Raw genomic sequence first — 72,089 nt, forward strand, 5'->3', positions numbered from 1 at the left:
CATCAGTAAATAAAATATACATAAAAAGTCAACGATGAGTGTTTAACCAAATGCAGTACTGCAAGCGATGGGCATTGTAAAGTAAAGATGTCTTACTTTACCAGGCGAAGTTCGGGCTAAGGAACCCTCTCTAACACTTAGCCAGACGACCAACGGCTTAAAGATGACTTCCGAACCACCACCAACGGCCGGGCAGGCGGGCTGCTTGCAAGGACAGGATTGCTCAGCGGTCACCCATCCAAGCAGCAGCCACGCTCGACGTTGCTTGATCTGATTATCTTGCGATAACAGTTGTACCCACTACACAGCGCCATTGTCTCCTGGATGTAAATGCTTTATTTTTTTATGGTAGGGATAGAGCCGGTTATTATTGAGTGTTTTCTTTACTTTACTTTACTTTTCCTAATCCTGAACTTTTCAGAAATATGCCTTGTACTAATACCTGGAGTATGTTCAACTGAAACTTTGCACTAGGAAGAGTTTGCGTTTCCCCGTAATGTAAGAAAGCACTAATTGTTCTAGCATTTGAAATTCTGTGGGAAGGGTAACGTTGTCTGTATTCTTCAACAGCGGCCGTAGCATAAAACTGTGAAGTTCATTAGGTTCATCTAACCACTGAAGTAAATTGTCAAGAGATAATTCTATTTAGATTCTCACAGAATTATTATTTGTTCGATAATATCAGATATATCAACAATAGGATTATCTGATGGCTCAACAAGTGGTGGCATTATGTTCCTAACAGGCATCAAAGTCAGCAAAAATTAATCATCACTTTCATCGTGTCTCAGTTATTCTAGCATTATATGATCTATTAAGATGCCTTTGAACTCCAATTCACTACTAAATTATCAAATTTCAATTGTTCGTAATGATGGTTAATGTGCCATCACTGCTCTGACAGACAAACACAAACTCAACTTAAGCTCTTAGTTTCTTGATTGTTTACAACTAAGCTATACAGGTCAGCCAACTTACAGCGTAAGATAAAATACTGAAATACTAAGCTGTGTAGAATTAATACTGAAAAATCAATAATGACACTGTAGAGTGCTGCATTCTATGAGGGAACTAAAACTTAAAGCAATGTAGTATGACAGAATGCCTCCGTCAAGGATTTAGTGTCTTGGAATGTGTTTACAGTGCGACAGAAAGTTCCATCAAAGGCTAAAGACCAATAGGAACAATTTCCCTTGCATTGTAAAATATTTAAAAAAATAAAGTTCAATGGATTTACTTTGTTTTTATCCTGTTATTTTCGAATTTTGCATGTCCTTAGCAACAAACTGCATTCTTCACCCAAACTGTGACTACCTCCCAGTATATGTCATCATATCTTTTGCAGAAACAGTTTTAACACCAGATATACAGAATTCTGAACTTGGTCTTGTGTAATTCATTCTTCTAATGTGACAAATCATAACTTACCAATCAAAGGGTTAACAGCTCAAAATTTATAGGAAAACAGAAGTTTAAATTTGTTTAAGGATACTAAAACAACATATTCATTTAATTTAAAAAAATTATAATTAGTTTTAATTTGACAGGAAATCTTTTTGTAATTACTGAATTTAATGAACATTTCCTAAACAATTCACTAAAATAATTGAAACCATATTTGTTTGCTTCAATTTAATGTTTCTCATAGATTACATACAAGTATATACATTTCAAGAGGACAAAATAAAAAGATTTTGACAAAATATCTATTAAGTCATTAAAAAATTTTACTATTATGCATGAAGCACATATATAATTTTCAATAAACATTGACACGCAAAAAGTACTTGCTCTGCCAGGACTATATATATATGGTTATGGTTCGCCCGACAAGTAAGAGACCGATATATATCGAATTGACTGTTTTAAGGAGAAGGATTTCTTACATAATTAGACTGTAGTTCAACAGGAACATTTATTGGTTAATCCAAATATGTACATAATATCACCAGAATTGCAAAAGGCTGCGACATTTAAAGCAACATTGCCTTTTTCACCTTCTCAGCATTTTCCTTGTCTGTAAGCTTTTCTGCAAGGGCCAGGGCAAAGTCAAAGGCAGTTCCAGGACCCCTGCTGGTAACCAAGTTTCCTAGAGAGAACACAAATCAGTTATCCCATAGTCCAAGAATCTTCAGAATGTATCGTAAACATTGAATATTTAATATATAAGGTGATACGGTTAATTCAGTCACAGTATGATATTCAATTTTAATGGGACAGAAGTTCCACCAATAATCTTGAACTAATTCAATGCATACTTTTTATATGTACTTTTTTGTACGACCGAAACATTCTAGAATATATGGAATAGAGGAGTGTCTGGGGGTCCTGCCTCAAAAAATATTTGAAAATAAACTTAATACTTATTTGGGCTATTTGAGTTTTAATTTGTCTTTTCATATTACTTTAAATGAAAAAAGTATTCATTTTAAGTATTTATCCTGCAATTCTTTTATCCACATAAAAAATGTAGTTTTAGATTGCACTCCAACAATGATTTTTTGTGCAAATATATAATCCCATTCCATTAAAATTGAACTATAAATCTGTGGTGTTGGACAGTTGCTGATACCACAAACATCTTAACCGTTTCAACTATTAAAAACAGCTTTAGTTTGAAATTTGCTAGAGTACAAAGAACATTCCACTCATGGGGCGTATATAAGCGGGGGGGGGGGGGGGTGTCTCAGAGGGCCCAATAAAGTTCAAGTTCAACTTCTTTATTTTCTCAAAATACATACATTTACCTCCCAGTGCACCTAAAGCAGTGCGTGCGCGAGTTCAAAGGCCTTAAAGCTCACTCAACAATTTCCTATGGAAAGATTCCTGAACCCCTAGTTTTGGGGGGTAGTTTTTGTCTATATACGCCACTGATTCCACTGACTGTTAGTAAAATTGTTCATGACACATGTTTTTTGTAAAGATGAGCAATAAATAAATGCTAAGCAGCGACATAAGTTTTTTTTTAAACTTTTGTTAAATTAAAATATAATATGAGAAATACTGTGTCAGATAATTATCTAGCTCCATGTCAATGTTCATCCATTATCATATAGTATATACAGCATTTTAAGTAAAAGCAGACAGTAGGGCTGGGAACAATTTGGAACATCTGGTGTGCAACTCTAACCTTGCCTGTCCACCAATTCATACCATCTGTTCCTTCACACGGAGCAGTCCTAAGACAACACTTCCGTTCGTCCTTTGTGAAACTGTGCCTCAAGAAAATATTTCTTTTTTCAAGCTTTGCTAATTATGCTCATAAATTTCTAATCTAATAGATTAACCCTACAGCTGGCATAAAGCGAATTTTCATCACTACAGATCCATCTGAATTGGCAACAACAAATATTCGTCGCCAAAGTAGACATGTACAGTTAATTAAATTTTAGGCATTAAAGGTCATATAAATGATTTTTATTTGATATATTCTGAAAAAACATTAACTATAGTAAAACTTTATTATTCTTATTTTGATTATCATACAACATTGGGCAATGTTATTTTGTAAATCGTAAATTTTGTATCTTATTTTATTTTTGTTTTAATTATATCATACTTATATAAGTATAAATGAAGTCAAGAATAAGTTTACCCATGGCATATATTATTCTTTTAGACATCAAACTATATAATAAAAACAGTAAATGCTCGCGCTTTTTCATAAAAAGCCATATAACAAATGAGTTTTGAGGTAAAAGTTAGGATAACTATATATTTTCGGAATTGGCACAACATTTTTAATAAGGTTACATTTTAAGTTTTGATGAAAATCTTGTTGATAAGCAGTTACACTACAGAATATTTAGAAAAATAGTTACAAAAAAGTATTTTTTCAACAATTTGTTAAAACAAATTATTTACATGGAAACTAACAAAAAGCTATTGTTATTATAATACTCTCTAAATATATATGACTAAATTTACACATAATAATTTGCATTGATAGTTATGAAATCGGATACATTATAAAAAACATCTGCGTGGCAGTTGAAACAGAGCTGCCATTACAGTGACACCACTGCCAGTTCTAGGGTTAAGTCTATACATAATTTCTAATTAAAAATATTATACGAAAAATGCATTTCTTATAGATTTAAAGTTATGACTCATAAGCCCACCCTGCTACTTAACCTCACTTTTTGATTTTTTGTGTGATCTAAACAATGCTTAACCCTAGAAATGTGGTAGGGCCTAACCGTATGTCCATAGAATTCCTTGTGGAAGTGTGGCTAGAGCACATGGTTTTTTGTGCAAGTAAACATGTATTTTCTTCTAAATATCACGATTCCTTTGATCTCAATGGATTCAGAAAGTTCTAAACAACACTTTTTCATTTATTTTATGTCTCTAGAGCAATATCACGTGTGTAGGAAATAAAATTAAAACATGCTACATCATTAGTTCAAAACTTGCTCTGATCAAGCATCTTCTTCTCAAAATAAGTAATTTTTAACGAATCACTGCGATTGATCCAGGGAACAGAAACAGGTGTGTTGCAGGGCTTGGTAATAATTATTTCTGCAATTAATTCAGAAATAAATATTTTTCATTCAAGTGTGAATCATTTTGTGATCAGTGAAATAGTTTGTTTACAATTATTTCTATATTAGCTTATAAATGATTCATTGTAAAATGGTTTAGGAGCATATATTAGTCTTTATAGAAAATATAGTGTGTGCAGTTATTTATTGAATACATATAGAAAAATTGTGCTTGTATGAGAAGATATGGAGCATAACTTCCTCAATTTTCAGGGAAATTTGGTGACATATGTTGGGAGCTATGTGAAACTGGAGTGATTCAATGATTTCAGCAAGAACACACATCAGTTTGTCATTTTCTTACCCTCTGTATTCTGTTCAGTTTTGTAATTATAACCAATTTTAGTAAATACATTCAACTTTATATTTCTGACATTATAACAAGTTATAATGTTTAGTAAACAATGTGTCTATATTACAAAAATGAGTGAATCTATTGTAAAAAATACATTACACCTTTTTGTTAACAAGTTATAATGTTAATTATTTTTTGAAAAAAGTAGGCTGTATAAGGTTTTATATTATTTGCCATAAGTTATTTATTTTTTGCTTAATCTTTGCACAATTCCCCTATTCAAAATTATTTTTTTACAAAATATGATGTAAAAAATCCTATGATTGTTTTTGTAATTTAATTTTTAACACTAGATCTTCTTTTATTTAGATCATACATTTTTCAATTAACGGAAACTTGCATAACTTATTGTAACTCAACTTGCTAATCACTACTTAAAACGTACAATGATTATAAAAATGTAATTGAACAGGTTTTATTAACTTATCATAGATAGCGGTGGCTCTTTTAAATGCGCAAACTGTTAGACTGCCAAAGCAACTTCGGTGGTTTACAAAATTACATGTGCAAGACAATTACTTTAGATATTCCATTATGAAACCAATTCTGAATTTTTTAATGACCAAGTCAAGAATAAAAGTAAAGATGGTAATTTAATAACAACTTTTTCATGTGATTCTAAAATTTAAACACAGTACTTGTGTACCTATCTTGTATAAAATTTGGTTTACCTTAGATTGTTTGGATAAAAAAGTTTCAAGTTATGAATTTTCAAAATTGCAGTTTGGTTGATAATCATCAAAAATCACTAACTTTTATTGTTATTGACATAAATACTGGAAGTAATTGTTTGTAAATCATTTGCTATACGTGTCTAGCTAAGTACATAAATAAACACGCTAGGCCTACATTTTAATGAAACTAGCGTTATTGTAGTTGTACTGGTTAGTTTGTGGATAACTTTCTTACTCCAGTATCTAAACGTTTTCATCTGAGAGTAGTGATGAGAAATATAGAGTTTTTGTGCTGCTTGAAAATTCTTCAGACTAGGTAGCAAGTGTCACAGGTGGTGAGGTGGAAAGAAGTAGTTGAAAATTGGGTTATCTTAAAAGGCAACAGACTTGATTGACGACAGCAATTCATCTCTACTATTCATAGGAATATACAGAGTAAATTGAAATTCACAAATATAAAATTTACCGATGATACTTTTTTCGACATGATGTGAACGTAAATCATACATAGGCTTTGTTGAAATCAGTGATTACGTTATTGAGACAGACCTGCACTACTTGTTTCAATACCGCATAACATTGGGAGTTGTAATCATTTGATTATGCTCATCTCTTTCGTACATTGACTGTAGTCATGAAAACTATTGGACTTACTAATGATACATCTGTTAACTGTTAAAAAATCTCATCACTTCTACTGTTACATCTGCTACATTAAATTCCTGGTGGTGTACCATTTTAATCACACACCTTCGTACTTGAGTAAGCTGTCAATGAGATGTCCATATTTGGTTTCATTCTCACCAGACTGGACTTACAGGTAGGTCCTTGTTTTTTTTTTTTTTTATATGTACAATTTGATCTGATATCAAGTTAAACTCTAACGAGTTCATTGTGGCAGGTTATGATTAAATCTTATCTCTTAAGATTTTTTCACACCTAAAAAAGAGGATAGACTCAATATTGCCCTGCAATTGCACTGTGGCAGTCCACAAAAATAAAATTAGTCTTAATATTCAAAAGAATATGAGAAAACAGTGAGTAAAGTACTATTTTTGGCGTAATGGTAAAACACAAAATGGTATACAAGAGTTTCATTTTCACGTTTCTAATCTTTTTGTTTTATTTGTTAAGCCTGCAGACTTTTCTAGTTTTGCACTGAATTTGTAAAGGTTAATATGTCTAAATAAAAACTAACGAGGTACAAGGATTTTTAAGGAGGCTAGGTACAGCTAGAAACACCTCCACTGTGCCGGGACATTAAGGGAGTGGGGCAGCCAGCTTTTAAGAGCTTCAGGTTAACATTTGTCCACACTTTTCAGTAAACGATTTTCACTCTATTGTGTGTAGAAGCCAAGAGAGCTAGCTAGCTAAACCTCATGGTAGAAAACTAAAGGGCAGAAGGCTCCAACAACCATAATTAAAACTTAAAATACACCTGCCCAGAACTCAGTTTGATTTTTTAAACCCTTTTAAGGGCATGCAATGTAACACAATGACTACAGTAGACACATTTATAGAATTCTGGCTCTCCTAAAGTCGTACATGACTCGTGTTGCAGTGAGTATTAAATATGAGCATCTCTACATAAAATAAAGCCTTGGGTAGTTTTGGGGGTTTAGGAGGAGGGGTGACAATGTTGTTCTACATCATGAGTGCAAAAATCTTTGTTATTTTATGGGTTAAATTATGTTAAATCAGTATTGTATATTCTGTCTTTGTTTTAGGACTTGGTACGCCCTGAACCATTACGCAAAAAACGGACCGCTAGTTAGTGTTAAAAAGACATGGGAGTTAGCAATTATAGAAGTAATGTCTGGTAGAATAGATTACAAGAAGACATTAAAGACGATCAACGCCTATCAATTTAATCTGTAAAACTGATTCTAAGGCAAGAACAGATGATTTAATGCCCATACAAGAAAAACTTGAAAACCCATCTTTTTAACAGACTATCCATATAAGCTTAATCTACAGTCAATATTACAAAATAATTACACCTAAAGAAAATAAAACAAAAAAGACAACTTTTAGAAGCTGTCAAAAAGGATATGGGACAGAAAATAAGTTTAAAACAAAGATAAACCAATAAAGATAAGTACAAAATGTTGCATGATTTGGGTTAAGTAAAGGATGATGGTATTGCTGGCATTTACAACATGAGCTTTAAATGTAAGGAGAATGTAAATGAGACCAAGGATGGTGAGGGATGGATGCAGTGCATCCATTGTCGTTGGGCCAGTGAGAGCTTATCCGGGGCCAAAGAAGAAAATGATTATTTTACTTGCAACTTTTCCAGACAGTTTCATCCCAATTATGTAAATTACAAGTTGACCTTATATTGCATCCGATAAGTAAAGGAAAATATAGATAAATTAATAAGAAACAAATCAAGTTAGGTTTATATATTCATATGTCTTATAGCAATAGTCAACTTGTGTAGTAAAAAAATAATATATTACTTAATGAAAAATTTTAATTTTCCTATAAGAATTACATTTTTCTAGTTTCACCACAGTACTTAAATCAATACAAGAATAAAATGATATACAATTTTTACATTGTAAACGAATGTATGCCATTACTTTGTCATATTACTGCGCAGATGCCCCTAAACCACCCAATTTATGGAACTATGTTTTTTCTCCTTTAACAATAATGTAAAAATATTAAAAGGCTAAAACGTAAGGTTTAAATTTTTTTGTTCCACTTGGACGTTACAGACAAGTTCTGCATAACGTAATGTAATTACTAAATAAATACAGATGAATAGCTCAGACTGCATGCATGGCATGGTATTTGATAGAAAAGAGCAAACTACTTAATGACAAGATGGTCTTGTCAAAGTATTTTTTTTTTGTCAAAGAGACACATAATGCTTACCATCAATAACGACCTTGTCCTCACTGTACTTGTAGTCACTGACCAGTTCTTCTTTGACACTAGGATAGGATGTCAGACTCTTCCCCTTAGCAATCCCATGAGCCTTCAGTACTGCTGGTGCTACAACAGAAATGAATACCTGCCAGTCTAATTTATAACGGTCTGGAAGAAAACTTGGATCAGCAGTAAATCTTCATGTTGTGATGTAATGAATTCCAATTCAATACACTAAAAACTGAAACTATATAAGATACTTATTTTAGATAAACCAAATAAATTAGAAATTTAAATTTAATAAATTAGATAGCAGATGAGAGTTGAATGACAAACAATAGACTACAGAGTGAACTCAGTACTCTCTAGGCTTTGTATTATTTCAAATTTTGAATAAGGCAGGAGAAGTAGAAAAAATAATTAGTTTAGCTGTCCTGTGGTAAACCTAATCCTAAATATATTTCAAACATCTGTGAAGATTTTTAGATGTTTCACACTAAATCACACAAAATCTAGAGGAAAGATTTAAAGCAAATATACATCACTTAGTTGTAAGAAAATATTTTTACAGGTGATCATGACACAGAAGACAACATAACACGCAGTGTCCCACAACTTTTTATTTGCATGAATAAAATATCAACTATTATCATGTGGTACATAAAAATGATAAATAATATTATCTAACTTTTACTATGGATGCCAGTAGTGACAAATTCAATTAGTTTAAATTTAGACTTAATTCACAAAATTTAAAACAACGTAGCTATGGTGGGAAGGGTTGATTCAAAGTGAATGTTGTGTTTAGCTCCAGTTCACCTTCCTCTTAGGCCAGTGTCTGAAATCTGACGCTGTTACAGACTTGGCTCTTCGAATCTGGAGTCATGTTCATCCGAAGGACCTTTACACGAACTCTTTACGTCGTTTCAACATCAGTCTATGACAGTCTCCAAAACTGCAATCTGTGTGTGTGTGTGTGCAAGTCAGATTTCAGACACAGCACTAAGACAAAAATGAACTGGCGTTCAACTCAACATTCACATTGAATCAAACCATCCCACCATAGCTAGGTTATGTTCAGAAAATTTGGTTGCTCCACCGTGCTTTGGGATTGTGTCTAAACATCATAGTGCACTCAATTGTACACCTGATGAGACAATGAGAATATCTCTTCATCTGGATTACACTACATTTTGTAGTCTAGGTGCCTTAGATGTCGAAACGATGCAGTTTGTTTTGAGGTCTTTTATCACCTACTTTTTTTAACCCATTGCGGATCATTGACGAGCTGGGCTCGTCACGCAGCGGCCGGGCCTAACGGCACGATGACGAGCTCAGGTCGCAAAAGCGGTCTGCTTTTAAGTTTCCCTCCGAATAGTTCTATTAATGTCTGATAGATCGGGCGATCGTCTTCACTTGTCAACTAAGAGTGTTTAACAACGGTCTACGTTTAGAGTTTTCAAAAGTTTTATAAATGTCCTACAGATCGCAGTTGTATGTTGAAGTTGAAAAATCATTCATATGAGTTTACTCTCTGCTTTTTAGTGCTTCTGATTGGGTGTTTTCCTCAGTTATTATTATAATACTTTTGAGGTTAGTAACACAGAACTAAACGACGCAGACGTACATGTTGGCGGGTTTAGTCTAGACAATGGCCCGGATGTTGTAATCGCTTCGCCCGAGCCGCTTTATTTAGACTATGATTCAGACATCATCCCTGCCACCCCAGAACCTTGCTCACGTGTTATCGTTCCTACATCACGGATTCCCCAGCAGGCCCATGTTCCATCTGAACGAATACCTTCACAGCTGAATTTCTAGTATACAATAGCGAGCGATACGATGTGGCGCACCATTGCTGTTCGTGCGGCCGCTGACCGTAAATTAATTCGTGTCTGCTGGTGCCCGTACGCCAAAACAATACGATTCGCAATGGGTTAATCTCCATATGAGCATGACTGTCAAGTTATGCATTTCAGGAGTCAAGTCTGTGACAGCTTCAGATTCCAGATGCTGGACTAAGAGGAAGGTGAACTGGAGCTAAACTCAACATTTGCAAAATTGAAAAAGTTTACATGTAGGGTACGGTACTAGAAATTGTTTTTTTTTACGTTATGGGATGGCATATTTACAGTAGTTGAAGGAGCAAAAACCGAGGAACCAGGACTAACATAAATCGATGAATCATTCCCTCCATGACTACAATTGGAAGAGATATGCAAGCACAGTGAACCTATGACCATAGCATATAGAATCACAAAGCAATATACTACACACTACATGCAATTTGTATGACAAAATCATCAAGAGAACATTGTGTTTGTTTTTCACTGTTAAGTCATATGATACTAATTAGATATATAAATATTGTTATAATTCTTCTTCTGAACCCATGAATTAGAATAGATGTAGTGAACAGGAATTGTTGGGAAACAAGAGCATACACTGTACTATGTCAGGTTAACGTTCATAACTTTGATAAACGATTACTTACTTTACATACAAAAATAGCAAGCAGGATGGTCCGAAAAGGAGACATAACTTTACTTTTAGAGAACTATACTAATTTTAAATAGTACAAGTAAATCGAGTCTGAAAATGCACATGAACTCATTAAAAAATGTAGATACAAGATTAATACAAATGGTTTAAATACAAGATTAGTTTCTATTCCTCATTTTTAAATTTGATTTCCAAACCTTACAAATATTTAACATAATAGCACATTGCAAATTTGTTATTCATTTATTATTATTGATTAACTACTATGTTTAGAAAATGTGTTTTGTAAACACAAAATGATTACAAAGTTCACTGATATTTCTGTTTTGTGCTGAATTTCACCTCACTGCAAACTATCGGAGCACAAAACTCAAATTTGGCATCATAAATATAGATAATTTAAAATAGAAGTACTCTTAAAAGTGCCAAATGTGAAAAAAACAATTTCGCTTAACCTCTGATCTCTTGACTATGAACAATGTAAAATATGTACCTGATATGCGTCAACTTTCATTTCAAAAATAACACAGTACTCCATCTTATTAGATCATAAGAGTTTTCACTAATTAGCTATGGACAGACTCCAATTTAAGATTTTCTCCATATTGGTTTGAAATAATTTTTACTGATAGCTATTTACTGGAGCTATTCAATTATATTCATGGGATATTGCAGATAAATTTGATTTAGTATTTAGTTGGTAGTTATAAAACCTGCTTCACTCTGACTTTATAGCCAAAAAAACATCTTTCCCCAGTACTAACGCTAATTTCAATTATTCTGGTATTGATCAGGATATTGGAATATTTTTCAGTTTCCATTACTTTTCTTTGGAATGTGGTAAATGCTATTTAAAAAAGATATGCCTTCATTCATATTAATCTGAAAGAAAATACGTGCGAAGCCGCAGGTAAGTGCTTATATAGGCTATTGATATTGACTTTTACACTCAAATGCACTGAAACAGTGGTAGGCTTAAGATGAACAATAAATTGCAACCAGCCAGCTGATTCTATTCGCATTCTGGACTGGATATGTTAAAAGTACGTGATGAAAATCAGGTAATAGTTAGTTAAATTGTTAGTTGTCGAAACACTAGATTTTACTTTCTATTCACTTCATCCATTGTACTTACCTGCACATATAGCAGCAACAATACGACCAGCTTTCTCTTGTTCTTTCAGAGCGTTCCCAACCTCTGCAGACTGTAAAGGTCAACAATAAGAGGTTTAAATACTAATAACTATGACTTCAATCAAATATCTCTAGATTAATTGAACTTTATCTTGTATTGCTGACTGTTACTATACTTTCATTATACTTGAAGTTTGACATTACATCTTTAAAATTTTAAATTCAGGTAATTCTATTCAGTTGTTCTATTAATGTTACATCATCATAAGACAACACAAGAAAAATTACAATCAATTACTAACCAAAACGTTGTTATTTAAAGAGAAAATGTAATTACAAATATGTTGCCATTTGTTTGATTACTGATTGTATAATTATTGAAAAGTTATTTATTAAAATTCTGTAATTCAACTAGTCCAGAGATATTAAGTATATATTATGTAAATCCCATGATAAATAAATTAATAATATTATTAATAACACTGATGATGGTTGAATACCGAGGCACGTGTATGGCAATAAAAACATTTTTAAAGGGTTTTAGTTGACTTTTCATTATAATAATAATATTTCATTTGTCAGAAAATCTACTTACTTTTTATGAGCCGGAAGAACTATTAATAATAAGTACGTTACGGATCTTTCAAATAGTGCTCTTAAACACTAACACTATTATCAGAATCGTATTGCATCCAGTGGTCAATTTTACTATCAAGTGTTGTCATTTTTACAACTAATCACACCATTAAAATCACATTACAGCCACAAACACTTTTCTAACAATGAAACCCACCAACGTATAACACAAGCAAGTACATCTCGGTAAAAAAGTCACGCCACTTTGTTTACTCATGTCACCATTACTGCAGTTAGCTGACAACAGCCTGTTGAATATCGTAAATGTTCAGACAAATAAAACAACAAGAAAAAATGTATCAGCAGCACGTTCCTTGTTCTATCCACAGTGTTCTCACATTGATACTTGGTCGAAATAGTTTGGGATTTTTCCACAAGATAGAACCATATGATAGACTGATGGCTGGTGTTATATGAACGTCAAACTGCATAATGCGATCGTGAGGCCCGCATCCATACATCAAAGGGTTAAACAGGTGATAGTAAATGTTTGTTCTTATTCATCTGTCAAAGTCAGACCCTTAAGAGTTGCAGGCCTCTATTTGGAAACTTGATGTTTCTCTCACGGACAATTGTACATTTCTTGCTCCTGTGTTTCAAGCGGAAGACACGTACAGTAAAACACATTTCATACACATTTTCATACAGTAAAACAAAGCTGTAAATATTGTATATAAGTATGTTCTGTAAACATTACTGTTGTGTGAAAATGTTCCTATTAATTATTAATTCTTTTGAATTAATTTATAATTAACAATTAATTCCTATTATTAATCGTTTCAACTACTTTGAGATAACTAATTTCATCCCTGTTTTATATCTCGGCCTGCAACAAGCTGCTATACACATTTATTTGAAACCCGTATGAAGGACGGGTATTCTGTAACTAAATCCTATATCTTAGGTTCTTAGACTTTACTGACAATGGTGCAATACCAGTATGCTTAATACAAGCTTTTTATAATTTCTGCAATGAACATAATTGATGATTGATGAACATGATAACATTTACAAAATAATAAATTTTTGCAACTCTGCATTTAATAAGTACACGTGCATATATTACAGCATAATTAAATATTTACAAAACAAGAAAAAGTTTGCACATGTAATAAACTTGCGTTGGGTGTACAGGACAACCTGCAATATCAGTATTCTACTCATGATAAAGGCATTAAGAGTTAAACCTACCGCTGAAAACTTCACATATCCAGCACCTCCGGGAAGTACAAGTGCATCATATGGACCTTTCTTGACTGCTTCTGCCAAACTAGTATCTGGTACTATTACCACATCTCTGGAGCATTTGACAGGGTTGGAGCCTTCCACACCGGCCACTGTCACAGCTACCTGCCAATCAGACAACCTGATCACTTTTAGATCTTAGTTAATTGTTTCTGCCAAAATAGTACCTCAGCCATTCTATGGAAAAGTAATCCAAGCTGTAAAATTTAAACAATTTTTTATAGTTTCAGTTTTAGTGTTATTAGTAAGTGAAAAATCTGAGCTGACAGAATCAATAACTATTCTTTTAATTACTGATAGTTTTACATATTTTTGTACTATTAAATAATATGTTCCTGTTAGCCTTGTCATATTTGAAGTTACAGGCGATTTTGAAAAAAAATTTAGAACAAAGACCACCTTCAACAGCTGTTTGCTAATATTTGGAGAGAAGTTACCCTTATTAACTGTACTTTTCAGTGATAATAGTTTTGATCAAGTTGATGATCAAAACTTGGAAGTCCACCTTGTTGTAAAGGCTCCCCAGAAGTCCAGTCCATAACAGGAAAGGTAAGATATTTAAGAAATATGTAGACTATTCAAGTCTCCAGAAATAAAGAAATCTGAAAATCAAATAATTTATAAATTTGAAAAGTCATTTGAATTATAACTTTTTAATTTAAGAAGACTCCTTATATAAAAAATATAAGCTTAAAGAGACTTTAATTAAGTTATAATATTGTAAAGTAGTGTATACTTTAGTTTGGTAATTAAAAATAACATTTATTATACCTTTATCATGAGTCACATCCGAAATGTCCCGTGCGTAACGCATACTTAGTTTTACAAATATTGTTTTCCTCATTATAAAGAAGCTATACTTTAAATTGACACTATTACGTTATTAATTAAGTACAAGAGTTTTCTAACACACATTCTTTGAAATTGAGCACCAATATATTTCACAGAAAATCTTACATGAAGTTGATGTTCTTTTTCCCGTCTCTTTTTCGTCCCATGCATAACAGACCTTTAATTGTTCACAGATGGTTTGAGAATAATAATTAATGATTTCAAACTATGTTTAAGAATTCTTAATATTTAATTAAATTTATCTTTCAGGATGTCCCATCCATATCAATGGAATGGCTGATCTGGTACAATAATAATGTCTATGGAGCAATTGACAAGGTTTGAGCCTTCAATATCAGCCACTGTCACAGCTACCTGCCAATCAAACAACCTGAACACTATTTGATCCTACTTGACTTCTTCCACAAGAGAAGTGTATAGCACTTTAATTACATCTCTGGAACATCTGAAGGGTTAGAGTCTTACATACTGATCACAGTCAGAGCCACCTGTTGAACAATCAGATAACCCGATCATTGTATAATCCTTCATAACTACTTCTACCAGAATGCCTGGCTTTATGGTTACATTCTCTGGGCCACTTGTCAAGGTTGGAGTCTTTCACATTGGTCACTATCACATTTACGTAACTGGAAATCAGTAGGCTACACTTATATAACAGTTGACTGCTGAGAAATTATTGTTGGATAAGATGTTCTTGGTAGTAAATGACTACGAAAAATATCTAAAATGGTTGAACATTTTGAACTTTGCAAAAGACATTGTGGTCCATTTTGTAACATAAATTCAAATATTAATATTTGAAATAATTCAGGGTTATTTTAATTATTTCTAAAATAATTTATTTCCTTACATTCATAAAAATAAGTAATGGCTCTGTAGTTTTATTTTAAATTTAACTGTGATGATAGACGACCTAGCACAAAAATTAAGCTGGCTTCGAATAATATAATTAAGTGTAATGAATAATATCAACAAGTAGAAAACGTGTAAAAGAAGTGTTTAATGCTAGTTTAATGAAGAAAGTTGATGCTAACTTTACTGTAAACTTTACATTTTAATATAAATAACTGAATAACTCATGAATAATCAGTAAAATACATGCTATTCTATAATCACATAGAGTTGGAAACAAACTGTCAGCAAACAGGTGATTTCACTCTCATGAAATGACAAGATAAGAGAATGTTTTGACAATTTCAACCCCAAATGGCCCCAAGATGAGGAGGAGGAAAAGTGAAACAAAAGTCTAGAATCATTGTTCAATAGAACAATGGTATGAATGGCATAGATTGTAGAGATCAGATAATCTTATAATATTCATAAAATCGCTTTCAGTGCCAGATCATCTAATATGATCTCATGTCGGAAAAGATGGATTATCCGGAACTTTATCTCAGGTCGGGAAAGTACAATTTCGAAATGCCAATGGGCATTTATCGCAGGCTTTGGAGGTGGAAAATACTAACCCACACTTCTGGTGAAAATGAAAACCACCACTAAAGAAAGTACGTAAATTCAAGCTCAGATCATGTGAGCACTCAGAAATTTTATTTTAACCTTACCAATTTTAGTATCAAGGATACAACTCATTAATATTGATGGTTCGATTGTCATGGAGTCAGCTTATTATACTGCAGCAATAGTCTACACCCACTTCTTGGTGAATCCTCAAAAGATTATTCCTATATAATTCTATACGTGGAACTTAAAACAATGGGATGACAATAGTTAGATGTTCATCAATAACAGTGTATAATGAAGTTGTAACAAGCCTAAGGAAAGAATGCATACAAATTGAAGATCTACCTACAACTAGGTTAGGTTACCGGAGTGACCCATTCATGAAATATGTTCACTGACATTCCCACTACAATCAATGAAGAGAAACATTATATTACACTTTAGTTTCAGCTGAGTTAGTTTTTAAATCATCAACTAAACACAGTAATAAACTCACGCCGGCTCGGCGAAGTACGTCGGCTGATATTGTGAATTCCATTTCTTCTGAACCGTCAACAATTAGTACAAGGGCTGACTTCATCTTTGTTCCACAATAATATTTACTGTGAATTGAGTTTATAAAACAGTTACTCTTCGACCCAGACCCGGTTTTAATAACACTACCACGTAAAATGGAAGTACAGTGGTGAAACCTACTTATTCTATTGATTAGGTTATAACTCAATGGCAAGGTCACCGCAGCCATTAATCAAATCACTGGTGGTGATTATGGGTATTTGGCCATTTGGGACGGGTACAGAACCAATTCCATAGAGATATAAATATTTATGTAATACAATAACCACAATCATCATTCAATACTAAAATTTGGGACTTACAAAACATGTATAGGCTAATCCCGTATGATTTAAAAACAGTCTACTATAATAGCCTATGAGAATACAATAAAAAGTCCAATGCTAAAATATGTTGCGACTTGACACTGTGTTGTTACGCGCTATGTATCGAAAAAGGAAAGAAACAGTAAGTATATTAAATAAAAGTGTTAAACAAACAAACATACATTGAGTAAACTCTGACAATCATAAAAATATTCAATATTTTAATTTAATTAGTCAAAATGAGGTCGTTGTTAGAAAATGAGTGAAAATGTATTCCAACTCAAAAAAGAGTTTTATTTGTAGTAGCGCTATTTACTCGTTACTGCACAGAACTAGCTTCACCAAACGAGCTTTCTGCTTCATAGTCCTTATCTAGGGGTGTCTGAAACCATAGGTACCCTTAATTTTATTGATGACTAGGCATATTCACCAAGCAAAGTATTTGCTTCACATAAAATGCTGCAACTCTGCAACTATTAGTGGATAGATGACATAATGCTCTAAAATGTTTTTTCTCTTCAATTTTATACTGGCGGATAGATTTTGCACAGATCTGGATGCCAAAGATGGGTAATGTGACAATTTTACTGGAGTAAATGTACAACGTCTTCCATAGATGTGTAAGTAATAATCCACGAATATCGAAGTAAATTTTCTCAATGTTCGTTAACTAAATTTTTTTACTGTGCAATGCGCTAGTGGTTGCTATTCCACCTAATAATATTCATCCAGGAAAAGGTTAAATTTATGATACCCCTAACTACAGGTCCATATAACAGTTCTAATCTGTGAGCGCTGCACTAGTCAAACAACACTCAGTCTCCAATGCAAAGCTTGCCAGTCGCGAATGGCACATGTTTCTAGCATTGGATGTCACATACATCAAGAGATTTCTAACGGAAACAACTTATACCAGCAACTTGTAGTTATCTTCTCAAAAGGTTTTCTAATCAAGGACGCTGGTAATCACCACTAGACTAGACTTCATCATAAAAGGTTACTGGGAGTATTGCCTCAACAACCCTCCTTCCCTTTCCTTGATTTTTCAGCCAGCAACAGTTTAAGGGATTCTCACCAAATACAGCATTTACATTCTGAACATTGGTGATTTAAAAATGAACAAAAATACAAATGTTCTCACACTGATGCCATATCTGACCTGGAGATCAAGAGACAACTTTCCAGTTGCAATGCCATGAAAGTGTCTTCCGGTGCCAGTAGTGATTCATACAATATTTTAGAGTATTCTTACTGGATTACATTTGTGTTTAGTTTTTTGTAAAGATGGATTAACCACCTAAGCTAAATTATCATTCCTATAGGTTTATTTCAGAAATGTTTTATCGAAACTTTGGAACAAGCTGCTTTAAAAAATATGTAGGGAGAAAACAAATATGTTTAGTAAATAACTGTGATTACAAAAATATCTAATTTACGTTTTTAATTTTATATTGATGTTTTAAATTATAATTCTTCATTATTATTTAATTACATAATTTATACAAAAAGCTTGATCATATATATATATATATATATATATATATATATATATATATATATATATATATAATCTTTAAAGAAGTGTATTATTACATATAAATTGTATTTTAATGTTATTAATGAAAGTTTTGATACTTTATAGAAAATATATTTATAAAATAAGAACTGTGACATAATTAAATTACAATTAAAAAGTATATGAATCATAAAAACTATAAAACTTAATCAAAACTAATTCATACAGAAAATGTAATCGTGATTTAAATAAAAAAATGCAATTGAATTAATTATGAGTTCATAACAAATGTCAATGTTGTATACTATAATTGAACTTTACTATTATAGTTCATTTATGATATACAATAGTGACATTGGTCAGGCTCTTTATTATGTGAATTGCACATGTATTTAAATCATGATTAAGTATTGAACTATAATAATAAAATTCAATGATACGAAAATTTAAATGTCATATTATCATAACAACACAAAAGAAATTAATTTCTACAACAACAAATAACAACAGTGTCAGTGCAATAAAAACAGTAATTCTATGAAAATATGAAACAAACATTTTGGTGAGATAAATACATCACTTATCTAACATTTGTCAAAGACACGTGCCATGTGTTTTTGACTATGTATTTAAAAATTTATGTTTAATAAAAATATGAGTACTCTATGTCTTTCCCAACCTTACTGAAAGTAAGCCAAGATGGTGATTTGCCCTGATTGAATGGTGATGATTGTTCTTGTTGGAGATTCTTTTCTGGAAAGACATTTAGACTCTTTATCATTTATTAGACAATAGTGTATGTAGAGATTTGATAGTCATAATTTTAAATTCTTCTAAATTGGTGAACATAGCTCCCTATCAGAGACATTCCAATTGCTCTTAAAACTTTATTTGCCCTTTAGATTTAAAGTTCACACTAGAAGTGCCTCATAAAGATATACCATATTTTTTATGGGAACAAAAAAATGCATGGTAAGGAAGCAGTTACCAGCATATGAACAGCATAAAGGCTCCACATGGCTTTCCCAGCTTAACCAACAAGATATAAACCTAAAAATTGACAGAAATGATATCAAATATTTAAAAATAGAATAATCTAGTGAAAAAATAAGCTTTTTAATTTTTTGTTATTTACAATTCAAAAGTTTTAATTAAACCATTCTTCAGCTGTTTCTATAGATTAACTTTCACATCATACTAACTTATCTGTTAAATCAATCATTACTGCAAATGATTACAATTTATTTTCAAAGTTCATCAGATTTTTTAAAACTATATTATCAACTGCTTTGGTTGTATTTCTTCCCAGAAATGAAACTAAACTATTCACAAAAAAACAAATTATTATTAATAAAAAAAGTATTTAAAATGAAATGAAATATGCCTTTATTCAAGAGGCGGAGTTAGGGCTATTTAGCCCTCTCTACCACTCAACCTCACATAATATACAGATATAAATGTACATTAAATGTTGGCCTAATGTTTTAATGTTGTGTTTAGTTATTACTATATGCATAATTCAAATATTTTACTGATTAGGAACTAAAGAGAAGGTCTACAGTCAAACTTAATAGTCAAGTAGTGGGTTTGATTTAAAGTTTGGTATTAGCAATTTTAAATTTATATAAAGCTCAAGTTTATTTCAAAAATGTTAAATGAAAATTATAATTTAACTCTTTTACTCCTTTTTGAGGAGTAAAAATAATTCTTACAAAAACCTAAACTCTATATCTTTATGCTGGAAAGGTTCATTCAGTAATCTGCATCCTGAAAACTATGTAAACAGTTTACCAATTCTGCAAAATTTTAAATTCTGCCTTTATCATTCAAATTAGAGAATTTTGAGTTACTTCTTAAATAAAAATAATTTATTATGTATTTTTATTGGTTTTATGTCTACAATCTTATTTATGAAAATATTGATTTCGAGATTATTTTCTTATGTAGTCCACTTTAACATGGCATTCCGTAGAATATTAACTCCTTTGATAACATAAAAAGAAAAGCGTAAAAGGCATATTATATATTCAAATCATATAAATAATACATTCATGTAGGAGTATTCCTGAAAATTTAATTGTTGTACTCAGGATTAGGAAAATGTCTGTGATGTGATGGAATGACAGACTTCTTTTATACTACACACATAGTAATAGTATGAGAGAGGACATCCAAGTTTAAGGTGAATAGAAGAAAACCCCAGAATCAAGAACGTAGTCAGTAAAAATTTTTAGGGAGTTCCAGAGAACTGATATTTTCCCGTAGTGGACAAAGAGTAAGGCCCCATTTTGTTCCTTAAAAAGTTCTTGACCAGTTTCTTTGTTGAGAACGATCATTCAGCAGTACATGTTAGTAATACTGAATGATTTAAATAATAATAATCGTTTACTAAAAAAGTAATTGAAATTTTGGGGGCTACGGTCCCTTTGGACCCCCTTGCTGGCTACGTCTTTGCTCAGAATTTATTTAATGAGGTTTGATACACAACTGATTTATTGGTTATTATTTGACAGATTGTGCATTACAGTATTCATCAGAGAAATTTTACCTAAGAATATTTTATTTGACCTTTGACATGTTTAGTACAAAATTTGCAAGTTACAATTCCCAGAATCTCATAGCGGAACAACAGTATTTCCAGGAAATGGCATTTTTAGTTAAAACAACTGTTATAAAATATTGACGTAATAAATTGACAATCTAAGTTCAGTAAAATAATCAGTTATTTAATATTAAAGTCACATAACTTATCAAACATTATAATGTCTAACTAATCACAGTGATCTGATCTAGTGATTGTGACACTCAATAATGTTCTTGTTATTCTGTTCATTAGAGTTACGCTTATTTGAAATGATTACCTAGTGTTTAAAGTAAACATGATAGTAATTTAAGGAATATTTTAAATATAAAAAAAACATGTCTTTTGTTTATTTATTTTCTATTATTTTGTGTACTGGAATTCCATTATGCAATTCATTGACATTTCCATTTGCCGCTAAACAAGCAAGAGCTAATCTGACAGCCGTAGTGTTAATATCTGATGGCACAGAAGAGCTGGAAGCTGTTACAACTATTGACTTACTCAGAAGAGCTGGGGTTAGTGAGTAAATCATATTATTCTGTTACATTGTCTGGGGGTTATGGTAAGCTCTGGATTTGATCCTCTGTGCAGTTTTTTGTTTTTTTGTTCACTCAATGCAAGAAGCTGAGGAAACCCTTCATTTCCTCCATTCCGATGGGATTTTCAGCATGAGCAAGGTTAGTGGTAGTAAACACCTCCTGTCGTAGTTTAGGCAAAAGATTGTGTTGGGTAGAGGAATCAGTTGTAACATTTTTGTAGAATTATCCTGTTTGGTCTATCCTTAAATTGGGTCTCACAGAAAAGTCTGTCCATGTATGTCTGTAACCGTCTGTACATTCATCACTGCCAACAGGTATTTGCATAGGTATTCAAATTTCTGTAAACCTCTCCAGACTACTTTTACACCTCTTTTACATTTTAAATAATGGCTACATAGGATCTTTTTCAATGTCAAACAATTGTTCCTACCCTGCATTCTAGCCAGCATCAGTTAAATTAGTAACAACTGTTAATTTATGTTGTGATCTATTGTCCAAACATTGTGATAAATAAATAATAAATAGAAATGTATTTATTGGTCAAGCGTTCATCAAAGTACAAACAAAAATTGATACATAGATCACACACAAATAAAAATATGAGTAACATTTATCACTTAAACATTCCTGCAACACTTTTCTTAAATTTTAATAGGCTGAGGGTTTTGTATAGGACAGAGCATTATATTTTTTTGGTCCAAAGTGTCTAAATGCTTTTTTTCCCTGTCTCTAAACTTGTCCTTGGTAGGTGTAATAGACCATCCTGTTGAGTACAGCGTTGGCTCACCTCATGCCTAAAAACCAACTTTCTCCTAAGATATTCTGGCCTTCTTGTCTGAAGAACCTTATGAATCAGCTTAACGATTTGAAGATGGGAGCAACCCTCCACTGACATCACCCTAGCACTTAATCAGTACTCGCTTATGTGATTAAACTTCCTTGAACCGTAAACAAATCTCAATGCTCTATTCTGCAAACGGGTGAGAACCATCACATTTTCCTGTGTTAAACAAAAAGCAACGGTTGGAAGAGCACAGGTTATTTATGGGAAAACTTTTTATCTTGTAATATTCTAATTTAGAAGAGACTAGGAGAATTGTGCTTAGCTAAGATAAAATTTCAACTTGGTTGTAACATTTTTACATATGGCTTTCACGTGGTAAGAAATGTCAAGTTGGTAATCAAGAGTGATGGCAAGAACTTTCAAAGTATTGCATTAAGTGCACAAAGTATACAGTGATGCACACAGCATGAGGCCACCGGTTTGAGTTTTGGTAGTAATTCTGTGACATATTGTAGCCAGTTGGGCACTGGACATCAAAATGGTGCCATTCTCTTTTTATGCATATTCTTGACATGAGCCAGATGAACATAATTTCAACCCAGGATTCCAAGAGAAGTAGAGTCCATCCGTGCAGTTGAAGTTGTAACATTTGGGCCTTCATCATCACTTCTCCTGTTGGTACAAAGTAAAAACATAGACATATTCTTTATTTGTCATTTCATTAAAAATACACCGGTGAACTTTCAGTTTGTTACTTCTTCCACTGCATAAATTCTTCTAAAGTAAAAAACATTTGTTGATCAACCATGAAGTCAAGGCAGTCTTCAGTCTTGCTCATGTTAGGGTCCTGAGTTCATCTGGTAGGAGATTGTGTAGTTTTCTGACCATACATGCTGGCTGGTGTCCTCTCGTACTGTGTGAAAGGATGATGTGGCAGGGTCTGGTGTGAGGCATATCTAGTATCGTACCTGTTGATATTTGAGCCTTGTTGGTGAGTTCTTGTATCAACATACAGCTTCTTTTATATCGAGGGAGATGACTGTTATTAATTCTAATTTTCTCTCTCTCTCTTAGGACAAGAAGCTTATAAATTGCACTTAGTTCTAAGAACCTTAGCGCTGCTTCCGGAGTGACAGGATATTCAGGATGGATAAGGTTAAGGGGTGGGGCCGTCTCCTATCAAAATCCATGAGGAAGAATTAGGGCACTAATCTCAAAGTCATGTCCCCCGGAAGAAGGGGAGGCCGGCTCTCAACCAGCCTCTCCAGTCAAAGCAGGCAAGAGGTGGCACACCCTTGTTGAGGCTAGTAAGAACCTTTGATAGTTAGGGAACAAACCCCACAAACTCCAACAGTCATCTGCTACAGTAGACTAGACCTATCAAATTAACCTTGCAACCCAAAATCTCGACATTTGCAGTTGTGATGTGCCGCTCCTGGACATCCATAAGGTTGCCCAGATTTAAGTGACACATCGGTTTTTGCTGTGCCCAGTGGTAGGTTCAACTGGAAGGTATAAACCAGCCAGAAGTGATCCCTGCTGGATGTAATTCTAGTGTTGCAAAAAGCTTCTTTGTACAAGTCTGTAGGGTTCATCCCAGCCAGAATTCTTACTGCTCTCTTTTGCAGTATTAAGACATGTTTTATGTTTGTTGCTGTCGAGCATAGCTGTTAAAGAGTCTATACGCTGAGTCCTGGAGATTTGGTTATAATGACAAGAAATACAGAATATTCCTCCAAAGATACATCAGGCACAGTTGGATCTGAAAATCCTCTCCTCCAAAAAGCCACCTGCTTGGTTTTGGAAGCATTCAAAAGATCATTTTCATGGCAGTATTGGTAAACAATTTCCAGAGCCATATATGACTATACAGCAAGTGAATTAGGAGAATGTTCAGCGAGTAGCAGCATTGTGTCATCTGCAGAACCTTTAGAGGCTAAAAGATTTCCTTCAAATTTAATTTGGAACAGAAAACTGATGTAACAACTTTGACAGTTTTTGCAACCTGACAAGCACTAAATGTGGAATATTGAAAGCCATAAAGGGAACACATTATCTGCCATCGTGCTTTAGGAAAAGTCATAACCACATTTTTGGGATGTTTCAGCTACAATATTACCCAACAATCTCAACTTTCTTATTGTTGCTTTATTGATCTTAATATTGTAACTATACAAAGGAGGAGAAATGGCTACAAACGATTCTAGTGATGCTAGTGATATAAGGCTTCAAATGACTAAAGGACTTTTAGTTTTCCAGCCAAGATTCTATTTGATGTCCCAATTCTCTTAATCCCATTATCTGGTATTGACTTCCACTGACTTGGAATCTATTCTAAGGTAACACCTTTACCCAGCAGGGTTCACTTCTGGCTGGTTTATACCTTCCAGTGGAACCCACCACTAGACACAGCAAAAATCGATGTGTCACTTAAATCTGGGCAACCCTATGGATGTCCAGGAGCAGCACATCACTAACCGCAAATGTCGAGATTCTGCTGTGGGAGATGACTGGTGGAGTTGGTGTGGTTCGTTTTCTAACTATCAGAGGTTCTTGCTAGCCTAAACAAGGGTGTGCCACTCCCTGCCTGCTTTGACTGGAGAGGCTGGTTCAGAGCTGGCCTCCCCTTTCTTCCGGGGCACTTTGAGATGTAGTGCCTTAGTTCTTCCTCATGGATCTCGATAGGAGGCCCGACCCCCTAAACCTACCCCTTCTGAATATCTTGTCACTCCGGAAGCAGCGCAAAGGTTCTTAAAGGACTAAGTGCAATTTATAATCTTCTTGCCTCTAGTGATGGCTCATGGGCTTACCTGTTCTTTTGGGAGAACCATGAAAACCATTCCTGCTTACTTGTGACACCTGTGATTCAACAATTTCCTATCAGATGTCATTTGTAATCTTTTGATCAGGATGATTCCGCTTTTCTTTCTGACAGTGAAAAGAACATTTGCTCATTGTAAAATTCTTTTGTAATAATGGCTGTTTAAAGTAATGACACGATGTTGGTTGTAACATTAAAATAGTAATTACAAATGTGTAGATGTTTACTCTATTGTTTGTTAAACAATTTCTACTTTTCAACAATTCAAAAAGTGATCATACGTGCAGATTTCGTTTGGGAAGGGTTTTATTTTACCCTCATCTGTTCCCAGTGACTATAAAATATGGTTTATACTCCAGCGCTCTGAAAAATGAAATGTGATTTGCTATTGTTCACATTTGTGAATGTGTAATACATTACCTGCAGTGCATTTTACTGTATAATAAAGTTTTGTTTTGCTGTGTGGTGTTCTTTCTGTGGGACGATGGCACATACTGTATGTATGATGTTCAGTGAAATAGATGGTTACACAAGACTTCTACCAACGATCCAGACAAGTTCTGTAACCATCTTGGCACTCTCTAACTCGAAGGTGGCAATTTTCACCCTCAGTAACTCGAACTCCTCACTTAACTCCTTCAGGTTTGAGTTATCAAGGGACAACCATAACAGGCAATAAAATGTGTATCTGACACATGCATTTTTATTCAATGAGTATTACCCTGAAGGCTCCATAATCTAGGATTTGGTGAAGCATATAATTCAGGATGCTGGAAAAATCTCTCATCCAACCAACTGTCTGTCTTGTAACAAAATAAGCTAAAAACTCAACATTTTCCATGATGCTTCATTTCTATATAGGAAATAATGAGTTTGATAATGGTACATGTCCCTTGAGGGAATTTCCTTCGTTCTATCCTTAGCAAAGTCTGGATACACATCCTCTGGTGTACCTGTACCTTGTTCTAAAAAACACTACTATTAAAAGGTAGTCATAATGTTGAAATCAAGTATTTACATTTTATAACATTTAACTGGTTTTATGGTTGTGAAAACCATACATAATCTGCATAGTAATAGTAATAAAAAGGGATTTAATTTTGAGTTACGTATAAATTATAATAAAAACCATATGGCTACCCAGAATTTCTGAAATTCTCTGGTAAAAGAGGGAAAATATGTATATATATCTTTATCAAGGACGTAGGCAGTGAGGGGGTCTAAGGGGCCTGGAACCCCTGGAACCCCCCAATTTTCAATTTTTCAATTAAATTTTTAGTAAACAATTATTATTATTTAAATAATTCAGTATTACTGACAAGTACTGCTGAAAGATCGTTCTCAACAAAGAAACAGTCACAAACTTTTAAAGGAACAAAATGGGGACTTACTCTCTGTCCAATTACGGGAAAATACAGTGTTGTCTGGACTTTCCAAATATTTTTCCTGGCTAGGTTCTTGGTCTTTATGACTAACATAACACGTTCTGAGGCCTATACTGGGTGAAAATGACTGATTTTACTCAATCCTGACACGGTGAATGTGTTTACTATATTGTTACATCATGATGAGAAAAATAAAAATAACATGAGCAAATAGATTTTAAAAAAACTTAACTATAGGTTTTTAATAATGTTAACACTTTCGTTGAGCTTCCAAACAAACAAAGTTGTAGTGATTTATTTAATTTCCAATACGTACAAGAAGAAGTAGTTTCAAAGTTTTTGAACCAACATTGTCCAGTAATAAAAAAAGTGAATATTTTCAGATGCGAGTGACTGTAGCTGGTGTGCCTGGTACTGCTGCTGTCAAGTGCAAGTATGGCTGTGTACTGGTGCCTGACTGTGGGCTGGACTCCGCTCTCAAGCAAGGGCTGTACGATCTGGTGGTGATACCAGGAGGTGAACAGGCCTGTAACACTATGGCTCAGGTGGGTGCTTTTCTTGTGTTCTCTTAGGACGAGAAGCTGAGAAATCCTTCTTTTCAGTTAGTTTTAAAAGGATCTTTGTGCTTGCTTCTGGGTTGACTGGATATTCATGATGGAAAGGTTAGAGGCAGGAACCGCTTTCTGTTGAGATTCACGAGAAAAAATAGAGCGGGCTCTAGAGGCCAGTCATCCTGTTGGCATCTGCAGTCAAAGCGGGCTGGGGAGCACCCCCTTATGCCTTGGCTAGCAACTGCATTTAATTCTTAAGGTGCCCCACCAACTCCAACAGTTATTCCCCCAACAGCTATACCTATTGATCTACTCTTGCAACCTAATATATTGACATTTGCGGTTAGTGATGTGTTGCTTCTGGACATCCTTGGTATTGACTAGATTTAAATGACACATTGGTTTTGCTCTACCCAGTATAAATTCAACTACTGAAAGTTATAAACAAGCCATAGGTGAACCTACCTGAGGCATGGCTGTATAGTTGGTAGTAGTGATTTACTACCAAAAGAGTGAAGAATAGCTGTGTGTGTTGGTATCTGACTGAAGAGCTGACTTTGTTCCGAAGGAATTACTATAGTTCAGCTCACTGTATCATTGATAGTGGTTATTTACTACCGAAAGAAGCAAGTATGGATACGTGTTAGTACCTGACTATGGAATGACTCAGAGCCAGTCCAAGGTCCATGTGACCCGTGGTCTGGACAGACATGAGGGGGGAGAGGCAATTGACACAGCCGAAAACTAAGAGCGATTTAAATTGAAAATTGAAATTAGGAGTTTAACCAGCTTTGAGGGTAAGGTGCAGAGAAATTTGGGCTAGTTTTATTGACAGATATAAATAAAAAATTCTTAATATTTTTAAAAGAAAAATGGCTTTTGTTAAGTTATTATAAGAAATATTTTAAATAGTTATGTTTTAAATCTTTTAACTAAAATACAATTATTTAAATTGCGAGCACAACCTTATGTAGCTGATTAATTTGATAATGTCCATCTCACACTGATAAAGTGTGTCAAATACTTAGGCCTAATTTAGCATTTAGTACAAGACCTTTTGGCTCACAGCTAACAAGACTAAGGGAAATTTCTGTTGCACTTTATAAAGCCTGGTTCAAATTATGCCTATTACCAAATTCAATAAAAATCACAAAACGTATGTTAATCTAATCAAACATTAATCAAAATTCAGTCTTACATAAGAAGTTTCTAGACTCTGCCATGTCACTGATAAAGTGAACTTCTAAAGTCTCAGTGATACAGTGTGCAGGGATGATCCTTGAAGAGTGAAGAGAGGCCCAGGCCATTTGAAAGGTCAGAGGAGAGAGGGACCAAGAAGTGAAGCAAGTCCGTCTTTCATAAAGAAACTGGTTACATTTGGCAGTATCCTGGCCTCTAAGGCCTCCTTTATTAAATTCTTATTATCACTGGCCTCAAAGAACCCCCTGGCCTCTAAGACCCCCTGGGTAAGACCCCCCTGGCCTTTTAAAGTTTTACCCCTGGCCTCTAAGAACCTCCTAAAACCTCTGACATTCGATTTGGCTAATCTCTTTCTGGAAAGTGCAATAATTGGCACAAAAATTATAACAACAATTATTTCTCAAAATTACAATTTTTTTTATAAAAAAATAGATGATGACCCAAGTCATTTCTATTTCATTAAAGCAGAAACTGATCACCCCTGCCCTATAAAAGTTTGAAGAATTGTTTTAAAAATTTATTTATTGTATCCTGTGCATCTTGTTTCTTCAAACTTGTATGTCAATTAGCTATTATCATCATTTTTAAAGAAAATACTGGTTATTTGTTATTTTAAAACTATAATCAGAATACAAAATTAATTTTGAAACATTTTGTATTTAAAGTAATAATAGTAGTGAGGATATTACACCTTATTACATTAAGTGGACTCACACTTAAGATCACTGATAAAGTGTGTCAAATACTATGTTTGAAAGCATCCAAAGTACAACATCTGTTTGGCTCACAGGCCACAAGACTAAGGTCAATTTCTGGTTCTCTTATGTAAGCTGGTTCATTGAAACTTATGCTATTCAGCATCGTTAAAGTCACAAGAACTTAATCTAAAATTGTTCAAATTCTATAAAATCACAGCTTCAGCATTTTCTAGGGATGCCATGTCACTGATTTGGAACTTCTGTAAAATCTCTTAGTGACAACCCGATCTTGGGAAAGTAGAATCTTGTGTCTTAGAAGGCTCCTAGGCCCTCACTGAAATTCTTATGATGTAAGAAATCACAACTGGCCCCTGGCAAGTCCCGTCTTTCGAAAAAAGCCACCACAGGGATTGCAAAGAAACTGAAAGATTCCTGGCATGTATATGCCTCCTAGTTACATGGCATACCATACATAGAAATTACATACTAAAAATAAACTTAATTAGCAAAGGCTTCCCTGAAGCCTCTGAAAATTTTGGCCTTTACTTTGCCTGGAAAGTGCAATGATTGGCCAAAAATTATCAATCACAATTTCTCAAACATTGTCTTATTTAAATTAAAATTCGTACTGTGAAACACACTTATTAAAGCAAAATTATCCTTACTATGGTATTAATTTTTGAAGATTCTACTATTTATTTAATCACTGACCCTAAAAAAGGTACCTTTTGTGATAGCAAAAATGTATAACACCAGAAAAAAAATGGGAAGACATAACAATGGTAAAGTTCACTTCTAATAAACATTGATTTTGTATTACAATCCAAGGAAAATGACGCACTTAAAATTAAAACTCACACTCACTATAATGTTTACGTAGAATTTAAAAAATCAATAACTAAAAGGTTTGTATTTATTCATTGATTGTTACTACAAAATTGTACAAGTATGTCTATGTGCTGGACATTAAATCATCACTTTGCGATGATCAAACATTTTTCTCAGGTCAGTGGGCTCATTGATAGTGGTGGATTCACTACCAAAAGAATGCAAGTATGTCTGTGTGCTGGTAATTACTGTGGGGTACCTCTGCTCTCGAGCAATTACTATAACTCAGGTCAGTGTATCATTGATAGTGGTGATTTACTACCAAAAGAAAACATAAGTATGACTGTGTGCTGGTATTCACTGTCTTGTGGACTCTGCTCTCAAGCAATTACTATGGCTCAGGGCAGTGTATCATTGATATTAGTGATTCACTACCAAAAGAATGCAAATGTGGCTCTGTGTGCTGGTATTTACTTTGAGGTGGTCTGCTCCTAAGCAATTACTATGGCTCCGGTCAGTATCATTGATATTATAGAATAAAACTTATCTTTTATCCACCACTTGCTTCATAAGTTCAAATGGAATAGTTATACCATAAACCAAATGGTTAACCAGTTTTCAAATACCATATTATATACGGTTTGTAGAAATTTTCCTTTTTTAAACCATCCCTCCTTAGACGTAAAATGATACAGAGTGTTTAATCTCAACTTTTATTTGTTAGTAAAGACTACTTTAATTTCCTTTTATGTTTCAGTCAGACAAAGTAGGCCGACTGCTCACAGAACATGTGAAAGGTGAAAGATTTGTTGCTGCCACTACTTCAGGTGATTGAAACAAGCTCATTATATTCTGGTTCGCTCAGTTTTTTACATAACAGGCCAAAAATTCTCAAGGCGAATTCTGTTAATGGTTTTTGTTAATAAAAAAATGTTTGATACACAACAAAAAACATAAAAACACTAATAATTTTGTAATATATATATTTTCTGTATTATTTTATTTTATTTAGGTATTTTTATGAGGCTACTTATATATTTTTATAACAAATAGCTTTTTCCAACTTTAAATTATTATGTACAAGGTAGACTATGCCAAACCATATATTGCATAAAACTTTACTAAGTTTCTAGACCAAAGGCATTATCTCAAAGACATCCTTGTAGGATATGGTTTTTTTGATAAGCTGTCTTGACCTAATTAAAGGTTACATGTAATCATGTTAGGAAGACAGTTAACTCCCTAGACCACCGTTGTTTAAAGGCAATAGTGATACTACAACAGCATCCTGGCCAGATAAGAGATATATCCACTGAAGGGACATGCACCATCATCGAAATCGACCTTGCCTATTTAGAAATAAGTTTTTTCCAAAACTAGTCCTATTTAGGCCTCAATTTGGCTTCAAGATTTTCCTCTGATCTTCCTGAGGCTTTACTACCACTCAGTAAAATCCCAAACAGCACCATCATTCAAATCAACTTGCCTTTGTTGAAGTTAAGATTACAAGTAAGTTCTTTGAAGGGCTTTTGAAAAATTTCATCTATTCAAACGTTAGTATAGTTGGGAGTCAACTTTTTTATCATTTTTTTATCAATCTTACATATTTTTTTATAATTTATAGTATTTTCTCTCTCTGTGATAACTTTTCAAATCTGTTAACGATAATCATGTACAGAAAATATTTATACAATTTTAAACCTGATATTGTAACCAGGTCCAGTGGTGTTGGATGCACATAGAATAAACTACCTGCAAAGGTTAACCTCTGCCCCAGAATTTGCGGACAAGCTGCGGAAACACTACTCGTATTACAACTGGGAGGAGACAATTGTTGATGGTAATGAATTAGTCTTATACTCTCATTATCTCATAGTCTAAGCGAATACATAAATGTTTACAGTAGATATAAAAGTGCTGAGTGGTAAGCTAATCGTAGAAAGCAGTTTTTCTCATTTCAATTTTGTAGGTGTTCCTACGATAGATTCACTTTAGAAATGAAAACAATTTATAATCTGTTTTAACTTGTGTTCATATCTCCATATAAGTTTTTTGCTAAGTGCAAGTTGCATAAATCCTGATTCAAGAATAATGATATTAAAAGAAGTTTAGGCTACAATCAAATCATACAGATGTTTCTGCAAATTTAATGTAGCAGTATTTAATCTGTTGTGATGCAGTACTTTCTTCTATTTAGTGATATTGGCAATGATTTAGTAGTATTTTAGACAATTTGAGATTATTTTTAAGTTAAGTTTTATGACTTAATATGACCATATAACTAGTTTTCCAGATTTCTCAAAATTTAACTACATGTATTCCAAGTGAACTTTTTAACTTATCAAAATTGTCTTTTTCATACTACTATTCTTAACCTCAAAAATTGTATACTTGCATTTAGAGCTTAATCATGTTGCTAACCCAGCTTGTAGTACAGTTTTAGTGAATTCCCCTTTATGAAATAATTAATAAGCTATTCCTAATACCCTCATGTTAGGACAATGGTTAGCATCCAAGTCTAAGGAGTAAAATGTGGACCAAGCCTTATCTCTGCAATATCATTTGTTTTCTTCAAAACATTGAAATACATTTTCTTAGAAGTGGCATAAAATGAATGTCTGTATTACAATTCCAGGTGTAGAGAGTTCTGCATTGTTTAATAAGTTATTTTCTAATTTTCTTTAAAGAGAAAAAGTTAAAAATATTAGAGCCCTCAAACATTATACTAGCTTAAATACTTTTGGAGGATACTGAAATGTTTTCTACTCACCATAAGGATTAACTGTGATACAATTATTAACCAGAAGTCAATTGTGAAGCTGCAGGTAACAGCTAGAAGTGTACATCTGGAAACTAGCTCCAATCATAATTATTTAAAATTTGTTAGCATAAAGGACATCGTTATCACATATCAAACATTAGATGTGTTACAAACCTCTTAAAAATTATATAAACTGGCAAACAAAAACTATAACTGACCTCTTAAAAGTTATATAAACTGGCAAACAAGAAACTATAACTGACAGTAGAACACAATTCCCATGGTTATTATATGATCCTACAGATTCTTCACACCATTAAGCAAAGGTATATTTCAAATTGAAATTGTAAAACAGAGCTATATCATTTCTTTATATTAATGCAATCAATTTTGTTTTACAGAACCAGGGAAGATGATCACTGGCAGATTTAGCGGAACAATACTTGAATTTGGCCTTGCTCTGATCAACCATGTTGCAGACAAGAAAACTGCTGATAAAGTTTCATTTGGCTTGCAGCCTTACTCTAGTGTATAAAATTTACAGAGTTCTATAAACTTTTTTATTTTTTATACTAACACAAGTGTTTGCTTGCAAATACAAGCCAATCCACATCAAACATTTTTTTCTCTTAGAACAAGAAGCTGAGAGATTTCTCATTGCACTTAGTCCTAAAAGGACCGATCTTTGTGCTAGTGATTTTGCTACATTTACACTTGCTTCCGTAGTGACAGGATATTAAAGATGGGTAAGGTTGAGGTAGAGGTTGCCTCCTGTTTGAGATCCATGAGGAGGGATAGTAGGCACTAGTCAATCCTGTGACCCTGGATAAAGAGGAGGCCAGGTCTGTACCAGCCTCTCCAGTCAAAGCAGTCAGAGATACCACACTTATATCCAGGCTAGCAAATGTCTTTAAAGGAAGCCCCACCAACTCCAACAGTCATCCACCGCAGTAGCCTAGACCTATCAATCTACTCTTGCACCCCAATATCACGACATTCACGGTTAGTAAAATCCGCTCCTGGACATCCATAAGGGTTACCCACACTCAAGTGACATCGGTTTTATTGTACCCAGTGTGAGTTCAACTGGAAGGTATAACTCAGCTAGAAGTGAACTCTCCTGGAAACTAACACACACATTGCTTTATTATACTGGTAATATAAAAACAGTAATACATTTTAGCTCCAGTTCACCTTCCTTTTCATGCAGCGCCTGGTATCTGACGCTGTCTCAGACTTGACTCCTGGAATCTGGAGTCATGTTCGCTTAGAGAGCGTGTCTATCACATCGTATTGCACTCAATTGTGTGATGAGACAATGAGACTACCACTTCACCTATTTATAGGTGTCTCTGATGTTGAAACGATGTAAATGTTTCGTTTTGAGCTTTTTCGTTGTTGACTTTCTTTGGATCTCTTCAGACAAACATAACTCCAGATTCCAGTAGTCAAGTCTGAGACAGCCTCAGATACCAGTCGCTGCAATAGAAGGAAGGTGAACTGGAGCTAAACTCAAAATTCAGTTAAATCAACCCTTCCTACCATATCTACATTATGTGTAAGCCATTTTAATTGACACAAAATTTGAATCTATAATTCAACTGATTTTTGTGATCAATTCGCCATATTACATATATTAACTCGGATAGGGAAGTTATCCTGAACTATAAACAATGAAAATAAATATTTCCTGCCATCTGTGATGTAAGTGATGAACATTAGAAGAAAACTTTATCTCTGCGCACTAACCTATCTCCCTGCTCCAGGAGAGACACACAATGGCCTTCAACAAAGATCTTATCAGGAACCTCAACACAATGGACACAAAATCAACACAAAACTCCATTGTATGAACACAGGTCAAACATTTTCTGTCTGGTCATTCATCATTGGTGTTTGTCTTTTAAATTACTTAACATATTTAAATACCTAGAATGATTTTTATGATGTATGTCGTGAAAGGCACTGAATCGAATTGATCTATGTTAAAGCGTAGGAATCAGCATTTCCTATCAAGTTGTATGATTAGAAAACTAAATGCTTACTCACAGAGCTGTTCTCTTGTGCTGTAACTAATTTCAATGTGAACATATGATCTGAAAACTTCTCTTTTAGAAATTAATATATTTTATTGTTTCCAAATGCAACCAAACACTCATAAACAAAACCAGATGATGTTTTGAGATTTTCATTCCTCCCTCTCCATAAAAAAATTAATAAATTTATGAATTTTGTTGTGATAAGAGATCTTTAAGTACAGGCACATGATATTTAAATAAAGCTAGGCAAATACAATAAATGCAAAGCAAGTAAAGAAGTCCACTCTTTGAGCAGATAATAAATGTCAATACTGTACAAATCCAAATACTCTACATCAGTTAAAATTTTGCCTTTGTTTATTCCCACTCCATGTAGCTGTAAATGATTGACTCGCTCCATAATCCATATACCTGAAAACTGACTTCTTTAATATCTCCTGTTCCTTCTTTCCACTTTCTGTTTTGAATTATGAAATGTATAAATAATTGGCATTGTAAATTTTTTCATATTTATTAATTTTAATTTTTTTTTTCAGATATTTGGGCCTTTCATTTTTTCGGCTATTGTTTTTTTTTTTTCCATCATCTAAGTCAATTTAATTAATTTTTCACATGTCAGTACAGATCAGGTGCAACATGCAAGTTGCTATAACTAGTTAACGATATAAATCTTATAAATAATAACAGTAACAATGACTTAATAAATAACAATAGATAATTTAAACGATAACAATATAAACTCTAAAAAGGCCTCTGTTAACAATGCTATAAACTATGGTTTTAAAAACAATTAAAATACTAAAAATCTACGTCACATGCAAGTGTCAATAAAAAAACATGCGATTTAAAAGTTAAAAAAATTTAAAAAACGACTTAAAAGCTATAATAAATACATGTATCAAACGCTTCTCAGACCAGGATCAATACTTAAACTAACAACAATTTTTACCGATCCTGGTCAAGATTTTGTTCCCCGAGTTTGACGGTACTGGGGCACACCAGTCACATGCTGGACATAGAGGGGTCCCGGCTCCATTGGACCGCTGTGGAGACACAACGGCGGGAAAGGGCGACACCGTACTGCCGTGAGACACCCAGGCGAGCCAGAGTGTCCCAGTTAGCCCTATCCCAAGCCCCAACGCGCCGACGACAAAGGCATCCACAGTTACTGTGAAGCCGCTGGAGCGCAGGAACCGGGCGAGCGGGCGTAAGCGGCGTGTTTCCTTTCTCTCGCCTCGACTATAGCCCGCCAACCGTCCTCATAGGGCATGGTGACATCGACAATTCGAATAGTTTTGCGGGAATCATCGATGACCACCACATCCGGACGGAGGCGTACCAAGTCATCCGGGACCTCACGGTTGGCCAGCAGGCGATCCAGAGGGACACGCTGATTCCGGCGCGTCTCCACCCCCGGCGACGGACGGATTGCAGCGATCAGGTGGTCAAGAACCGCGTCATGCCGCTTAGAGACCACGGACATGGTAGGCAAACAGTGACAAAGCACATGTTGCCGTGGTCTCATCATGACGGCCACACCGGGCGACACCGGCGGTCGCCGGCACCCCACCGTCTGCAACCGTTGAGGGGGGGAGAACATTTAGCCGCGCCCTGTGGATGAACCGCCAGTCAGCGAAATCGCGTGTATGACGTCCCTCGCCAAAGGAAAGTGGTTGGAGGAGGGGCAGCCAGCGGTGACACGAACGGCCCTGCCCTGGTCCGGTTTGTTTGAAAGGACGGACCGGAAGTGGAATTGCAGGGAGAGACGCAAGGGACAGAGGATAGCTTGGACCGGGAGCCGCCGTCCACCGTGATGGTCGACCTCTCCCCGGGGACGGACAGTTGGGAAAGTTCTCCTCTCCTCACACCACCCCCACCGAAGGTCGGGGAGGCGCTTGGAGAGGCGGTTAAGAGCAGCCCGGGCCAAGGAAAAAGGTTGTCGCAACATTCGTGTCACCGCCAATCTCCCCGTTCAGGTATGATACGAGGAAACGAGGAACGCCATATCGACTCCTGCCGCGGTCCGCTGACCAGCAGAGACAGCGAGACCCTCAAGTGACAGGGTGTGCGATCTTAGGGTCCGGTGACGTCAAGAGGCGGAAGATTCTCTTGAAACATTTAAATCTCTCTGACACAGCCGAGAGGTCCGCGAGGTCAGAGAGCGGCAAGAGGCCGGCTCCACCCCCAGGAAGGGGGGGGAGCGCGATCAACTCTGCACTGGCACGCTGCGGGGAGGTTCATAACACGCTTGCACCCGACTTGATCAATTTGTCAAGTTCGCGCAGGCTTCGTCTTCCTGATCCTAGCAGTAGTGTTAAAGTTAAAAATTAACTGCGGGACCAGGAAGGTGCGCAGGGCATGCAATTTATGCCATGGGGGCAAGCATACTCCCGAATATAGCAGCGGCCTCACCCTCAAGCCTCGCGATGGTATCCACCGGGGTTTGGTCCACCCTCATCCCGGTGGGGGACCCCCAGATGTTGATAGGGCTCACCCTCGCCAAGCACCCTAAGAGGAGCACCGTCAATCGTGAATTCGGTTGGCCTTACAGTCCGCCTGGCCACGTGAAGCGTGGCACACTTGGCGGGTTTGAACTTGAGGCCGACCCACGAGGCCGCCGGAACGACGGCCTCACTAATAGTATTGTACTTTAAAAGACAAAATTATGAAATCATTAGTGTGTATAAAAGTAATTAATGTTACTTATGTTAACATGAACTATGTTTGCTTTCTTTGAAGAAATATACCCTAATATGTTACCAAAGTTCAAGTTAGATAGCATTTCTGCATTCGCATTACAACAAGTAAGAAATTATAGTTTGCTTCAATTTTCTAATTGGGGGGGGGGGGGCTTTTTGTAGGCCTGTCCTTATTGGTAAATCGGCACTGACATATTTATATTTGCCTTTAGTATATACTCATAGTTAGTTAAGATAGTTCCAAAGTCTAGTAGTATGAGTGCTATTTTTTTTTTAAATCCACTGTTTTAGTACACCTACCAAAAGGGCTAAAACTGCATTTAACTTTCTCAGATGGTTTGGTTATGATGTAACTATGATGTAACTCATGTCATAAAGAAATGTGAAATTGTAGGAAAGAATTAGAATTACAGTGATTAAAGCTGTAGGTATTTCAAGAGGAATAAAATTGTCAACATAATAGACTCTGCAGAAATATAAATTCCACAACCTGGACGAGTATTTAAGCTCTTGATGTTGCATATCATTGCAATGACAATACGGGAAAGTAAAAGATATAAATTGGCAAACAATCCTATTCATACTGAAATCTACATCACTCTTGCTGTGCACTGTAGGGTTGAAATTTATGTATAAGAAAAGAAAAACATCTGGCATTTATTCCAATACCAAACAGGAATTGATTGTAGACCAGTTCTATCAGTCTGACACCAGATTCATTCCGACAAAATCGGACTTGTTTCCGATAAGAAGTCCTCCTACTACAGCCCAGTATAATTCTCAGCAGTTTATGAGGTACCATTAATTTGGTACGATAAGAAAAATGTTCCCCGATTAACTTTGTACATGTCTCTTGTCCTTTGTTAAGTTCGCGGTCGCCATAGTTCCCAAATACGACGGTAGATGGTGCTGGCTGTGCTTGTCTACTATCTCACTAATCAGGTTGTTTGGTTGATACTCCGATATGGAAGGCATATTTCACGCAGATCCGAGTGGTTTCTCTTGTTCGGGCGATTGCTCTAATGATAATATCCTCGACTGCCTCCTCAGGCTCTTACTTTATCTCAATTCGGCACAAATGTGTCGTTTCCAGATCACCTTTTATTCTCCTGATAGCCACCAACGTCCTTCTTCAACGGCTTTAAGTTTGTATTGGAAGAAACCTATAAACACGTTTCCCAACTGTTTAAGGCGTTGGTTAAATCAAACGGGCATTTTACTTAATTTCTAATTTTACTCGTTACCAACGTTTAGATAAGGGTAGAGTACATGAACGTTTGTTTTAAACTAATTCCAAGTAAGTAACAAGACAATTTAAGATCACTACCAAGGCAGTGAATAACTCAATTAACATGGGATCCGATTCGAATTATACGATTACAAAATCAAGTTGTCCTACACTGTACTCTGAAAGTACCATGGAATAAATACCGTAAATGGATTACAAAACTACACGAGGTGAAGGATTGAGACTGCTACTTCTTGCACTGAAGTAGATAGAGATAGATTTTCCGGACATTTGCCATCGTTCAGTGAAACAAGAAATCAGTAACACTACGTTTCGAGATCTGCAATCTGATCTCTTCTTCAGGTAAATACATAATTACAAACTAGGTTAAAATGAACAAATCATACCAAAGCGTTGTGGCACGTCTGTCAGGAATCACAACCACCATGTTGTTTGTCAACTTCACTAACTCTAAAAACATGCACTTGATAAAAAAACTATACACAACACTAATCATTTACCTGAAGAAGAGATCAGATTGCAGATCTAGAAACGTAGTGTTACTGATTTTTTGTTCCACTGAACGATGGCAAATGTCCGGAAAAATCCTGTTTCCGTCACAATCCTTCCATCGTCAAAAATAACCTTCAAACAAAGAAGATAGAGATAGTTGTGCAGGTTGAAAATAACCGTACAAATACGCTATTTCTGATACCGTGAATCTTATAATTTGAAGGTGATTTTGTATCCCAGTTTTGTTTACCAATGTTGAAAACCGAGAAAACATAAATAACTCCATAAGGATTGATTTATAGCCTCTGTAGTTTGTTCGGTGTGGAATGACCAAATAAAACAAGTTCACGTTTATTTATTTTAAATCCTTATTGCATTGAGACAGTTCACTGTAATAATTAATCGTATTGCATACGTAAAACTTATATTGTTATTTTAAGAAAATAGTTGAACTGAAATTCTTTTATACACTGAAAAACATTCTCAATAGCTCTATTACGTCATAATTTTGACGTACGATATCAGGAAGCTACTTGGAGTGTTTTACGCCTGGTTACCGATAATTTTCACTCCAGTTGCCCTTCATACACTCGTCAACGGAGGGAATTACGTTTGACCTTTGACTCCCGGAAGTGTAGTAGTTGTGATTTAAATTGTTTCCAGTCATTGGTTTTTATAATTTCTTCAGAAAGGTTAATGTTTAGCTGGACCCTAATTGTACGGTTAGATTTCGAAATCGGTCGTTCCATGTTGTTCGATGTGGACGTTTCCTTTCCTCTATTCCTGCACTGGGAACATTCCTGCGCTGAACCATAACTCACACTTAAATCTGCAGTAGTCAACATTTTGCGTTGAGAATGTAGTAGACTGGGCAGATTTAGCAATCCAAGTTCTTTGAAAGTACTTTTCGTGATTTCAATTTAAGATGAATCAAAGAGGTTTCTTCTGTATTCTAAATACTCTTTCGAGTTTACATTTAGAAAATATAACAAACAATGGCAGAATATAAGGTATTTTGTTATTGTATCGATAACATCCATGTTCATGGAGGAGAAAGTGTTCTACATTATAAACAAACGATAATTCTCTACAATTACTGAATCAACTTTGATTTCTGAGCTTGAGTTATGGTACTACCTCGAAGGACGATTTCTTTTTCCGCCAGAATAGCAAGATGGAGTCGAGGCACCTCTGGAGCCTGGGGCATTTCTTATCCGTACTTTTCCAAGCTCAGATCGCTAATCATCAACACACTTCTAAAGCACAGGAAAAGCAGAGACATGGAAGTACGCTATTATAACATCAAGTCACTGTTGCAGCATTGTATAGTAATTGACCTGACCAAAAACGTTAGGGTGGGGAGCAGGGTTCCGCGATAAGACAATTCCTACTGCTTATCGACTAAAAATGCTGGACACTACTCTAGTACGCAGATTAACCAAAATCTAACAAGGCATTTACTGTCTATGTGCGGTTGGTATAGTACTAAAGTACCGAACATAAATGCGTGAGATTGACTGGATCCTTCCCAGAAACGAGATAGACCGTTAAAACTGTAGAAAAGAGCATCGGTTTCTTAAGCCAAATTAGTCTAACTGTAAACTAGGGGGCACACGCCGGTCGCGCGCGCAACACCTGATCCTTCACGATCATTTCCGGAACATACGGGTCTACTTCCGGCACCTGGTTCCGGCATGTCGCGCGCCACGCACACGCGCCTCCGCCTCCCTCGCTTCCACTACGACCCGCGCCTTTGCTCGCCGGTCGAGCAGAAGGAGGCAGCTGTCGTGAGCGGCTGCGGAAGGGCAGGTGGAATGGGAGGTCGACCGAGTCGGAACGGAAGGATGTCTCAAAAGAAATTTCTTCGGCGAATGAAAAACATCTAAACCCTCCACAATTGCTTTTCCTCTTAGTTAGGTCTTCCTACATAATGTATCTTTAAGGATTGTAAGAATGATAGCTTCATGTAACAAAGAAGACATTGGCGTTAATTTGTAGAATTATTATTTTTATTCTGACCATTAATTTTTATTCGCCGCTGGCTTATTTGTATTTCCATATACGGTCCCATAACCATAATTCCAACGTTGCCAGGAACACTTAAGAGCAGCTACATGGTAATAAAAATGAACTTGTAGTGAAGTAGTTAATTAAGAGGGAACGTGAGTTTGTTGGAGGCCGTGTATATGAAAACTGCAATATGAATAGGAATTCGTCTGCTATTTACAAATGTTTCACTATAGAAGCTTAGATTTTATTCTATTTTTGCTATTCAGTACGATCTTTTATTACTAATTGTTTATAATTTATACTCAATACTGATTTCTATATGGGAAAATCTATACTGAATATAAAACTACACCAAAATTATAAAGAAATAGTAGTAACAGATGATAGTTTTTTTTTTTTTAATTCAATTTTAGTTGTAAGAAACTAAAATCTAAATTTATATAGTGAAAGATTTGTTGATTTGAATCGAATTTCTATCCTTAACGCAGTTTTAGCCTTACGATATGGGACAATATAAATCTAATAGTGGCTAAATGTGTTGCTAAGCGCTAATCGCGAAAACGGCTGGATTAATTCTTTTTTTTATCATTAGAAGTCCGAGTTTCTTTGAAGAGAAAGGACACGTTTTCCGGATATATTGCAGTTAGAAGACATAATTTTATGATATTATTTATGACACTCAAAATTTAACTCGCTAAACAGCTGTTGACACTTAAAGCTGAAATTCGCCATAGAGAAAGAAATATTTGTTTACATTTTACATTTGAGAAAATATTAAGTATACTATAATATTGCTTACTTAAAACAGATACTAGAAACTAGATATCGGAAATATAATTCAACAACAAAAATACGCACCTGCACGTACAAAATTTAATATAGAAATCAGTTGCAATTTCGCTTAACCTCTAATCATGAAATTTGAAATAATATGTACATCATGTATGTCTAATTCCGTTTAATAAATACCATAGGGCGTCTTCATGTTACATCGTGAGTGCTTAAACCAAAAAGGTTATGGAGTTTGATTTAGAAAGTTGCCTGCAAAGTTGTGGGTAAATGTTTTTTAAAAGTTGAAATCATAATTTGTAAAAAAGTCTTGCACACTATAATCACACTCACGAATAAAGAAACATGTCTTCCTTCATTTGTTGCTATTTGATGTGGTCAAGGACGGCTTTCCAACACAACACTCAAGGGGAGTTGAACGCAAAAATCGGTAAAAAAAATGTTTTTTCGCTTTTATTTTTTATTTTATTATTTGATTCTTTCTGAACAATTTACTGCAATCCCTACATAAAAATGGCTTTCCGTTGAGCTTCTATGATTTTTCAAATATAAGACTACATAACAAATTTCGCATCAACTTTGCCCTGCGCCTCCTAACACCTGGTGCAAATACAGGTTAGAAGAAGTAAATGAAGAAGAAATTACCTACAATCACAAACATTCTCTACCTCAAGCTGTATTGACAGCAATAAAACCTACATACAGAGATTTGTCAAGATTAGATCTACTAAAAAAATGTCTTCACGGTAAAACCCAGAACGTGAACGAATCTTTCAACAATGTAGTGTGGAACCGAATCCCAAAAAATGTGTTTGTTGGAAGAGAGACTCTTGTATTAGGTGTTCATGATGCTGTTCTAACATTCAATGAAGGTAACATTGGAAGGAGCAAGGTTTTAAAGGAGTTAGGAATAAAAGACTGTGGCAAATACACCGTAAGCACATTGAAGAGCCTCGATGAAGTCAGGATGAGGAAGGCAGATCTGAAAGCAGAGTCAATGACTAAGGAAGCAAAAATAAAGCAAAGGAGACACTTATTAGGTGAGGAAGAGGAAATGGATGGTAGCTACTGTCCTGGAGGCTTCTAAAGGTAATATAAACTTATAATTATTTTGATTTTTTGTTTTCCGCTGTTTTTGAAAATTACCGGTTTTTAATATATATGTACCTTTTTCTCAGAAACTATAAATGCTACACACATGAAATTTTTACTGGTTATAAAGTAGCCTTTTAGAAGTATGTAGCTCTAGTTTTATCAAATTTCATCAATAAATAAATATTTAGAAAAATATTTTATCTTAAAATATAAAAATAAAAAATAACACAAATATAAAAACTTTTTTCTTTAGTTGTATCAATTATTTTACAAAGATTTTAGAGGTATAAATACAATATTATATCCTACACCTTGTGTAAAAATTTCAACTTCAACTTCCTAGCTGTTATGAGTTCTGAGAAAAAGGTACATAAAGTTACCTTATTTTAACATTGGGCCTTATGGACCGTTCAACTCCCCTCAAATTTATCAAAAATTTGTTAACCAAATTGAACAATACGTTTTGATGCGTAGTTGTGGAAATTTTCACCTTTAACCATTATTTTATGTCTTTATCACCCCTCCCCCCACAAACAGACAGAGCTAAAAATATCCCACATTATTTTACGAAAATTTGAGCTTTATTCTAGTCACAGCGTTTTAAAAAAATTACTCGAAATTTTGAGTAATTTAAGTAAATTTTAAGTTATTTAAGTAATTATTCAAGTAACTCAATAAGGTAACCTTTATTCCTCCATACAGTTACTCCAAGCGTTCAAGATGGACCATTCACCAGAAAGCAATAATAAGGAACGGTTTAGTCCTATTTTCCACACATAATCATATTTCCGGTAACAACAGCCATACAGAGCTCGTTGCATCGGAACTGTCAATGCATTACCTGTAAATACCTCCGCTAGATGTTGCAATAAACATACTAAATACTTTTTTAGATTTTCTTTTAAACAATTCATCTACAGGGTGGCGTATATGTCAGTTTCCCCTTAAATTGAGATATTTTTTTCGATAGGTTGGTAACAATGTTAAGTTGGTAGCAACAAGGAGTAAGTTCATTGTTGTCTGTTCCAGTGGCTAGTGTGAACTGACGCTCTTTGCATATGTTATTTGTTTGTGTGTGTTTGCTTGGTGTTATGGTATGTGGAGGTATTTCGAGTACTGCACTGATTGGTCCTTATTTTCTTCAAGGAAATGTTAACTCAGAAAGTTACTTTCGGTTTCTGCAAGAAGTAAAGTAGTAGTTCCTGAGCTCAGAAACAATCCTGTTTTCAATATTCATTCGTTCATCTGGGAACAATATGGTGCCCCAGGACATTTCGGTATCAAGTTCGAGATGTACTCGCATAACACATTATTTTAATGAATAGATTGGTCACCGTGGTACAATCGATTGGCCTGCGCGCTTGCCAGATGTTATTTTTCACTGTGGGGTATTGTAAAGAAGACTGTGTATGCGTCAAAACCGCAAAATCTTTACGAACTCGGAAACCTAACTAGAAATGCATTTGAACTTGTTAATAACGATAAACCTTTGTTGCCAAACTTTGTGATTCTGTTCTCAGTCATTGTATGAAGTGTATACAAAATCAAGGTGAAAATTTCGAATAACTGGTATAACATTGATGGTAATATGTAAGTAATTTCATATAATGAATTTGTTTTCTTGACTAAAAGTGTTTTATTCAATTAACCTGTAACGCCTTTAAATTTCTCTTCTGGGGAAACTGACATATGCGTCACCCTGTATTTTACAAAATAGGACTTGTTTGATTTGGCCGCCTATGTAAGGAGAGCGAACCCGATATTTGTCTGGTGACCCAGTTGCTGCTGGTAGCGATCAGAAGACCAGAACCGTCAGCTGCTGGCAGCCAGCTGCCGCCCTGATCTGTTGTCGGTATCGACATTTACGGCTAATTTGCCTTCTGGTTGCCGCCAGACCTCAACAATAGGTTTCATTACAAAAAATCCAACAGCTTCAATCCAAGTTAGGTTTTCTTCCACAGAGGCAAAGACAACCTTTTGATTCTAAGAGCGTATCACATTAATCAATTCGAGTATTGCACGAATTAACATGTCATTATTGCAATATGTTTTACACTCAAATTAACATTCAAGTTGTTAATAATAAATGTTCTTCTCGAACATTTGTTAAAATTTATGTGAAAAAGTTAATGGAACTGATCATAACATTTTTAAAGGCAAATATACGAGTAATATACTTTTTTATAAATCTATTATAACTTTAAAAATGTTTATATTTTTCTGATCCAAGTACATATCAAGTTACTGAAAATAAGTGAAAACAAGTAGTTATAAATTTAAAAACAAACACTCTAATAAAAAAATTATTTTATTTTTTTGAGGTCTTTCGTGCTCAAGAAACACATCATCAGACCCACATAACTGAATCACGAATAACTTGACCACGAAAGCCCTCACAAAAATAAAAAGTATATTAACTTATTGGAGTGTTTATTTGTAAGTGTATAAATAGTTCCAATAAGAAAAGAGTTTCTAGAACGTACAAGTAGGTGTGAATAAATGTTAATTGATTAATTAATAGTTTATAGGATATTTAAATAGATTTGTTACTCAGATTTTCACTTACAACTAAAGACTTAGATTACACTAGTTCCTTGATAAATAATTTAAACAATGAGTAAGTTAACAAAGAAGATGATTGATTGATTAAACTCTTTATTGTGACAGGCGAAGTTAGGTCCATTAGGCTCTTTCTTACACTTTGCCTGTGTCAATAAATACAAATACAAAACTATTTTCAACTAAAAAACAATAGATAATAAACCGCATAAACAAGTAAATAAAGAGATATTAAAATAATTACAATTAAACAAAAATTAAACTTAAAAGTACTAAGAAAACTGATTTGATTAAAAAATATATAGAAATAGTACATACGTGATTATTATTAAGATAAGAGGAGTTATTGAGTGAAACATTGCCTACATTGAGAAGAATTAAATGCGTTAAATTTACAATTGGAAATTACCAAAAAAAAGGTCAAAGGTCTATTAAGTTGTGAAATATTTTTGATTAAAGTTGATCGTACAACAAAATAAACGAGGCCAATGAGGGCTTTATTTATTAATTACATGCTTAATAAAACCAATTATAAGCCTGAGTTGATTTGTTAAAGTGTTATGATGGAATCAATGAGATTTTTCACAGCATTCAGAGATTTCTGAAATAATTATATATTTGCATTCCTTGATTAATTTCATCAACTTTGTAAAAAACTGATTGTAATCACAGCCAACTGCAAAATCAATCATTACGTGTCGATTCTTATAAAGAAAGAAAGAAACATAAAAGAAGAAATATAATCGAATATATTTCAGCAAGTTAAATGAAATATAAAAAAGAACAGTTGGTTTTTCCTACAATTTTTTTTATAAGTTTTTCCAAGCTATTTCGTTAGTTAATATTACAGTCAAGATTAGTTCTAATAATGAAAGCTATACGAGAGTGAATTACAATTAGTCACTTAATTAAGCCGCGTTCTCGTGGTGTCATGTGAGCTGGATAATAATTGGTTTCCAATTATCAGAAGCCAATAGTTGACTTCGTGTGGACACAATTATGCAAATTTCTTAAGTTCAATTTAGTTGGCGTTCCATCTGTTCCTGAAGAGTAGACTCAGTCCAATAATATCTCACCATCACGACAGTAGACTTGGCTTGAATACCGAAGTCCTGTGATGCCTTAAACCAGTTAATTTTACCGATACCAATAAGTACGCCAATTTGCTTCCTTCCCCAAAATCTTCAGTTTGCATGAACCGTTCCTACCCCAATCTGGGACATTTAAAGCGTACACGGTTCATAATTATGTGGTTACTATGTTGAGTCCACATTATCTTTGCTCCAACTTAGAGACAATGACTGTGATTCGTGAAATAACTCCGGACAAAAACCATTACATTTAATCGCCGCCAGAAATTTTAGACGATGCTCGACTCCACTCCCATCACGTTTTCCATCTGCCCGAGTTCCATTGCATCGATAACATATGGATAAGTCGCGGTCAGTTGAACGAGCCAATGATTAGTTTTCAAATGTTGGCAGCCAATCATTGGCCTGCATACTGCATCGTGTGAACGTGACTCTTCCAGTCAGATCTGTAGCGCGTTCTATTTTCTCTTGCCCGAATCTCTCGAAGAAGATTACTGGAGCCTTTATATGGTCGCGCCATCGTACTGCTTGCCATCAGCATCTGAATCTTGTGCACCGAGGTATTCAGCGAATTACTGTTATTCAGGAAAATCGTCATTCTGGTGTCAAATTTTCTTACAGTTTTCATAAAGCTCCTGGCCAATATCACCGTAATTTGCAATTATAACCTCAACAATGTTGCGTATACTAAGACTAGAGCAGATCGCACCAAAATAGCCACTTGAAATTTGAGGCTGTGTTGTCACTTCACCAGCTAGCTGTTCCCACAATGTTTTACATACTATCTACTTCATTTACTTATTGTTTGCAGAACAGACTAATGGAATCAATTGATGATACGGATTATTAATTATTTTCCATACACGTAAAACTAGCAAAAACATACGGCGCGCGGGGTAAAGAAGGGTGAATCAGATGTACCAGCCATCATAGGACTATTTTCGTGCAGGCTACTCTAGTAGTACTGTTCCATAAAGAACGCAGTAATCAGTTAAATGCAGTCCTAGTGTAGGTCCATCTATTTCATTGTTTTCCCTTGAAACTTAAAAGATGCCCAAAAACACGTTACAGTCAAACCTCAACATAACGAACCTCAATATAACAAATTCCTTGATATAACGAATTGTTTTAAATACCCTAGAAGTGTCCATAAGAGTTAATGCAAATTTCACCTCTACATAACGAATAAAGCATACTCACAACCTTGATATTTACAAATTCCTCCCTCTCCCAAAAAGATATTCTTAAATTTTTAAAACAGGTTTAAAACTTTCCCGCAATTGAGACGAAGGCTCCCTACGCTGAAAAAGATTTCAAGTTTCTAATTTACCCGGAAATGCTTAACAAAGACCCCAATGAGTCAGCGTCCATCATGATGAGCAGAATGTATAAGACGGTAATTTACATAATATTTGTACTAATAATTAGCCGTTTGTTGTTTATCCTGTCTTTGAAATACCAATTATTTCACTAAAAAAACCTATCTGTTTGGAAACATGGTAAATCTGATCAATTAAATTGGTTTTAAATGTTCTTGGACTCTCCAAAACCCCCAAGAAGGTTATGTAACGATGAACATAGAAGAAATCGCGCTTCTTTCCTCGGATCACGATGGATAATACGCAGTCCTCTCCCGGTAAATAAATCGACTCCGGGCCCGAAACCGAGACGATTATCCCGGTGTGCCCGATGTGAGAGACAAGCAAACGAACACATTTCAATAAATAACCGGGCGGGCCGAGATGCCGCGATGTTCCCGAGCCCACGGCGCTCTGGATGTTTTAATCCCATGTTCCTATATCTCGCTTTATGTCATATATCATTACCGTGACGGGACGGCGAGTCGTGAAGCCGCGGGGGCGGAGGCCGGGGCGGGGGCGAGACTTTTCAATTGGTCGAACAAACAAGCTCGTCAGGCCGAGGCCTCCCTTGTGATTAGAGGTGCGATACCAGGACTCCGGCGGCTCAAATTGTGGTGCCTTCACACGACTGCCAACTTCTGCCGAGACCCTGGGGCCGAGAGAGCGGGGTCTGGTAGAACAGAGGATCATCCGAGTCACGGTGTCTTCGGTCTGAGCGAGGCCGATGCTAGCTAGAGCGATGCTCCTATCATCCTTTAAACACCACAAGTCATGTATTTCTTTAAAACTAACTTCAGACGTCGATAAATTCAAGTTCATATTTTAAGGAAAATCAAAATGAATCTAATGGGTGAGTGATACGTAACATTTTTCTTAACAATTCTCAATGTATACAATCATTCTTGGAAATAAAGAACAGACATTCACTAATCATTCAACCATCGCATTCTGTATCAGCCATAGGATGTTTTCTACGCCAATCCATTTTCCTGCGGCCATCCCAGAACACTTCCCCAAAGGAGAAAGTATTCAACACTAACAGATGTTTTAGACGAGCTTTAAAATAATTAGGGTTTGGTGACTGTTTGGTGATTTCCTCATGTCATATACGAATCAAAACCATCTCAGTTCCTGATGTACTTTATCATCTCAACTCTTTTACGTACTGTAAAAGTTTCAATCCAGCTGTTCTAATTAGCGTTTGATTACAAAACTGGTCATTTCATACTTTAAATGGCTAAAATTCCTCGTGTAGTAATAAAGAAATCTTGTTTTCCTTTTATGTTCGCAGGGTAATTATCTTATAGGACTATAAATTTTAAAATATAAAAAATATTTTCACAATTAAAAGTTGATTTTACCACAATTTTTGCCTTTTTAAAGGATGTTGCAATGGAAATGAACATTCAGATTGATCCAAGGAGCAAGAGGGCTTGAGTAATAATATATACTGGGATACTCGGTACAATATTTATAGACTAACGTGTATGTAAATCATTGGGGTATGGTGTAAGACCTATACATTGGGCAGTTGTACCAAATAAAAAATCAATAGAGTTTTTATGCTTCAAAAGAAAGCTGTTAGGATCATCTCAAAATTGAGAGTCAGAGAGTTTTCCAAAGATGCATTCAAGGAGCTTGGATTTCTCAGTCTACCTTGCCCCTATATCTACGAAATTGTTATATATTGCCAATTTAAAAGTAGTCGATTCGAGCCAGAAATTTACATCGTATCAGGAAATCATTATCGTGTTCGACAACGCAAAACTTCGGCCTTTGGAAATATGCCATCCCACATTGGAGTGAAGATGACCAGGCTACCTGATGACATCATAGCTAACTTTAAGTAAAAATTGTTATTTATTTTTTAATGAAATGTACCTTTAGAAAATAGCATAGTGTTAATATTTTCTTCAGAATTTTGTTATTAAATTTGTTTTATAAATAAAATCATGTTACTCCCCCGTAGTCATCATTCATGTGCAAAGGCTACTGTAAAATGTTCATATTCTTATCTTCAGTAATTTTTATTTGGGTCTGATTATAAAAGTGTTCTAAAATTAAAGGAATAATTAGCATTTTTATTTTTCCTGTTATTAGAAATAGTATTTCAAAGGACTAAGCAAAAATTCCAATAAATATTAAAAAAATATATATTATTCCAACTGAAACCCAATTGCACCACCTTCTATCAATTCCCCTAAGATCTTTACTGTAACTATTAGTGCTTGTACTAGAAGAGGTGAGGCTGCTGCTTCTCAACAGAGAGGTCACGGGTTCGCCTTCCGGGAAATCAATAACATTCTGTAAATGGAGTTTACATTTTTCGCTTAAAAATGTTAGCATAATCAATTAAATATGCTATTAGCATAGAAAGGATTCCTAAAACAGATAATGACTTCTGTTCCAGGAATTTGGCTTCAAAGCTGGTACTAACTGGGATTGTTGCATTGTTGGAGGGAATAATTTGAGTACTTTGCAAAACCTTTTGTTTGAATAAGCCAAAACACAGTGTGATTTCGCAATAATGTCAAGCGATAAATCGTAGGTGCTTAAAGTTCATCGCATTAAATATAAAAATAAATCGTAGTTCGAATGTTACACGAAGACATTATCGTGAACATGTAAGACGCGACAAATATTATATTTGACTCTATAGAATTTGTGGAAGAAGTTTCAACATTGGCCTCTTAGCACTCTTCACTGATGCAGGTCACGTTGATTCAAAGACTCAAATCGATCCAAAATCAATAATTTTAATTACGAGAAATGACACCTGTAAAAACTGATCAAAGTCTGTGCGAGCCGCGTTCCGCCAGTTTTTGTCTTGCAGCTTTAGCGGGATGCTGATAGTGCTGATGGAGCCATTATCAGCGGCTCAGCTCACACGCCTCTAATTGATGCTCTGAGACAGTCGCGATACGTTATCTCTGGGCTACCTGTCCTCCAGGGGACGTCTCACTTCAGGTAAACCGATAGCCCGATCAGAGGCTCAGCTCGAATCGTAATGTAATGGACCACTTCCGAATGTATCTCACCACTCCGTTCTTTCTGCGATTCATTAAGTCCGAAGATTGGACCCGTCCAACGCCGGGGTAATCAGTATAATCCAGGGTGGGCCTGCCTGGAACCCTGGACTTTAAACTGACAGCCGACAGATTTATTTTTGGACGTGTTGGAATTGCTTAATTTTAGCACCCTGAGCGTTACGCCACCGTGTTGTAGTGTTCATCACGGTTTTCAGTAATTATTTTACTCAGGGATTTTTAACTAGTAGGAAAACTCCCAATGGCAAAGTCCACGTAGATAAAACAGGTTTTGAGAGATAATTATTACAGATTGGAATTAATACAGAGCTCAATCCAAGGTACATAGCTTTATCTATAAAGAATCTCACGTATTCTATTGCACTAAACAGTTTTGTGACGTAGGAAGTGTGATAATTACTGTCAATGTCCCAATACACAGTGCTTTATATAGTTTGTATACAGGATCACGTGTGGTGTCCCGTACGAATATTAAGAGAACGGTTAAAGTTTTATTAAAGAAATAAAATGTAACCCTCCTAAATCGAATGCAGAGAATTTATTTAAAATAATTTCATCAAATTTAATGAATAAAACGTGTTAAAACTGGAGGTTCCGGGTTCGAGTATGAACTTTTTCGAAACTTTTTAAACGTAAAACTACGACATAGGCACACTGTTTTAAAGTCCGATTTGACAGACACATTACAGTAAAGTTTGTTTTCAATAATCTTTTACCGTTTCAAAATAGCGCGCCAAAAATAGCGAAATTGGAGTTTTACATACAACAGGCTATTATACCTGTGATGCATCTCAACCGACTTGATTACAAGGTCAACCAATTATTGAATTAGGCCTGGTCATTCGATGCATGAACAAAGAAAATTAAAATAAAGGCCCTAATAATTTTCAATATACTAATTTGCAGAAACTAATTTACAGTGAGATTAAATACACGAATAACTTTGCTAGTAATGAATGTATTAAACTCTCATGACCACCATACAGGTTCTCCAGGACAGCTACAACGACCTTGTCATCCACACAAGGGCCTAGATAACGCCCCCGTTTCAACGGGGGCGTTATCTAGGCCCCCGTTGGTTTATATCTCATGAATTTCAATTCATGAGATATAAACCATCTTCTAAAGAGTCAAGGAGTAATATACAAAGATTAACTTGGCCTGTTCCCAATTCTCTCAAAGTATCTGCCCATCCAGGCAAGATCGTAACCAGGAAAGACCCGAAGGGATGGGGGGGGGGGGGTTTAGATAACTAATACTTTCCCGTAGAGGACAGAGAGAAAGGCCACATTTTGTTCCTTAAAAAGTTCTTGACCCGTTTCTTTGTTGAGAACGATCTTTCAGCATTACATCAATACTGAATTATTTAAATAATAATAATCGTTTAATAAAAGAATTGATTAAAAATGTTGGGGAGGGGGGTCCGGACCGCTTAGACTCCCTTGTTTACCACGTCCTGGGGTATCCAAGTTTAAAGTAAATAGAAGAAAACCATCTCAGAATCAAGAACGTAGTCAGGAAATAATTTGGGGGGTTCCACACAACTGATATTTTCTCATAGTGGACAAAGATTAAGGTCCCATTTTGTTCCTTAAAAAGTTATTGGCCCATTTCTTTGTTGAGAACGATCTTTCAGCAGACTTACATGTCAGTAATACTGAATTATAAATAATCATTTACTAAAAAAAGTAATTGAAAATTTGGGGGCTCTGGACCTTTTGGACCTCCTCGCTGGCTACGTCCTTGCTCACAATTAAATTAACGAGATTTGATACACAACTGCTTTATTGGTTATTATTTGACAGATTGTGCATTTACATATTCTTCAGAGAAATTTTACCTAATAATATTTTATTTGACCTTTGACATTCTTAGCACAAAGTTTGCAAATTATCATTTCCAGAATCTCATAGTCGAACAACAGCATTTTTAATTTTGGGGGGGGGGAGAGGTTCCAGACCCTTGGACTCCCTCGCTGGTTGCGTCATAGCATCCAGGTTGAGTCTTTATAAGACTTAAATTTTTACTACATAAATTACTGCTGTTGTCGTTATTACAGTTTGATCTCTATATTTCGAAATTACTTTTTAACTCACACCGCTAAGTCTTCACTTCATATTGCTTTAAGGTTATACAAGATATCCAGAATTAATTATGTCTATAGTTTGTTAGCCAATGTTACTTTTTATAACATTGAGAGAGCCAGCGGTCTCTGGGTGTAAAACCAGCGGTCTCTGGGTGTAAGGCCCCGGGCACGATACGATCGGTGAGCGTCGAGCGTCGAGCGTCGAGCGGCACTCGAGCGTCACCAGGAGCGGCGAGGGTGGTCACGATACAAGCGGCGTGAGTGTGTTGCAATATGCCTTCGAGTGAGGACCTAGTACATCTTCTGTTGTTTATCGGAAAATTCAATGTTGAAAAGGCGTGTAGTTCGGGGTTTCAAGCGTGGGATAAAACGATGGGGAGTTCATCCAATTAACAGGAGAAGAAGGGCTCATGGAGAGTACCACCATCTCATGAAACAGTTGAAAGAAAAGCCAGAACGTTTTTTTCAGTACACTCGGATGAGCGTACCGACGTTTGATTTTATTCTAAATAGACTGAAGAGCAGACTGGAGAAGAAAAGAATCGGTTAATTGAGTATATCACTAAGCTTCTTCAAAGCAACAATGTCCTTTTTTCTTAGTTTTGCCGGAGGCTCATGTGGTTCTTGCTCCTCTGCCATCTTGAATACACTGAAAACCGTGGAAAGAAGAATGACTCATCTGAGCGTCGAGCGTCGTACAAAAAGTAATCGGCAGGGTTTGGCGGTGCCTTCGACGCTAAGCGGCGCCGCTCACTGTCGCTCACCGCTCAAGTCTATCGTGACACCCCCTCTTCACATTTGCACGGCAACATATGGGGCCCGATTGCAAAGCGTTGGCAGAGCGGTGCCGCTCTGACGCTCGGCGCTCGACGCTCGACGCTCACCGCTCGTATCGTGCCCGGGGCCTAAAGCCAGCGGGTCTCTGGGTGTAAAGCCAGCGGTCTCTGGGTGTAAAGCCAGCGGTCTCTGGGTGTGGTCTTCAAACTAAGGGCCGCCGCGCCGCCGGCTTGATCTGGCTCTCGAGAGGTCTCTATCGGATCGAGGCCAGTCTATGGCGGAGAGACGAAGGATTTTAGTATTGAAAGTGTATATTTTATTTTCCTGAAGAAGATCCATGACGGAAACCGGGTGCCGGCAACCTTTTTCACACGCTAAACGTCTCACTTTATAACTTCTAACTACCATCTTAAAATTATACTTATTTTATTATATCTTAAATATATAATTTCTATTTATTTTTGTTTCACTGAACGATGGCAAATGTCCGGAAAAAATCCTGTTTCCTTCACAATCCTTCCATCGTCAAAAATAACCTTCAAAACAAATAATTAAAATATACGCTTATATTGTTTCTGAAATACTTTTTAACTAATTGGGTAGTACTTACCATTCGAGTAAAAGAAACATATTTTGTGAGTTATTATAGACTATAAACAAAAAACATGGAGAAAAACACGGGTTTCTGTTGAAAATTTTAACTTTCTCCACTTCAATTCACCATTATTTAAGTAATAAAATTCACATAAAAAAGTGATAGTTCTACGTTAATAATTGAAGACGTAATTAGTTTTTTTTTTGTAAACCCTTGTTTTGTTCTCTTAGGACAAGGAGCTTAGAAAATTGCACCTGGTCCTATAAGGACATTAGCGCTGCTTCCGGAGTGATACGAGATTCTGGATGGGTTTAGGTTGAGAGTAGGGGCCGCTTTCCTATCCAGATTCATGAGGAAAGGTTTAGGGCACGAATCTCAAGTCATGTCCCCCTAGGATGGAGAAGTCAGCTCTGAACCAGCCTCTCCAGTCAAAGCAGGCAGGGGTGGCACACCCTTATGTCTAGGCTAGCAAGAACCTTTGACTCCTAGGGAACAAACCCCGCCAACAGTCATCTCTTGCAGTAGACTAGACCTATCGAATTCACATTGCGCCTCAGAATCTCCAAATTTGAGGTTACTGATGTGACGCTCCTAGACATCCATAAGGTTTCCCAGATTTAAGTTACATCGGTTTTTGCTGTACCCACTGTTGGTTCAACTGGAAGGTATAAACCAGACCAGAAGTGAACCCTACTGGGGAATTGTAAACCCTTACAAAATGGTGGTTTATTAGTTATTATTTTGAGACAGAGCGAGGCTACTGTTCTAGCAAGTATCAAAAACCTGAAAAACATCAGTTAAGCTTTTCTTTGACGGAGAGCTATGCAAGTCTTGATTTGTAAGATCCATTATCAAAACCATCTGCACAATGTAATACATGCAAGGGATGGCTCGATAAAAAATTGCCAACGTTTTGTCAACAACTGTAAAGAATATTAATTTGAGTAAATAAATGAAGGTGTTATGTATGGGAATATTTAATTAGTTTTACTTAGAATACTACTACATTGGCTTATAGTAGAACTTTAAATTCTTATTAGCTAATATACATATCTAATCATATTGTTCTAAATTAAAATACTTGATAAAGTACATGTACTTGGTTCATCTGCCTCTTAAAAATTGTTCAATTGGCCATCGAGCGAAAACGTTTGGAGCCCCCGAGCTAAGGCTTTATTTACTTATCTATTTACATAATTGTCACAGACGCTTTACAAGCACAATACTTTGGCAATTACTCGTAAATTATTCCAAATTGTATACTGAACTAATTAAACTAAATTTCTAATACAACAATACACAACAAATTGTATGATTATTATTTGTTTTAAATAGCAAGTCGGATGCCTCAAAGTCCTGACTGAGAAGCTTAGTAGTATTCAGCTACACTGTAGAAACAGTGAAATAGTCTTTTGAAAGTATTTAGAATCGCGATTTTTTCTTTCCTTATTGAAAGTGGCATATGACTGTAATGTTTTATACATGTATAAAGCGGTGACCTTTCCAGAAAGATTCTATTGTGAATAGGATACTTGAGCAATTGAGAGTTCCTTGTGAAATGAGAGTGGTGGTGATTGTTATTAAAACACTTTTCTTGGTTCGCTCTGATGTATAGAAGACTGTGATGAATGAAAAGAGAAGGTAGAGGAAGTATTTGCAAATCTTTAAAGTACTTCCTGCATGGGTCACGAAAAGGAGCTGAGTTGATCAGTCTTACCATTTTCTTTTGGGTAAAAAACTTTTTTTTTCAGAGGTAGGGGAATTTCCCAATAGATCGTTCCATGCGATAGATAAGAATGAGCATAGGCAAAGTAAACCTGTTTGAGAGTGTGTTTGTCAATAACACGTGAAAGAGTGAGAAGGGCAAAAAACGCTTTATTGAGTTTTGCCAGTAGCTCATTAATATGGTGGTGCCAAGTTAGACATGAGTCTATTTTGATTCCTAGAAATTGTGTTGCTGGTACTAAGTTGAAATCTGTTGGGAAAAAAAGAGGAATCACTATGGGAAAAATTTTTGTTAGTCATTATGGAAATGGAGAAATTGAGTTTTTTCTGGATTAACCTTTAACCCATTTGCTGAAAACCATTCCTTCATTAAATTCAAGTTCTCCACCAATGTCTCAACCAACTGATATTTGTTTTTATCTGAGGCAACTAACGATGTGTCATCAGCGTATAGGACCATTTTTATGTTATTGATAACATCAGGCAGATCATTGCAATAGATTAAAAAGAGGAGGGGACCAAGTATGGAGCCTTGTAGCATACCAGCAGTCACTTTCCGGAACCCACTTCTCGTCTTAGAATTCAATACTACACACAGCTCCCGATCAAAAAGAGGATTTAAACCACTTCAAGGCCACTCCCCCAATGCTTTGGACTTTTGATTTGAGCTAAAAGTACCGCAGATTGCAGATAAAACTGTTAAGTAAGGTTAACCATTTCTTTTTCAAAGATTTTTAAAATGCGGTACATAACATGATGCACCCTTCCATTTAAATTTTTTGTGTTATTTTGTGTTCAAAATATTTATTTTTGTGGAAGGTGGCAAATTAGTAAATATGATCTTATAACATATCATTTTAAAGGGCATTTATTTCATATAAATAATTCGTATATTTCGCTGATTTAGCTCTTAATTTATACAAAATACAGAGTTGTATGAAAAATGTATTTGTATCTCAAACTGTTTTGGAGATATTGATTACAATTACGTCCCGTAAGAAATTTCGATGACTGGCCCAAATGAATACGCCGAAACAATTTCTAACCTGATAAAAACATTAATCTTACAAATATAGTGAGTAAGGTCAATGTCAGCTTGTTACGCCTAGTTTCGAAATTGAAAATGAAAAAAATCCTCACCATATTTATGGACCTAGACAAAATTTAAAAAAGTTTTTGAACTTATATAAAAATGTCTTTAAATATTTGGTAAAGTGGAATATTTCTGTACCTTGAAGTGTTTTCGAGATAGCTATATGTAAATCCAATGAGAGCTAAATTATTAATATTTCAGCTGTCACAAAATGTACCTCCTTCGTCCAACTGAGCCGGGAGACTATTCTTTCCTAATATTATTGTTTTAAAATCATTACAAATCCTTAGACATGATGTTATACCTTAGTTTAAACATGCCTTTGAAAGCAAACTTTTTTTTAATTTATAGGTAACCGTACGCCTGAAATACTTATAAATATTTCATTCGCAGCACTTATTCAATAATTGACTACATTTGTACATTACTTTTTTATTAGCTTCATGCAGTATGAATCATACTTACAAACAAAGAAGTAATTTTGCATACTAAAAAACACGTAGTGTTTTATTGTGTGTATTAAAACTGTAACATATAATAATCACTTTTCTTTAATACAAGTGACCATTTTAATTTGGGAATGTTTTATTCACTATACTAATCATATTAATGTACATACTGAAAGTCTGGTCCTAAATTAATCCCTTATGGAAACTACCGATGTAGGTCAATCCTACTTAGGTCATCGCCCTCCTTGAGCTGCTCTTGTAATAGACTTAATGGCGTTTTAATTGAATCACTAATTGTACAAATCTATTATAGATCCGTGGTTTGTGGGTCACATTCCTTTTCGGGTTTTTAATTGACTGCAACATGTTCTTCATATGTTTGTTAGCAATAATACAAATAGTTAGTTGGTTTGATAAAACGAATATTGGTAAAATAATATTCTTTAAGTGGCTTCTTTATTAGCAAACTTAATTATTGACATCTTCGTGGTAGCCTACTTTTTGGAGACCTCTCGGTTGTTGGTAAGTACTTAAAATTTTCTATTAAATCAAATCAAAATAGTTTATTCTCCAATAAAATTAACGAAACATTCATTATTAATAATATATTTATTGACTTTTAAAATATGATCAAATTGAATATCTGGTTTTTAAAATATAATGTGTAAAATAAATTTACATTTCTAATTTAATTATTTAAGAAATATTCTCAAATGGGCTACAGAAGCCTATGCGCGAGAATGAGTCACTATAAAGTACTTAGATGGAATTTCCAGCCATAAGAAGTTTTTTTGTATAACTTAGAAGAAATTAAGTAAAAATTAAAAATAAAATATAAATACATTTTTCATCAAATAAAAGTAAAGTAAGAATTTATTTGGAAGAAGTAATAGAATAATGGTAGAATTATGGTAATTGGATGTATTAAGTAGAATAATGTTAATAAATAACACTAAAAATGAAAACAGAACAATTATATTACACGCGTCACAATTATGTATACTAGTAGTGTAGCCTCAAAAACTGTTTAATACTAGTAAAAAAGAATAAGTTACCTAAAGTGGCGTACCCAGGGATCTTTTCGGGGGGGGGGGGTGTCTGGAACATCAGGGGTCAAGGAATAGAATGCCCCCTTCTCAGTAGGAGGGGCAAATATCGACTTAAAGTGTATAAAGTTTATAGTAAAACCAAGTACGTAGCCAGTGAGGGGGTTCAGGGGGTCCGGATCCTTCACCCCCAATTTTCAACTTTTTCAATTACTTTTATAGTAAACAATTATTATTATTTAAATAATTCAGTATTGTTGACATGTACTGCTGAAAGATCGTTCTCAACAAAGAATCCGGGTCAAGAACTTTTTCAGGAAAAAATGAGGCCTTACTCTCCGTCCACTACGGGAAGATATCAATTATCTGGAACTCCGCAAAAACATTTTCCGGGCTATGTTCTGGAGTAAAACCACTCTACCACTAATCACCACGATGTTTATACAGGGATAAATAAAATCTTCTGTAAAATATACAGTTTTATATAGAGTGTATATAAATTTTTTTAAATGTAATCATAACATTAACGAACAGAATATAGAGTAAAATAGATAAGTTTAAGACATAAATAAAGATCAAAGTTAAATGTTATTTTGTAATTTTGACTCTGTACTCCCAGATCAGAGTTAGATACCTGAGTTTGAAGTTGACCACAAACTGACTAATAAAGTTACAATAAAGGGAATTACATTAGTGTATATAGCTTGTTTATTTCTGCATTTAGTTATACAAAACAAACAATTTAGTAGTTTATAAATCGATTTCAACAAAAAAGGGTACCGGTTGGTACTGCAACTTTGAACATTCATAACTCGGAAATGTGTGATCCGATTTTGTACACAAACCAAAATGTATAAAAGACAAGTAAAAAATTTTGCAATTGAGTAAGTAATTTTAGAATTATATGAGAAAGGTTTATATTAAACTACAACTTTTAATCTTGACCGAGTGGTTTAAAAAGTTTAGGGTTTAATCTCGTTATGGAGCTCTTATTGAAAAAAAAAAAAACATGTTAATCTTATAATATTTAACACTGGAAAAATGAAAATATATTAGTCTGAGAACGCATCCGCATACCACTTATTGTATACGGAACTAAGCATAGTTAAAGACTTAGTAAAAATATGTGGATGGATTTATAAGTTATGGAAAAATAAATGGTTGTTGTTCTTATCGCCTTTTTTAATAATGCACTTTTTTATAGCCACTGGTTAACATGCAACATGTACACAAAAATACATCATATACGCTCTATACCAATACGCTCGTCACAAACTCATAAATAGTTTATATAGTTACTCAGACAATCTACACTCATACATAAAGGCATTATCTTTGGCGTGTAATTTTGTTAAATAGTAATTTAAAACGCTTAATTTTCAACACCTATTGAATTGAGCAGGTTTTGTGAATTTAGCGCACCCTGCTTATCTGATCGCGCAAACCACCAGAGCGGTGTACCTTAAGGTGCCAACGGAAGACAACAAACTGACAAAACTGCCAATGGCGCAATGTAGCGAGTACAACGGTTATTGCAAGATAACCAGATCAGCAACGCCGAGCCTTGGTGCTGCTTATATCATTGCTGAACTAACGAAAAGTAACGAGGGACTAACGATATACATTCCGCAGAAGGTATTATTAATATTTAGTCTGGGTAGGCTAAGTTTTATGCTGTGAAGTTAGCGTACACATTGCATTAAGGCTGTAAAACTATTGATATTGCTGAACTAGCGAAATGTTTGTGAGAACTAACAGAAACTAACGAGTAACTAACGATGCATATTTAGGAATCAAAATATAAGGATTCAATCTGGGGAGGTTACTTTTCATGGTTTGAAGTTAGCGTACCCCATTGAATTAAGGCTGTACAGTTTTTAATATCGCTGAACTAACGAATTTTACGTGACAACTAACAGGAACTAACGAGGAACTAACAACAAAAATTCTGAGTGCTTGCTTATTTTTATTTAATGTGGGTAGGCTAGGTATTTTTCATACTATGAAGTTGGTTTACTCATTAAATTAAGCCTATAAAATGGTTAATACTACTGATATAATATTTTTTCATGAGAACTAATGTGGACTAACGAGGAACTAACAATGTATACTTAGAAAATCCAATAATAACGATTTTATCTGGGTAAGCTACTTTTCATAGTGTGAAGTTAGCGTACCCATTGAATTAAGGCTGTACAGTTTTTAATATCGCTGAACTAACGAATTTTACGTGACAACTAACAGGAACTAACGAGGAACTAACAACAAAAATTCTGAGTGCTTGCTTATTTTTATTTAATGTGGGTAGGCTAGGTATTTTTCATACTATGAAGTTGGTTTACTCATTAAATTAAGCCTATAAAATGGTTAATACTACTGATATAATATTTTTTCATGAGAACTAATGTGAACTAACGAGGAACTAACAATGTATACTTAGAAAAATCCAATAATAACGATTTTATCTGGGTAAGCTACTTTTCATAATTAAGCCTATAAAATGGTTAATACTACTGATATAATATTTTTTCATGAGAACTAATGTGAACTAACGAGGAACTAACAATGCACTGTGGGGTATTGTAAAGAAGACTGTGTATGCGTCAAAACCGCAAAATCTTTACGAACTCGGAAACCTAATTAGAAATGCATTTGAACTTGTTAATAACGATAAACCTTTGTTGCCAAACTTTGTGATTCTGTTCTCAGTCATTTTATGAAGTGTATACAAAATCAAGGTGAAAATTTCGAATAACTGGTATAACATTGATGGTAATATGTAAGTAATTTTTCTTGACTAAAAGTGTTTTATTCAATGAACCTGTAACGCCTTTAAATTTCTCTTCTGGGGAAACTGACGTATGCGTCACCCTGTATTTTACAAAATAGGACTTGTTTGATTTGGCCGCCTATTTAAGGAGAGCGAACCCGATATTTGTCTGGTGACCCAGTTGCTGCTGGTAGCGATCAGAAGACCAGAACCGTCAGCTGCTGGCAGCCAGCTGCCGCCCTGATCTGTTGTCGGTATCGACATTTACGGCTAATTTGCCTTCTGGTTGCCGCCAGACCTCAACAATAGGTTTCATTACAAAAAATCCAACAGCTTCAATCCAAGTTAGGTTTTCTTCTACAGAGGCAAAGACAACCTTTGCCTGCACAGCGTATTACCTAAGAGCGTATAACATTAATCAATTCGAGTATTGCACGAATTAACATGTCATTATTGCAATATGTTTTATACTCAAATTAACATTCAAGTTGTTAATAATAAATGTTCTCCTCGAACATTTGTTAAAATCTATGTGAAAAAGTTAATAGAACTTATATACATTTTTAAAGGCAAATATACGAGTAATATACTATTTTATAAATCTATTATAACTTTAAAAATGTTTATATTTTTCTGATCCAAGTACATGTCAAGTTACTGAAAATTAGTGAAAACAAGTAGTTATAAATTTAAAAACAAACACTCTAATAAAAAAATTATTTTATTTTTTTGAGGTCTTTCGTGCTCAAGAAACACATCATCAGACCCACATAACTGAATCACGAATAACTTGACCACGAAAGCCCTCACAAAAATAAAAAGTATATTTTTGGAGTGTTTATTTTTAAATTTATAAATGATTCCAATAAGAAAATAGATTCTAGAATGTACAAGTAGCTGTGAATAAATATTGTTTTATTAATTAATAGTTTATAGGATATTTAAATAGATTTTCACTTACAACTAAAGACTTTACACTAGGTCCTTGATAAATAATTTAAACAATGAGTAAGTTAACAAAGAAGATGATTGATTGATTAAACTCTTTATTGTGACATGCGAAGTTAGTACCATTAGGTCCTATCTTAGATTCAACCTGTGCCAATAAATACAAATACACAACTATTTGTAACTAAAAAAAATAGTTAATAATCAGCATAAACAAAGAGAAATTAACATACGTAAAAAAACAAAAATTAATCTTTACTTAATAATAGTGCGCAAGTAGTTTTCAGATCATAGTAAGATGAAATTTAGAGATTGACCATATGGAAAAAGTTAAAAATTTGGATTATTTGACTACTAACTGAATTATTAATTAAATACTTCATAAATATCACGCGTGTATTACATTTATATTTATTTGGAATTAATAATTGCTGAAATAAGAAGTAGGGGAATTAATTAGATTAAAGGTTCATTTGTTAAAAAATAGGAGATGAATTATTATGTTTAAATGTTGTGATAAAATCAATCAGACTTTCTGAAATAATTATATATTTGCACTCCTTAATTATTAATTTCATCAATTTTCAAACAACTTATTCTAATCACAGCCAACTGCAAAATCAATTATTATGAGTGCGATTCTTATAAACAAAATCAATCTCTGAATTTGAAATTAAGAAAAAGAAAGCCTCCTTAATTGACCTTTCTAGAAACATAAAAGAAGAAAGACAATAGAATATAATTCAGCAAATTAAATGAACTATAAAAAAAGAACAGTGGGTTTTTCCTACAATTTTTACTTAGTAGAGCTTTCCAAGTAATTTCGTTAATTAATATTACCCTCAAGATTAGTTGCCATACACTAAAGTTATGCGAGAGTGAATTATAATTAGTCACTTAATTAGCCGCATTCTAGTGGTGTCATGTGAGCTGGATAATAATTGGTTTCCAATTATCGGAAGCCAATAGTTGACTTCGTGTGGACACAATCATGCAAATTTCTTAAGTTCAATTTAGTTGTCGTTCCATCTGTTCCTGAAGAGTAGACTCAGTCCAATAATATCTCACAATCACGACAGTAGACTTGGCTTGAATACCGAAGTCCTGTGATGCCTTAAACCAGTTCATTTTACCAATACCAAGAAAGTAGCCAATTTGCTTCCTTCCCCAAAATCTTCAGTTTGCAGAAACCGTTCCTACCCCAATGTGGGACATTTAAAGCGTACACGGTTCATAATTATGTGGTTACTATGTTGAGTCCACATTATCTTTGCTCCAACTTAGAGACAATGACTGTGATTCGTGAAATAACTCCGGACAAAAACCATTACATTTAATCGCCGCCAGAAATTTTAGACGATGCTCGACTCCACTCCCATCACGTTTTCCATCTGCTCGAGTTCCATTGCATCGATAACATATGGATAAGTCGCGGTCAGTTGAACGAGCCAATGATTAGTTTTCAAATGTTGGCAGCCAATCATTGGCCTGCATACTGCATCGTGTGAACGTGACTCTTCCAGTCAGATCTGTAGCGCGTTCTATTTTCTCTTGCCCGAATCTCTCGAAGAAGATTACTGGAGCCTTTATATGGTCGCGCCATCGTACTGCTTGCCATCAGCATCTGAATCTTGTGCACCGAGGTATTCAGCGAATTACTGTTATTCAGGAAAATCGTCATTCTGGTGTCAAATTTTCTTACAGTTTTCATAAAGCTCCTGGCCAATATCACCGTAATTTGCAATTATAACCTCAACAATGTTGCGTATATTAAGACTAGAGCAGATCGCACCAAAATAGCCACTTGAAATTTGAGGCTGTGTTGTCACTTCACCAGCTAGCTGTTCCCACAATGTTCTGTACATACTATCTACTTCATTTACTTATTGTTTGCAGAACAGATTAATGGAATCAATTGATGATACGGATTAGTAATTATTTTCCATACACGTAAAACTGGCAAAAAACGTACGGCGCGCGGGGTAAAGAAGGGTGAATCAGATGTACCAGCCATCATAGGACTATTTTCGTGCAGGCTACTCTAGTAGTATTGTTCCATAAAGAACGCAGTAATCAGTTAAATGCAGTCCTAGTGTAGGTCCTTCTATTTCATTGTTTTCCCTTGAAACTTAAAAGATGCCAAAAACACGGTACAGTCAAACCTCAATATAACGAACCTCAAGTATAACAAATTCCTTGATATAACGAATTTTTTTAAATCATCCCCTAGAAGTCTCCATAAGAATCAATGCAAATTTCACCTCTACATAACGAATAAAGTATACTCACAACCTCAATATTTACAAATTCCTCCCTCTCCCAAAAAGATATTCTTAAATTTATAAAACAGGTTTAAAGCTTTCCCGCAATTGAGACGAAGGCTCCCTACGCTTAAAAAGATTTCAAGTTTCTAATTCACCCGGAAATGCTTAACTAAAATCCCAATGAGTCAGCGTTCATCATGATGAGCAGAATTTATAAGACGGTAATTTACATAATATTTGTACTAATAAAGGACCCGTTTCTTGTTTATCCTGTCTTTAAAATACCAATTATTTCACTAAAAAAAACCTATCTGTTTGGAAACATGGTACATCTGATCAATTAAATTGGTTTTAAATGTTCTTGGACTCTCCAAAAACCCCAAGAAGGTTATGTAACGATGAACATAGAAGAAATCGCGCTTCTTCCGCCGGATCACGATGGACAATACGCAGTCCTCTCCCGGTATATAAATCGACTCCGGGCCCGAAACCGAGACGATTATCCCGTTGTGCCCGATGTGAGAGACAAGCAAACGAACACATTTCAATAAATAACCGGGCGGGCCGAGATGCCGCGATGTTCCCGAGCCCACGGCGCTCTGGATGTTTTAATCCCATGTTCCTATATCTCGCGTTATGTCATATATCATTACCGTGACGGGACGGCGAGTCGTGAAGCCGCGGGGGCGGAGGCCGGGGCGGGGGCGAGACTTTTCAATTGGTCGAACAAACAAGCTCGTCAGGCCGAGGCCTCCCTTGTGATTAGAGGTGCGATACCAGGACTCCGGCGGCTCAAATTGTGGTGCCTTCACACGACTGCCAACTTCTGCCGAGACCCTGGGGCCGAGAGAGCGGGGTCTGGTAGAACAGAGGATCATCCGAGCCCCGGTGTCTTCGGTCTGAGCGAGGCCGGTGCTAGCTAGAGCGATGCTCCTATCATCCTTTAAACATCACAAGTCATGTATTTCTGTAATTACCAACTTCAGACGTCGATAAATTCAAGTTGATATTTTAAGGAAAATCCAAATGAAGTGCATGACACGTGACACTGTTATTAACTAAAATTGAAAACTGCAAAATATGTTTTTTTTTTACAATTCTCAATATTTACAATCATTCCTAGGGATAAAGGAATATCGATGTCACTAACTAGGACGTTTTCTTCGACAATCAATTTTTCCTGTGACCATCCAAGAACTCTTCTCCAGAGTAGAAAGTATTCAACACTAACCAACATTTTAGTCGAGCTGTAAAATAATTAGAGTTTGGTGATTGTTTTATGTCATCAGATAACCTGTTGGTCATCTTCACTCCAATGTGGGGTGGCATATTTCCAAAGGTCGAAGTTCTGCGCTGTCGAACACGATAATAATTATTCCTGATACGATGTAAATTTCTGGCTTGAATCGACTAATTTTAAATTGGCAATATATATAACAATTTCGTAAATATAGAGGCAAGTTAGACTGAGAAATCCAAGCTTCTTATTGTATCTTTGGAAGACTCTCAATTTTTAGATGATTTTAATAACTTTCTTTTGAAGTTAAGTTTTGAAGCCTAAAAATTCTATTTATTTTTTATTTGGCACAACTGCCCAATGTATGGGTCTTATACCATACCCAAAGTGAGGATAAACTAACCCAAAATATGATATATAATACCTCTAGCAACTTCTGAACAGACACTTTCTATGTGTTCATACCAGGTCAAGCATCGATCAACGTGCTTGTCTAAGAATGTTGTCTTTAAGAAATTAACGTTCAAGGTAGATTTTAGTTTCATCCTAAGACAAAAATGTATGACACTGGATTTTTAACGGTTTTCCTCTAAATTGATATATTAAAATACAAGCATGCAAGAAGAAAGAGAAAGAAAAGATTGTATTTCCCAAGTCCTAATCAGTTTTTACTTTAAAGCAGAGAGTCATTTAATTCACGTACTGATTCAACCTTCCCGTGAGTGAGCGATGAATTCAGTTTGTTTATGTTAATAAGAAATTGTGATGGCCCAAGAATGGACCTTTGAGAGGCACCATGGACTTTTTTACTCTGTCTAATGAGATATTTGAGGTCTGCACACACTAGTCTCTGTATAAGATAGGACAAAATCCATTTAGGTGCCAAGTCTTCGAATACCACAGTGAAATATCACTATGCACACATGGCCTTGGAGAAATATACTAAGCACCTTTTCACGCCACTCCAAACCATCGACAATAGTGTCCAAAAAAATCTGAAACAGCATCAATTGGGGACTTATTTTTTCTAAATACACATTTTTCTGGATGTACAATAAATTCTGTAGGATAAATTCTATTTAATGTTAAGTATTTTTTATAGATTTGGCTAAACACAGATATCACTCCTTCCCCACAAAGACATAATCTAGACCTTTTTTAACATGTCTCCGTTATTAGAGAGATTGACGCTTATGTCAAGAGGCACATATACATTGATTTACATTCACCTTAGTCTCTACATGTGTACCGAGCAACCCAGTATATATTTTTACATCCTCTTGCTCCTTGAATTATTTCTGTCCATTACAACATCCTTTAAAAAGAGCAAAAAGGTGGTGCAATAAATGTTTAATTAAGAAAGTATTTTTATATTTTAAAATTTATAGTCCTATTAGATAATTTTTCCGAAAATTAAGCAGGAAAATATTTTTTTATAACTCCACGAGGAATTAAAGGCATATAAAGTATGAAATTTGACCACTTTTGTAATCAGACCCTAATAAACAGCCAGTCTTGTACCCTGTAAAACTTTTACAGTACGTACAAGAGTTGTGCCACAGCGAGTGAAATGATTTTTATTCGTCTATGACAAGAGAACATTTTAATTTTTAATAATTTTTCTTCAGAAAATTAATTTATTTAAGAAATAAAATCGTGTTATTCCTAATAGTCATCATTATTCAGGTGCAAAGGCTACTGTAAAACGTTCATATTCTTATGTTTAATCATTTTTATTTGGCTCTGATCTTTAGGGGTTCTAAAATTAATGGAATAATATAAATTTTTTCTATTTTTCCTGTTATCAGAAATAGATTTCAAAGGACTATGCAAATATTCCATTAAATATTAAAAAATATATATTATTCCAATTGAAACCCAATTGCACCACCTTCTATCAATTCCTCTAAGATCTTTTCTGTAACTATTAGTGCTTGTACTAGAAGAGGTAAGGCTGCTGCTTCCCAACCGAGAGGTCACAGGTTCGACTACAGGGGAATAAATAAAAATCTGTTAATAGGGTTTACATTTTTTCGCTTTAAAAGGTTTAGCATAATCAATTAAAGATGCCATTGGCATTGAAAGGATTCCTAAAAGAGATAATGACTTCTGCTCCAGGATTTGGCTTCAAAGCTGCTACTAACTGGGATTGTTACATTGTTGCAGGGAATAATTTGAGTAATTTGCAAAACCTTTTGTTTGACTAAGCCTAACTCAGTCTTTTTAGCAATGATGATACGCGGTATACCGTAGGTGATTAAAGGCAATCACATTAAACAAAGAAATTAATCGTAGTTCGAAAATTGAGCTAAATAATCGGTTACACGAAGACATTATCGTGAACATGTAAGTCACGACAAATATTAGATTTGACTCTATAGAATTTGTGGAAGAAGTTTCACCATTGGCTTCTTAGCACTTTTCACTGATGCAGGTCACGTTGATTCAAAGACTCAAATCGATCGAAAATCAATAATTTTAATTACGAGAAATGACACCTGTAAAAACGGATCAAAGTCTGTGCGAGCCGCGCTCCGCCAGTTTTTGTCTTGCAGCTTTAGCGGGATGCTGATAGTGCTGATGGAGCCATTATCAGCGGCTCAGCTCACACGTCTCTAATTGATGCTCTGAGACAGTCGCGATACGTTATCTCGGGGCTACCTGTCCTCCAGGGGACGTCTCACTTCAGGTAAACCGATAGCCCGATCAGAGGCTCAGCTCGAATCGTAATGTAATGGACCACTTCCGAATGTATCTCACCACTCCGTTCTTTCTGCGATTCATTAAGTCTGAAGATTGGACCCGTCCGACGCCGTGGTAATCAGTATAATCCAGGGTGGGCCTGCCTGGAACCCTGGACTTTAAACTGACAGCCGACAGATTTATTTTTGGACGTGTTGGAATTGCTTAATTTTAGCACCCTGAGCGTTACGCCACCGTGTTGTAGTGTTCATCACGGTTTTCAGTAATTATTTTACTCAGGGATTTTTAATTAGTAGAAAAACTCCCAATGACAAAGTCCACTATATAAAACAGGTTTTGAGAGATAATTATTACAGATTTGAATTAATACAGAGCTCCATACAAGGTACATAGCTTTATCTATAAAGAATCTCACGTATTCTATTGAACTAAACAGTTTTGTGACGTAGGAAGTGTGATAATCACTGTCACAATACATCATGCTTTATATAGGTCAGATAAGGTGTCCTGTACGAATATTAAGAGAACGGTTAAAGTTATATCAAAGAAACGAAATGCAACCATCCTAAATCAAATGCAGGGAATCTATTAAAAATAATTTCACCCAATTTAGGGAACAAGACGTGCTAAAACTGGAGGTTCCGGGTTCGTAACTAAAAATTTTAAAATGTAAAACTACGACATAGGCACACTGTTTTAAAGACCTGTTTGTCAGAAACATTACAGTGATGTTTGTTTTCAATAATATTTTAACGTTTCAAAATGGCGCGCCAATACACAACGAATTGGGGTTTAACATGCAACCCTGTATTTTATACAAATAAAGAGCTTAAACAGCGAAATCTACGAATTATTTATATGAAGTAAATGCCATTTAAAATGATACGTTACATCATATTTACAAATTTGTCACTCCCCCTCCCCAAAATAAATATTTTGAAAAACGTTAAAATGGACATAAAAAAAAATTTAAATGGGAGGTTGCATCATGTTATGTACCTCATTTTAAACATCTTTGAAAGAGAAATGGTTAACCATGTTTATCAGTTTTATCTCCGACCTGTGGTATTTTTAGCTCAAAACCAAAGTCCAAAGCCTTAGCGCGGGGGTTCCAAACGTTTTCGCTTGATGGCCAATTGAACAATTTTGGGAGGCAGATGAGCCAAGTGCGTTATCAATTATTTTATTTTAGAATGATATGATTAGATATGTATATTAGCTAAGCTCTACTATAAACTAACTATAAGTCAATGTAGTAGTATTCTAAGGTAAACTGTTAGACATTTCAGTATATAACACCTTCGTTTATTTAATAAAATAATATTCTTTACAGTTTTTGACAACACGTTACTAACTCTTTTCTGTCGAGCCATTCCTTGTATGTGTGAGATTTTTCAGACGCTTTTGGTAACGGAACTTTCAAAGCAAGGCTTTAATAGCTCTCCGCCAAAGAAACGCCTGCAAGAATTAACTGATATTTTCTGGTTTTAACTTGCTAGAACAGTACTCTCACTCTTTCTCAAAATAATGGGTAGGCCTACAGCAAAAGCCGATGTGTCACTTCAATCTGGGCAACCTTATGGATGTCCAGGAGCGGCACATCATTAATCGCAAATGTCGAGATTATATGGGGCGCAAGGGAAATTCGATAGGTCTAGCCTACTGCGGGAGATGACTGGTGGAGTTGGTCAGATTTGTTCCCTAAGAGTCAAAGGTTCTTGCCAGCCTAGACATAGGGTGTGCCACCCCCTGCCTGATTTGACTGGAGAGGCTGTATCAGAGCTGGCTTCTCCTTTTTCCTAGGGGACATGACTTCTTTTCGTCATGAATCTCGACAGGAGGCAGCCCCTACTCCCAACTAAACTTGTCCAAATATCCTGTCACTCCGGAAGCAGCGCATATTTTCTTATAGGATTTCGCCTTCGGCTCGATGGGGGCTACGCCCCTAATTTTATTGGGGAGTTCGCTTAATGCGTGGATAAGCGGAATTCGGAGACAGGTTAAGTCTGAGCATTATATTAGGGATCTGGAAGTTTAAAGTAGACCTATTTTATTGATTCATTCCGGATTCAACCAAACTTTGGACTTTGAGGGCGTTTTGTAGCTTAACCACTAGAGATACGAGAAAAAGTGACTGGACCTTTCTTGTCGGAAATTTAATTTTATCTTTCGATTCTGACCTTGGATTTTAGCTTCCGAGTTTCGGTTTAGCCAATACACAGCATGGAAGAAAAGTTTGCACTGGTCAGCTATTGTGAATTGTTTAGTGTAATGATAATAAAAACAGATTTTAAGTTAGAATTTTAAAATGTTAAGGGAGTATAATTTGCTCAGGAGTTTAACTATTCATCCCAGGAAATTCCCTGTGGGGGGTTAATGTTACCGGGGGTTAAGACATCAGGGGGTTTAATTTACTCAGGAGATTATTTGGTCATACCAGGAAATTTCGGGGTGGGGGGTAAATGTTACCGGGGGTTAATGACACACGTGGGCCTCTTGTAGAGGGTGTTGTGTCTGTGAACATAATTAAAATTCACTCTGTCCCTGTCTACTTTTGACGCTTCGCTTACGCTCAGCCAATTCGCGATGTGGGCTAGTAAACGTATACTAGTCATTCGTTTACATAGTAATACAAACTCAATCTGGAACCGGGATTCATTACACACATTTTTGGTCTTTATCTGATTATTAAGTTGATCAGGGGCTTTCATTTACTCAGGAGTAATTCCCGGGAGGGGGGTTAGTGTTATCGGGGGTTATCAGAATACGTGGTTTTTTTTCTGGGGGAAATGTATCGACCAAACTGGAGCAATTTCTTCAAATTGTGGTCGCATATATCTTAAAACCACCTAAAATTGCCAATTCACGACAAACATTTTACCATTGAGAGCGTTTATCGGGCTTATGCAAGTATATACGAAAAAAGTGCTTGATCTTTTTTGTAGATCTAATCATTGTCTAGTTATAAAAAATTTAATTTTTAAGTTACAACCAATGGTTCGACCGCTACCGCCTCCAGAAACAGAAATCTCATGTACAAATTACAAAATATTTGAATATAAACGAGTTTTGCAGCCAAACCATTAACGATAGGGCAAGAAGTAACTGAAGTCTTTTTGTAGTTCACGTGATTT

At 35.2% G+C, this 72,089-nt stretch overlaps 2 protein-coding genes across 3 annotated transcripts; one reads left to right on the plus strand and one right to left on the minus strand.

Moving 5' to 3' along the window:
- Positions 1-1,900: 1,900 nt before the first annotated feature.
- Positions 1,901-17,050, minus strand: LOC124361958 (protein dj-1beta-like). Its single transcript, XM_046816049.1, has 5 exons — positions 16,780-17,050; positions 13,914-14,072; positions 12,088-12,157; positions 8,457-8,576; positions 1,901-2,089 (listed from the first exon to the last, which is right to left on the minus strand). The coding sequence occupies exons 1-5, from the start codon at positions 17,026-17,028 to the stop codon at positions 1,974-1,976; spliced, it is 714 nt and encodes a 237-aa protein (XP_046672005.1). The 5' UTR covers positions 17,029-17,050; the 3' UTR covers positions 1,901-1,973.
- Positions 17,051-21,445: 4,395 nt separating this feature from the next.
- LOC124361959 (Parkinson disease protein 7 homolog) lies at positions 21,446-33,448 on the plus strand. Of its 2 annotated transcripts, none has more exons than XM_046816050.1 (5): positions 21,446-21,779; positions 27,177-27,338; positions 30,828-30,897; positions 31,788-31,910; positions 33,233-33,448. In XM_046816050.1, exons 1-5 carry the CDS (start codon positions 21,600-21,602, stop codon positions 33,364-33,366), a joined length of 669 nt encoding a protein of 222 aa, XP_046672006.1. In that variant the 5' UTR covers positions 21,446-21,599; the 3' UTR covers positions 33,367-33,448. The 2 variants fall into 2 exon arrangements, with proteins under 2 accessions (XP_046672006.1, XP_046672007.1); XM_046816051.1 differs by lacking the exon at positions 21,446-21,779 and adding an exon at positions 21,809-21,941.
- The last annotated feature ends 38,641 nt before the right edge of the window (positions 33,449-72,089 follow it).

Source organism: Homalodisca vitripennis, chromosome 5 (assembly GCF_021130785.1).
Source record: "Homalodisca vitripennis isolate AUS2020 chromosome 5, UT_GWSS_2.1, whole genome shotgun sequence".
Lineage (NCBI taxonomy): Eukaryota > Metazoa > Arthropoda > Insecta > Hemiptera > Cicadellidae > Homalodisca > Homalodisca vitripennis.

Bases quoted from the DNA above. Each gene is read 5' to 3' on its own strand.
- LOC124361958 (XM_046816049.1), bottom strand. From the start codon at position 17,028: ATGGCTGCGGTGACCTTGCCATTGAGTTATAACCTAATCAATAGAATA. The intron at 14,073-16,779 runs GTGAGTTTATTA...TCTGATTGGCAG, and splicing joins ACGTACTTCGCCGAGCCGGC to GTAGCTGTGACAGTGGCCGG. The intron at 12,158-13,913 runs GTAGGTTTAACT...TGACCTTTACAG, and splicing joins GATATGTGAAGTTTTCAGCG to TCTGCAGAGGTTGGGAACGC.
- LOC124361959 (XM_046816050.1), top strand. From the start codon at position 21,600: ATGTCTTTTGTTTATTTATTTTCTATTATTTTGTGTACTGGAATTCCA. The intron at 27,339-30,827 runs GTGGGTGCTTTT...TTTATGTTTCAG, and splicing joins CCTGTAACACTATGGCTCAG to TCAGACAAAGTAGGCCGACT. The intron at 31,911-33,232 runs GTAATGAATTAG...TTTGTTTTACAG, and splicing joins GGAGGAGACAATTGTTGATG to AACCAGGGAAGATGATCACT.